At 41.9% G+C, this 60,948-nt stretch overlaps 2 protein-coding genes across 2 annotated transcripts; both read left to right on the top strand.

The window, feature by feature from the left end:
- Positions 1–329: 329 nt before the first annotated feature.
- LOC117747860 (hepatocyte growth factor activator) lies at positions 330–11,528 on the top strand. Its single transcript, XM_034557358.1, has 14 exons — positions 330–437; positions 790–853; positions 1,303–1,396; positions 2,612–2,685; positions 2,788–2,928; positions 4,106–4,237; positions 5,140–5,250; positions 5,556–5,730; positions 6,437–6,534; positions 7,228–7,492; positions 8,465–8,604; positions 8,902–9,042; positions 9,881–10,023; positions 11,261–11,528. Exons 1-14 carry the CDS (start codon positions 384–386, stop codon positions 11,432–11,434), a joined length of 1,806 nt encoding a protein of 601 aa, XP_034413249.1. The 5' UTR covers positions 330–383; the 3' UTR covers positions 11,435–11,528.
- A 699-nt stretch (positions 11,529–12,227) lies between these two features.
- Positions 12,228–36,094, top strand: LOC117748145 (protein Dok-7-like). The gene is made up of 14 exons (XM_034557777.1): positions 12,228–12,316; positions 12,436–12,481; positions 13,672–13,902; positions 15,921–16,121; positions 19,611–19,730; positions 23,669–23,767; positions 24,153–24,940; positions 26,524–26,572; positions 26,759–27,322; positions 28,221–28,309; positions 29,701–29,770; positions 32,707–32,775; positions 34,220–34,377; positions 35,963–36,094. Exons 1-14 carry the CDS (start codon positions 12,263–12,265, stop codon positions 36,092–36,094), a joined length of 2,670 nt encoding a protein of 889 aa, XP_034413668.1. The 5' UTR covers positions 12,228–12,262.
- The last annotated feature ends 24,854 nt before the right edge of the window (positions 36,095–60,948 follow it).

Here is a 60,948-nt window from a genome sequence, read left to right as displayed (position 1 = left end):
AAAAAAAAAAAGTAACGTGAACGACGCCGGATTAGCGCGTGAACGTTACACGGCCCCCGGACGGCAGGAAGGAGGGAACCTGGTCCTTTTGGTCCTCTCTCGATGACTCCCGACCGTAACGAGCGTGGGCGTCAGCGGGGAAGGTGCAGAGGGAACACCAGCCGGGATACGGGATGCCTCAGAGGTCGACGAGCCTCATGACGCAACGGGTTTACTCAATCCGGCTCCAAGTTGTGAGGGACAGGATAATACTTGCAGGGTTTCCCACGTTCTCTATGACCAAAAGCAGGCTGAGGACTCGGGAACTCACTGCTATAACGTGACAGGCAACACCTGGAAACCAGCTCCTCCGGACACCGGGGACCAACGGGACGCGAACCTCCATGATGGGATACTTCATGCTACTTTTTCTACCTTGTGTTTTCAGTACACGGGCGGTAAGTTTGAACTATCCTGCGCAACCCTTGCGCGTCTTTTTTATTTTCTTCTTCTTCTTCTTCTTCTTCTTCTTCTTCTTCTAATTCTTCTTCTTCTTCTTCTTCTTCTTCTTCTTCTTCTTCTTCTTCTTCTTCTTCTTCTTCTTCTTCTTCTTCTTCTTCTTCTTCTTCTTCTTCTTCTTCTTCTTCTTCTTCTTCTTCTTCTTCTTCTTCTTCTTCTTCTTCTTCTTCTTCTTCTTCTTCTTCTTCTTCTTCTTCTTCTTCTTCTTCTTCTTCTTCTTCTTGTGAAATCCATTTTTGCGTGCGCTAAAAGCAAAAACACGTGCACTAACTGATCTTCCCTTGATTCCAGCGCATATTGGTCCCGTCGTATGAAAGAGTCATCTCCAAAGAGCCGTTCAGGGAGAGCCGGAAAGGTAAGTTTTACCTCAGGTATATGTTTGATTTAGGGGAGAAAAGGATGGGGGGGGGGGGGGGGGGGTAGTGCTTTCATAGGTCTGTCTCTGTACACTTAAACGACACATCTATCTAATAACACACCATGTGTGTTAGCTTTGTTCATATTCTGTTAGATTTTAGGTGATGTTATTGTACTTTGTTTATTGGTATGCACAAATGATAAATGTGTGTGGAGACACACATGGCACCACACCTTGTCTGAGTGTCATGATGTGGCTGTTCAACAAGAGGCTGGTGGGTTTAGTGTCCTCAGATCAGAGCTTTGTACAAAGTCAAAGGAGTCTTTTGTGTGTGAGGTGCAGGGGGAAACGGCACCTCACACGTGTGCTGTTTGCACATCTGTGTTCATTGGAAATCAATAACAAGCTGCTTCTTTTTGTTGTTGTTTCTTCTTCTCTGCTGCCAGTTTTTACTACATCGGACAAAGAATGTAAATTCCCATTTCGTCAGGGTGGAAGGATTCATCATCACTGCCTCACCATCCTCTCCTCAAAACCATGGTGAGTCCGTTATTCGCCAAGCCCATCCGGCTCCGCTGTTTTGGTTACACAAACAACCACTAATGTGCGTGCAGTCACACAAAGTTACCACACACTTGACCTCAGGCAAATCTCAACACAAGTGCTGCGTCATCATATTTGGTTACATTCAGACAACACGCTCATAAGCTACACACCTTGTCTACGTCTCTGTGGCACACCGACCGCAGGTGTTACGTCACGGGCGTTTGTACGAATGACTTGTCCTCAAGTTGGGATGACCTCAAAATGAACAAAAACACCGCTATTTCCCATGTTGCATTGCGGCAATGGCATCGATTTGCTCAAAGACACATTGATGCTGCGTGTAATTGGGTTGTGTAGTCAAATGGGTTTATGCTAATGTTATATTTAATGAGGTAATGGGCTTAATTGTTTCAATAAATTGCTCATCGCTGAATCGTTGGTGGGCTTTATAATAATATGTGTGCCCCCAACTAGAATATCGTACAATGATGTTATTATAACCAGAAGATATTAAAGTGGACATAAGCTATAATGTAGAAAATCCATCTTAAACAGTGACAGCGGTCCACCTACACATGAAGTTGACGCAATATGACTCTGCGTGTTTATGCGATGTGCTCATGAGCTCGGTGGCAAGAGAGGTTTGTCATTATGTACTGCAGCTGCAGCGAGCAGTGCAGAAGTATGCAGAAGTTACTTTGAATAAAGTCGTGGTTGATTGACAGAGTTAGTGAAGGTTGATTGGTTATGTTTCAGATAGATTTTCCCTTTTTTTCTCAGAATAAAAAAGGCCTCAGAAAGTGCAGCATTTCCTTCACAGAGAGATTGTTGGAGCACCTTGTTCGTACTTGTAGGTTTGAAATATGTCATTTAGGGGTGGATACAATCCACAAGTAGTTTTATGTCACAATAAAAACACATCATATATTTATTATTTAATAATTGTATAAAAAAATAACCAGATAGGGACGTCTATTTTTTGCTGCAAAAATCTTCAAACATGACAAAAGGTCGTCAGCCTGCTAACAGCCCTGCGAGGCTGTAATAGAGCTCAATGCTAATATCCGCGTGCGAGCATGATCATAATGACACGGTTGATATGATTATGAATACATATTGGCCAACTCTTACACAATTGCAAATGTTTCTTCCATTGGTAATCCAGGTGACGAGCTGCTGACTGTATTATATATTTCTCCTCTGCTGTAGGTGCTCCCTCACAAATAATTTTGACCGTGACCGGCAGTGGGGCTTCTGCGCACCAGAGAAAACTCAGCCAGGCGGTTAGTTCACGAGACACAGTGCATTTAATCAATCAATCAATCAATCAATCATGATACTGTATTCTTCATCCCGTAACGGTTTTCTTTGTTGATGTGTTTCAGTTGTTGTCCACACGTCACGCAGAGTCACCGATCCATGTCAGGTGAACCCGTGTCAGAACGGAGGCGTCTGCACCATCCCACGACGGAGCTGGTTTGAGTGCTCCTGTCCCGAGAGCTTCACCGGGAGAGTCTGTGAGCAGAGTAGGTACAATGGATGATTATTGTTATTATTTTATGAACGACAAGTATAATACCACTGTTTGGTCATGCGTGTCCTCCATTCAATCTTGTCGACATGTTTTTCGTTTTTTTCGTGTTGTCTGATTCTCTCTGCAATCATTATTTAATATCGTGGTGCACATTTGGCTGCCAATCACCTGGCAGCTGCTGGAAAAAACAAACAAACTCTTATCACCAGCCTCGAGATGTTGATGGGAAACTTATGCTAACAGGGATACGATTTCACTCTGTTAAACTCATTTTTAATTCTTGAACTCTTGAAAGCCTACAATAATTATCAAGAGAAAATTAGCCAGATTTCTACGTGGATGTCCAATCAGCATTGATTGGTAAATATAGTCGACGGAAGCAACACATTGTGGTGAGGATGACTTCGTAGTTCTTCCTGCATCCAGCGCCATCATTTGATGCGACAGTGACGGAGGTAATGGAAGAACTACGGTTTCATCTTGGATTTCTAGTCTCCGCCTCCGAATATCCAGGCAGGAGAAATCTGCTTTCTTTGTCAATATAACATGCACTAAGGAGTTTATTGCTTTATTTGACTACATTCACCATCAAGAATGATTGGACATCCACATAAAAGGTGGCACACCCCTAGTTGCTCCCTGCGCCGCCCACTGCTCCTTAAATTCTGAGGATGGCTTTAATGCAGAGGTCAAATTGAGTGAATGTGACGATGAAAGTTTAGTTTAATTCAGACGACCGTGAGTGAGGTTGTGTCAAAAAAAGAAAAAGAAAAAAACCTGTATATGTTATTTAAAAAAAGTCTTAAATGTGACACGCTTCGCAGTATAATGAAGTTACATGGGTAATATTTCAAATGATTTTTGCCAAAACATGATTTTCCAAGATAGAATTTCACGCTCCACTTCTGCCTTTTCTCAACTCCCTCGTTCGGTTCAGAGAAGTCTGTTTGGAATCGATTGCAAAAGAGGTTTCTATCTACATTGGAAGTTATATAAATTGCTCCCATTCAAACAAAAGCAAAAACAACATTTTTAACATGCGTCCACTCGGAAAAGAATCTGGCACAGCTCGGCCACCAAACCCTCGCTACCGCACGCTCCATTGAGCTCTTCAGTCTGCGCTCACGTTTCAACCTAATGCCTTTTTATGTGTTGTGTCGGCTTTTCAGAGAAGTGCTATGAAACCGTACACCTGCGCTATTATGACACCGGAGAGTCTTGGGGACGAATTCACCTCCGTAATGTGGAACAGTGCACATGTGTGGACGGGGAGGTCGAGTGTGAAAGAGTTCGCTACACACGTAAGATGTGCTTTCAGCTGTTGTTCTGCTTCATCTGTGTCCCGCCTTTCGCTCTGCGGTCTGCTTTTGTTGAGCTGACTGTCGGTTAAGTGAACTCTTTATACTCTGCATGTGGTTTCTAAGAATATGCAGAAAGTCAGCGTGCATTTTCTAATGCTTGACATCATGTAAAATGCGGACCATCGACGCAGATAAGCGCTCTCTAAGGAAAGACGTCTGAAGGTTTTTTTCATACTTCATCAAGACACACGATACACAAGTGTCAGATCTCCTCCCCACCCAGAGACATGCTTTTTTCCCTTTGATCACAGCTCCATAGTTACACGACTAACATAGCAATGGAAGAAAAGACAGATTATATGACTCACTGTGACTCAGGAATGGTGTTTTAGGACACACCCCATGGGCCCGTGAGGTGCTTTCATATCAACGTGGGGGGGGGGGGGGATGTTCATGGGCATTTAACATGAAAGAGAAAGGCAGCGAGGTAGTTTCATCCTCGCTGAGCCGAAACCTGGAGCGTAACTTACTGGGGAAAATAAATCTGTCCTTGAAGCTAAACGCAGCAAAATGCCCGTTGACTTGGCCTTACAATTTTACTTTTCTCAAGATCAATTTGATCTTCTGGCCTATTTGCACTAATTTATTCTCAAGGGAACACATTCAACTCCTAAAACACTTGTGTTTGAACTCTTTAAATGATCCCAATGCAGACGTAGCTGAAGATATATAACTTGAACAACAGTGACATATTATATATGATTGTTAGCCAGCAGTTACAAAGCCAAATTAACATTTGTTTCTGCTTTTATTTGAGCTTGAAATGCTTTAAATGGCTTATTGTGGAAATGTACAGTATGTATGGCATTAAGATGTGACCTGGCTTCCCCGTCTGTGTCCAGTGTGCCGTTCGAACCTTTGTCAGAATGACGGAACGTGTCGACTGATCACAGCCACCGGCAAAGAAGTGTGTAACTGCAGACGTGGCTACAGCGGTCCGTACTGTAGCTTCGGTGAGTAAAAGCAGGGCCGGAGTGTTCTTCGTTACGTGTGCCCTCCTGTGCGTTTGTCATGCATGCGTGTTCATGCACGTGCGGGAAGAAAGGTTTGATTAACGATGCCAGGAGAAGACCTGTGCAGGCACCTGTTGTCAAAGCAGACTGACAGGGACTGATTTTAGTGTGAAAGCAAGATATCTGTCATCACACGTCTGGAAATTGTCTGATGGACATTCACATTGTTAAAATACCTGTGTTGAGACAATTGTGTTTTGTCTGATTTTCCGCCTGTGTGTGTGTGTGTGTCTGTGTGTGTGCAGAGCCGGAGACGGAGTGCTATAACAGTAGGGGCACAGATTACAGAGGGCTGGTGGGCATCACGGTGTCCGGCGCCAGGTGCATGGCGTGGAACTCAGACCTGCTGTATGACGAGCTCCATGTGGGCACGGTGGTGGCCCCGCCCCTCAGGGGCCTCGGGGAACATGCCTACTGCAGGTGTGTGTCGAGACCTCCCGCTAATTCTGGTAGCGAGCAGCGTGACAGACGATGGCCACTTCTAGTTTGAGTAGATCTTCTTGTGGACTCTGTGGTTGCTACAGTAGGAACGGGCTTATCTGAAAGGCCAGATTTCTTTAAAGCTGCAATATCCAACTTTTCATCCTGAGCTAGCAAAGCTGCCTGCCAGTCCTAGCCCTTATCTGCGAGGTTCACGTGGCAACACTTGTCGCTCATGTTGACGAGCCCTTAGAAGAAGTCTACTCAGAGGCAACCATAAAACCACCAGAAGCATTAAAGAAGCACACGGTGAATCCAGCCTTTGTGAAATAAAAACTAAGCTACTCCACATTCGCTCCTCTTCCATTTCTTAAAGCTTTCCTCAGTCGTTGTTGCCATGACTACGCAGCAGCCATAATGGCATGCCCACAGCAAATGGCATGCGCCCCAAAAGGCCCCAAACATCAAAGGAAAGCCCATTCCAAGCAAACATTGGGATTTAGGCACAAACACAAAGTTTTATTGCCGGGAAAGTTTCATATTGCAGCTCAGGGAGACTTGATTCCTGGTTATTAAAACTGAAAACTGAATCATTTTCAGCCTCCACATTCAAAAGTGATGGAGCCCTTGTAAGCCATCTCGCTACGGTGTAACACAATAGAGCCACGCCTACACACACTCTGTCGCTGTGTTTCTGTGTGTGTAGAAACCCAGATAAGGACAAGATGCCGTGGTGCTACACACTAAATGACGGTGTCATCTCCTGGGAGTACTGCGACGTCCCCTCCTGTGTGATGCCTGTGTGTGAGTAAACGGGCACTGAACGGGTGTATTGATATACATTAATGCTCTTCCATATTGGTAAAGCATCTGTTAGCTTGGCCAGATTGATTTTGCTTTCATCATTTGCTTCCATCGTTAAAAAAATTGATTGCTGTAACTCTGTTCTTTCCATTCAATTGAATTGAATTCAGTTTATTTTGTATAGCCCAATATCACAAATTACAAATTTCCCTCAGAGGGCTGTACAATCTGTACACATACGACATCCCTGACCTTTGACCTCACATCGGATCAGGACAAACTCCCCAAAAATAACCTTTCACAGGGAAAAAAGGGGAAGAAACCTTCAGGAGAGCAACAGAGGAGGATCCCTCTCCCCGGATGGACAGATGCAATAGGTGTCATGTGTACAGAATGAACAGCATTTACAGAGTTACATAAACACATTATTCATTCAAAGCAAGAAAAGAAAAAAAGTCCCCTTATGTATCTCACCAAGGATGGCATATTTATGTCGATGTTTTCATTATGGACCCTTATTTGAACATAATGAACTTATCATTATAAGGAATGATCGCGGTCGCAAAAATATTCCAGCCGTTAGACCGGTCTGTCGTAGTTTTAGTTCCCGTTCACAAATTGGAGCTTGTAGTCACAATTATGCCACTAAGTCTGAATTAATCCCGCACTTTAATTTTTGTTTTCTCCATGCAGCTTCTTCTCGAAGGATTATGCCGTTTAATGTCCTGCCCGGCATTAAAAAACCCAAGCCCTCCGTGCCCAGCATAAAGAACGTGTGTGGCAAAAAGCACAAGAAGAGGTTATCGATAGCCAGGGGGCGGATTATGGGCGGAAACTCAGCCCTGCCAGGTACTCACCCCTGGATGGCAGCCATCTACATCGGACAGTCAGACTTCTGCGCCGGCACCATGGTCTCCTCCTGCTGGATTGTCTCTGCAGCTCATTGCTTCTTCCGCAAGTATGTCATGGATGCACATCAGCTTATATTTGTATGTGTGGCAAAAGGCAATGATGGAGAAAAAAAACTGAAACTTTTGGGACCAACACAACACTTTGTTATATAAAAGACTGAAAGTGCTCAGTTTGAGTCAGCAATGCAAGAAACACACAACAAAACATTCATAGATCAGAGAGGAGCATTATTTTAGCGGTTTTCTGACCTTTGCAGCTAAACAAGAGGTCACAGCTCACGTTGACAGCTTCACGAACGCCCTATATTTAGACAACCAGTTCGAGGAAAACCTAAAAACGTCTCATGCACAGATGCTGTTTACATGCAAGTGCATACATTTCCCCATGTGATGTCAGCTAACAGGCATCTGTTGTCATTGCTCAAGTTCAAAGATCTTAAGCTAAATCGTGACATAACTCAAGTGATTAAAAGTGCAAAGTAGTTCAAAAGTTGTTGTTTTTTTCAGGGTTTTAGAAAAAGATACAGAACATAATATCTGCAAGGCACTGCTAAACTGATTTAGTATCAGCTGATAGTGATTTGATTGAACTAATGAAAGTCCACAATGTTCCTTGCACGACACAGTACAGACACCCAGAGCATAATAAACAACATGCTGGAGATTTAGCTGTTATTAGAGTCTTGTTATTATCTGTCCTCAGGGAAAGCCAAGAGATCATTAAATCAGTCTGAAATGGGGAGGGTTCATCCTCTGGGGAGCATCCATGCACTAGATACATTAAATAGAAATCTGCTCGTTAGATTTCGATATTTCTTGTGCAGTCATTGACAGTTTATGGCCCATCAATGTTGGTCGCATTCCCGCGATTTACACTCTGGGGATCAAAGTTTAAGGAAATTCAGCTGGTAGTGTTCACGGCGACTTGGCTCTGGACGAAGATGTTGGACAGACAGACGGACACGAGTGTTAGCAGTACACACATACGTCGCTGACAGTAGTGCGTCTTCTGCCCTCAGCCCCCTGAGGTCTCAGCTTCGAGTGGTGCTCGGCCAGCAGAATTTCAACGTCACCGGTCCCAACACCAGGACGTTTGGAGTGGAGAAGTACATCTTTCCAAAGCAGTTCTCAGTGTTTAATCCAACACTACATGACATTGGTAAGCATTAAGTGGACACTCACACTAGTGACTCACATAAACAAAGACCTCCTGTCCCCCATTCAGAAAAAACACAAACTCACTAAAGGTCTGCGTGCACAGCTGTGCGTCACTCAGCAGCTGTGTCCCTGTGCTCCCCCAAACACACACACACACACACACACACACACACTGGTGTGGTGTTTTCATTGGCCAACGGAGTCTTCAAGTCTACCACTTGTGTCATCATGTTAACGACTCTTTTGGACCTCTTCATTGGCCTTCGTCGTTTCATAACGTTGTGTTTCTGTCGGGCAGTCCTGATCAAACTGGCCAAGCAGGACGGGCGGTGTGCGAGGAGAACCCCGTTCATCAGACCCATCTGTCTCCCAGACCAAAGCATGACGTTCCCCGATGACTACTGCTGTACTATTAGCGGCTGGGGACACATGCATGAGAGTGAGTAACGAGGAAACCGTGGCAGCGTCTTCATGGTGACACCTATCGTTTGTTTGGTGTCGCGAGTGCCAATAAACGACCTTCTTGTTTTAAACTGCCAGAGCAGAGCCAGTGTTGGTTTGACAGAAGTTTGGTCTTGATTGTCATTTTACTTCAGTGTTATAAACCTAGTGTACGTGAATCCATCCGTACATTTGTGCTTAAAGTTCTTCCGAGGTTATTTATTCTTCTTTTTTCAATCAATTGATTTAGTAAATCGGGAGGTACTGTTGAAACTTGAGAGCTAGGAAATATCTTAGTATCTTAAAGACTTAACCAATGTGCAAATCAGTGTCTAGAGAACATCCGTGGCGGTAACGAATCAGAAACAATTGTCTATGTATTGCTTAAGGTTCAGGGCAGGAGCTACCATTAAAACCGCGGAGGTTATACTCTTCTCTGAAATGTCTGAGCAACCTGGAAGAGTATGCTCTACCATCAGACCGTCATCTTGGGAAAAGACACAATTCTTTTGAGCATCTGTAATTTCTTGGAAAAAATGATGATAGTGTGTATTCGTTAATCTTAAGAGCCCTGCACACCCACATAGGTGATATTAACTACTTTAGTAAAGCTTTAGTCAGAAAATTGGGTGGAGCTATGCTGGTAAAGTATGTGTTTTCATACAATTTAATTAACTAATAACACTGAGAGTGAGGGAGATTAAGCCCAGTCAGTTCACGCCCACACAGTTCTGAGAGAGAAGAGGTCTAATTAGGCAACATAAGTGGATGGACTATCTGCACTATTATTAATTAACAACTAACTGAAAAATAGTGTTTGTGCTTTATTTTGACAGAGGCCGAGGGTTACTCTAGTCTGCAGGAGGCCGGAGTGAGGCTGATTCCTCACGAAGCTTGTAGGAAGCCAGATGTTTATGGCAACCATGTCACTGCTGACATGATTTGTGCGGGACTCAACGACTGTGTCGACGCCTGCCAGGTAGGAAAACATTTTGAGACAGTGATTAATATTAAATCCCGAACTACCAAGTTGATGGTTATGTTCAAACAATTCCTCACCGTTAGGGAGAAGGTGAAACTGCCACTGTCAGGCTCAGATTGCTGATTATGTTTATTATTATTTCCTTTACCTTTTTGCTTGATCCGTTCTGTTTATTGTATCGAAAATCTCACGTTGCACCCACATTGTCGAAAATCAGCTCCATATTCAGCCATGATATTGAAAAGCTCTCCTTTCTGTGCTCCTAACACAACAACTCCGACAACAGTCACATGACACAATAACAAGCGGACACGATCAAGCGAAAGGTAAATAAAGAAATGTATCGCCTCTCTGTCGGGTCCTTTCCATGACGCTGCCGGAGCCTGACAACAACAATCTGAGCCTGTCGGTGGCAGAAACGGGCACTTTTTATTGGCTGCTGTCTGCAGCGTTCTGACTCACTACTGGACCAACTTATCTGTCCACCCTGAAAGACAATTCAATTCAATTTATTTTATATAGTCCAATATCACAAATTTGCCTCAGAGGGCTTTACAATCTGTACACATACGACATCCCTGTCCCAGGACCTCACATCGAATCAGGAAAAACTCCCCAAAAAATAACCTTTCACAGGGAAAAAAGAGAAGAAACCTTCAGGAGAGCAACAGAGGAGGATCCCTCTCCCCGGATGGACAGAAGCAATAGATGTCATGTGTAAAGAATGTGTACTTTATCTATCCTGAATGTGTCCAGACTGCTATTATGTCGGCCAGGAGACTGCTTGTCCAACAATGGAAGTCAGCTCATGCACCATGAATCATAGATTGGCATAATCTGCTTGCCAGGCCACCATATGATTGGGTATCCCTCTATCTGCTGGGCAGGATGGAAATGTATCATTTTGGATGTCCACTGCAACAGTGTTCAGTATATCTTATTTCTCTTGTTTAACTAGTTCATGTCTTAGTCCTTTATTTTGAGTTGTGTATATAGTGTCCTTTACTCCTTGTTTCATATTTGTATATAATCCTATGTCTTTCAAATTTAGTCACTTTGTCACACAAACATGGGGGAACAGGGTCCAGGCAATATGAGCTAACAAAGAGCTGGTGCAACCACCTCATTCCCCCCCGTCCCCCCCCTGCGTGACTCAGATGTTTGTGTGACTCCGCTTCGATCCGTGCGCGTATGTTTATGTGTATGAACTGTATCTATTTATGTGTTTCCCCAGGGCGACTCTGGGGGCCCCTTGGCTTGTGCGAGGGATGATGTCAGCTTCCTGTACGGGATCATCAGCTGGGGAGAGGGCTGCGGCCGCACTAAAAAACCTGGTGTTTACACTAAAGTGGTGAACTATATCGATTGGATCAATTCAGTGATCAGACGCAAACCCAAGGCTTCATGAATGGACATTACCTGGACATTAGCTTTAATATATGAGATATTGTACTATAATGTATTGGAACAGTTGTTAATTGTAATGCTCGTGGAAGTTGTCTTTTTTTAACTGTGAAACATTTTGTGACTGAATAAACCTTTACTGACTTGAAAAAGCTTTGAGTGTCGTGGAGACGAATGAACGAGTTCAGATCTGCTGAAGAAATGTCATCTTTCCAGTACTTAAACTCCTCAATGGTAGTTGATGTGGGCAATAAATATGTATGGCTTTGATTTTAAGATCCAAACATATTATACATGTAATATGTTGGCAGAAAGCACATCTTTACCAGAGAACATGATCTTTATGATCTAAACATCTGCACACTACCTACATACACATTTGAAAAGGAGTAATTCCCTTTCTGAAATAACATGTATACCTGTGTGTGTGTGTGTGTGTGTGTGGGGGGGGGGGGGGGGTCTTGAACCTGCGTTTGTGGAGACGGTTCCCAACTGTCAGAAGTACTTATGAAAGGTGGTATTTGTGGTATGAGAACCACGTGACTGGTTCCTCCAGTAGTAGCAGGTGGTGTGAACCAGCCCAGGTGGCAGCAGCATGGTGGGCTGGCCGGTGCTGGGACAGGACACTGGTCAGGCCGTTTCCCACGTGCCTTGCTGGGGGCGAGAGAGAGAGAGGGAGGGAGGGAGAGAGAGAGAGAGAGAGAGAGAGAGAGAGAGAGAGAGAGAGAGAGAGAGAGAGAGAGAGAGAGAGAGAGAGAGAGAGAGAAGCTATTTTGAAAGTGACCCCTCATTCAGGCAGCGACTGAGCAGCTGTCAGGAACCATGACTGAAGATGACGGATTCTGTTGTCGTGGAGGGATATGCCAGACTCCGAGATGGAAAAAAGGTGTTTAGCGGGTCAATATGTGTTGCTGACATGTGGCAGAAGTAACGCAACGCACTTTCGTCTGTGCTTTGAAACAAAACAAAAAGAAGTTTGTCTTTACTTTTTGCTTTCTTCCACAGTGGAAAACTAGGTGGCTCGTTCTTCGCAAGCCGTCGCCCGTAGCAGGTAAAAGAACAACAAAAAAGTAGCACCGGTCACTTTTGCATATCTCATCTTGGTTTGTTACAAACTCTTTGATCTTTTTGCGCGGCGGAGTGGACGCACGAATGCGCATGTCCGCTGCGTTGTCCGGTTGCACACGTCCTCTCCGTGTTGACGAGGCCTGCTTTGAGTTCGTCTCTGGGCTCACACATCAGGGTCAGAGCGAGTGGAAGAACGAGTTGTCAAACCTGTTGTTGTATTTCAACCCTTTTTTACAAACGTGACAAAGGTGCAAGAGAAAGTCGAGCTGTAAAAGCGTGTTTTTGTGTTGAAACAAGACGAAGAGTTCAAGTGATCTTAAGACGCATTCAAAGCAGAAGCTACATATATATATATATATATATATATATATATATATATATTTAAACAAGTCCATTCAATGTTGACAGTAAACGGGTTAAACGTCCTAAATGAGCGTTCATCAGTGTATTTATTAGCATATTGTAATGTCTCTGTTTCCTGCTTTGTGTCTGCACTTCAATGTGTTTGTGCGTGACCTCACTGTTGATGTTATTTGTGCACAGATTAGATTTTGACATTCAGAATTCTTATTGTACTATTTTGGTCTTCACGTTCACCAGCTTCCTCAAAGTGGATTTGCTTAAAGACTTGAGCCAGGCTGTATATTTAGAGCTCCACGAACTTGTTATTTAGTCCCATTTACTGGCGAGGTTTCAGCTTGCTTCAAGTTGAGTACGAGGTTGTCTTCTGGCCTCCTTGCATGTTGTGAATAAGAAACGAGGAGTCAAAGTGACGAAGAAACTGTATTGCGTTACACAGAAAGGTGTCTTTGGATATCTGGCGCTGGACAGCTTAACATGCTCCACAGATTAGACCGAGGTGGAGCGCTGCTCCTCTTCAGATCTTTGATGTCACTGTTACCACAGCTGTTTGCGCTCAGGCCCCGGTTATGTGGGTTAAAAGGTGTGTGTGTGTGTGTGTGTGTGTGTGTGCAAAGGAGTGACACACACACACAGTCTTGTTTTGTCAGTTGACACTGATTGTATGAAGGTGCCAAAAGACCACAGGACACTGCAACCGCTACTGTGTGTCAGATTACATCTTATTAGTGTTTCTTGACGATGTAATGTAATTACAAAGCGTATAATGTTAACCGTTAAGTACGTGAGGTATTCTTTCTCCGTCTCCTCCAGACTGCCTCCTGCTGCTGGTTTTCAAGGACAAGTCGGACAAAGCGCAGGGCCACAAGGAGAGGGCCAGCGTCACCTTGGAGGAGATCTGCGGTGTGGAAGCGGGACAGTGGTACGAGGGCGTGGCTTTGACTCTGGCCATCCTTTGCCTGAACCAGGCTGCTCTACTGGGCTTCGACAGCAAGGAGGCCCTGCATGCGTGGGACGCCCGGCTGCGCTACAGCCTCGGTGAAGGTGGGGAGCTCTGCCTGTGCTTTGGTTTCCGTGTTTTGTCGTTTCACTGCTGGTGCTTTTCAAGAAGTGTGACTCGTTGTACGTTTTGTAGAGAAATAGGGCACGTTTTGACCGCGCTGGACTGGAATCAAAGCAATTCTCAACAAGCCAATTGGTTCATCCATCATGCTGCCAGGCTTTCGGTGTTTCAAATGTACTGCAGAATAATGAAAGTACCTTTGCTCTTTTTCCAAACTTATGCAAAGAAACGGTCAATTTTCATCACGAGTCAGTGTATTTGCCCCTTTCGAGAACAGGAGCTCTAAAGTTCATCAGAAGAAAGAGCACAAGATAAACAAACAAACAAACAAACTGCCCTCAGCACAGGATGGGGGGCGTCACTGCAGCAAAGCTGCACTTTCCTGACTGACATCATGGTTCAAATTCATATTCTAAAGCTGTCATAGTGGCAATTATTAATTGAGGTATATGCTTCTTTTGACTATTCAACATGAAATTGGTTGCTGTCGTATTTGGGGTGTTTTTCTCTTTGAAGTTATGGATGATTTTCTAAATTGCTGTTGGCCTTGTGAGGTTTTTCTGATAAATATATGTAAACACACCTTTTTGTACATATCCATGCACTGTGAAATACTGACACCATAGTTTTAAAAGTTTAATTTATAGCAAAGCTCCTAAACACGACATGTATAATAATAATAATTATTGAAAAATTATTATTATTATTATAACAAATAAAGACATTTTGAAAATAAAATAGTGTGCTGAAATAAATAAAATGCTTTTTTGAAAAGATCGAGAAGTGATTTAAAAGATGTCACTGATTCTGCAAGCCTCCGGCCGACAGTCCACTGAGTGGATTTATGGTATAAGTTTTACAAGTGATAAACAAATAGGCGCTAATTATAGCATTGGACTGTTCGGCTGCTGGCTGGAATCCAGCTGAATTTGAAAGCAGTCACTAATCACAGTGTTATGGGACCTGACTGTGGCAGAGGACACGGCGCTAAAGACAAACTCGCAGTTGTTCCTTCCAGTCTGGAGCGCGTGCAAGTGAAAATATACGTGTCCGCTTGCTCTTACGGCTGCACCTGCCTCTGTGTGTTCTGAGAGCCGGATAAAAGTGTGTGTTGTCCTTGAATCTGTGTGTGTGTGTGTGTGTGTGTGTGGAGGCCTGCACTAATGTCACATGTGGGTTGAGGGCCACTTCGGGCAGATCCTTTGTTGTTTTGTGTGACAACGCATGAATCTCCCTTAACCTGTGCGATGACATTTCCTCATCATCGCCTCCATCGATCTCACCTGGCAGTCAAAGTCTGAGCTCCACGCAAGCTTGAATGAAGTTCAGCCGAACTCGCAGGCAGAAACACAAATGCGATGCTCGTAGTTCTCATTTGACATCCAGATGTCCTCGTCGGTTTCTTATTAGCGACTGTAAACAGACTCGATTATACAGATGTTTGTGATTGGTTGCATTGGGCTTCAGATCTGACACCGCTGTATTCGGAGCTCAGCTCGCTGATCTCATTCTCCTGAGGTCTGCAGCTGTTTCTCCTTTTTTTTAAATTCTTGAATGAAATTACATCCGTGTGGAAGTAATCATTCTGTAAGGACACGGTGTTTCTATCCGAAATGCAACTATGTTGACATTTTGAGAAATACACTTTGGCATGTATTAGAATGCACGCAAGCATTTGTTCATATGTGTCAGTGTGTTTTAATGCGTGTGCCTCTACCTAAATGTTGATAATGTGAAACGTTAAACTTCAACTTCATTAAAACAGAGCTCAAAACAGAAAGAAAAGCTCATTTTTACTCATTTATTGGGCCATTTGTCTGCTACATTGACTGCGTGCTTTAAACTGCAGTGTAATACCTGCACACCTCATTATAGTGAATATCAATACATTAAATAGAAGAAGCTTTCAATCCTTCTAAGGCACACTTTACTGGTCCAGTAGAACGCTACTGGAGAGCCACAAGAAAAGTCTCTGAAAAGAATGTGTCTCTTCCCTCAGTTCATAGATTCAGTGTTGGAGTCTTACCAGGGACCAAGTTGGAGAGCGGACCTGCAACTCTTCATCTATGCAACAACCTGCTCGCTCTGGCCAGGGACGTCCCTCCTGTTATTATTGGCCACTGGAACCTTCCAGACCTGCGCAGATATGGGCCTGTCCCCAATGGATTTGTGTTCGAGGGAGGATCAAGATGTGGTTACTGTAAGTGTTTGCTCTTAATTGTGTTGCTCTTATGCTACTTTTGGATGTGTTAAATGGTAAATTGGCCATTTAGCAATTATGTTGCTTCATAAACTGTTTTCTTTTTCTTTTTTTTTTTAAGCAAGGTTTAAAGAGCACACTTGTGTTTGGGAAGTATGAGGGGAGCTAAAGGAACTATAAATAGTGATAAGTTTAGTGAGCGATCGATACCAGTGAGTGGTTGACAAAATGGGAGGCTTAGAAAACAGAACTAGCAGAAAGGACAGGAAAACAAAAAAACTATTCAAATATAACAAATTATTATTATCATGTCATGATAATAATTGCAAGAGTACAATTGGGTCACATCATTAGAAGCTAATGGCTCATTAAATAAGTATCTGTGACCTCATAATCATAGAGCTGTGATTGGAGATGATTCATTTATAGCTTTCATTCAACAGTGGCTGTGAAAGAGAAGCTGCTTCCCAGGACAACAATGTAGTACTAAATGTTATTCAGCCATTTAGAAGAGGGGAAAAGGCTCTTTCTTTTCACATTTTCATTCAATTCCAATTCAGGGAAAGTATTCATTATTATATATAATATCTAAACTTTTTTTTTTTTTTACCTCCACAACCTTATGAGATCCATTTTGACTTCTCAGCTGGCTAACTAGTTTTCATGCACTCTTTAATCTCGGCACATCGTGAATGTGTTGCACCTGACCCGGTTCCCTTGGAAACTGAGACCTGTCCTCTGCAGTCGGCCAATCACAGCTGGTAGTTTGCTGGTTGTTGTGACATTAGATATATTTCAATGTCACACCAATCTGACATCCAGTTTGTATAATTTTGCTAAAAACGATTGTGTGTCAATTTATATTTTATTGCAATACACTCTCGGATGAGTACTGGCAAGTATATAATATAAATGGCAGTCAAATATTTTTGTCACTCCAGAGAAGTTGCTTTTGAGAATCTGAGCTATTTTATAACTGTGTGTGTGTGTGTGTGTAAAGGTAAACTACAGTTTGCATCTTGGAACAGAGATGTAGCCATTAAAGCCGAGAGGAGTGCATGTCAACACCTGGAGGGGACAGAGAGACACGATGACCTCGCTGGAAACATGACCCTTCAGTATGCAGTGTGTGATTTATTTAGCTCCATTAAATCTCCAGCAGTGGTTAACAGGACGACGTTCAGAAATCACATGCTCATTAAAGTCCAGAAAGACGGTCAAAAAGAAAGAAAGGGAAATGTGTGTCACCGTGAAGGTGCATATTAGGGTTGCATTCCTGTGACACGTAATCTCTCGGCACAGTTTATCCGCAGCAGAGGGAGAAGCGGTGTCACGGCGTTGAACCTCTCACTTGTGGTTGAAGCCGTATTTGTCCGGCCTTTTGTCCCGTTGAGTTCATCCGCGACGATTCTAGTTTCTTTCGGTAGGAAATGCGAGCCAAGTCGCCAAAGAGTGCCGTAAAACACTTCTCACACTTGATGTGAGGGGCTCAGGTGATTTGGAGAAGAAATACTCACCCTACAAAAACACCTACAGATCATCATCACCCAGCTCTTAATTTGAGCTTTATGGAGATTTGTGTACGTCTTTTAAAGGTGCAGTGTGTAGGATGTGGCGTCCTCTAACAATGAGGTTGCAGATTGCAACCTGTTGAAACCTCTGTTGTGTGCCATGCCATGGGGGAACTACGAAGGGAAACCCTGGTTGGCCCGATCGAGAGCAAGTTGTTGTAAGTCAGTTTGAGAGTCGTAGAGCCAGAGTGTGTGTAGTGGGAAGTGAGTGGTTAAGAGAGATGTGTGTCATCGAACAAGTGAAGAAGAGATCTAGTTTATCGCTGAGATGATAATATATTTTTCTTGGTGGGTGCCGGAGACCAAAAATAGAGCTAGAAGGAGAATCTTTATTGTACGTGGACACAAACACAATTCCAAATGATTACTTATGTTGCTAGATGTCATATTATATGTTGTGTTTCTAGCTTGTTGTGTTGCTTTTAAAGACAATTACAATTGTTGCTTGGAGGATAGTTCTATTTTCCTTATTTTCCAGGGGAACATAACTAGACAGTTCAATGTGTACATATATTATGAAGTTGTTGATTTCAGTATTAATTATGAAATCCATGTCTTGAAGGAGGCTTATATTGTTCCTCTGGGGGAAGCGGCAGCTAATTCCATAGATTATTGAGTTAATCTCATTTAGAAAGAAAAGAATAGAAAGAAATAGTGTGGTTTGCCCAAAAAACAAACTAAACCTTTTAAAGTTTGCCTACTTGGATGACTTTTGTCTGGGTTAAAAAATGTAAAAAAGCTGCACACAATTGAATGAGTTCTGTGATCTTGTAATGATTTTTTTAGAGAGGAGACCAGAAGGGTCCACTTGAGTTGTTTTTGTACAGCATCTTTGTCGTAAACTAAATGAGTCCTGCCACCTGTCCTCTTGTTTTGCTTAGTTTGTTTGATCTCTATCTTTTGTCCAGTCCCCTGCTAGGAAAGGCGTGACACGAGGAGATGTGCTTCCTTTAAAAAGAAAAGATTGAATCCTAAATCCACCCGTAGTGGTTTCTGTGCCGGATGAGATTTACAATATAAGATGAAATGGATTACTTCAACTCAATTAGATCCCTATCCTCCACATCGGCAGACAATGCATCTTACATGTTGACTGGTGCAGACTTTACTGTCGACCTTTGACCCTGCTCACTGCAAGGGGAGTGTTGGGAATGTGATTGAGGCCTGTCTTGAGATGGGTGGTCTCAGGGACAGGGCGACACATTGACCCTTTTAATGGTGACACCTTGTAATGAACGGCCATTTGTATCGTCAGAGGGAGGTCAAGAGGCCTCTCGGGTCCATGGCCTGTAACCTTTGCATTCCTACATCATCTATGTTGACATTCTAAATGTATGTGAAACACAAACTGGGAGCATCGCAGCCACGACAACGGCTGATCTCATACCTCAATCATTTTTTTTTAAATTCAGAAATCGTAAAGTACCAAAAGTTTTCACCGGCTGCCCGGACAGATTTTTGTTCACTTAATCTTTGATCATATTGTTCTTGTTTTCAATTTTACTCAATATTTTTATTTCGGAAAAGTAGTTATACAACCGCCCCCAAGTGGCTTATTCTTTTAAATGGCAAAAAAAGTATTCTGTAGAAAATAAAGGTAGTGCTGGTAACTACAATCGAATGGCTTGATGAGGTCATGTTTAGCCACGGTTACAGGTGTAGTCCCCACTTTGGTCCACTGACTGAAGACTGAAGTATCTCGACAACTATTGCATTGATTTCCGCAAACCTTTGTCCACATATTTACGATCCTCAGTTGATTAATTCCTTCTGACTTTGGGGATCTTCTCATTTTTTCTCTCCTGTTAATATCTGTCTATTGGATGGATAACCATGACATTGGGTTTGAACACATCTTTTTGGTTTTTTTCAGTGCTGCAAAAACTAACGTGACTCTAATAAAGTCTGCCCTCCACAGGGGCCGGCGTTTTCTTGCTCTCATCTGCTGAGAGCGAGCAGATCAGCTTTCTATTCGACTGCATCGTCAGAGGCATCTCCCCCACCAGAGGCCCTTTTGGACTGCGGCCAGTTTTGCCAGGTCAGTACCGGAGGCGTTTAAAGCTGCTGCGCCGGAAAGGACTGGAAAAAACAACCGTTGTGCCACAGAGAGTCTGAAAGAGCCGTTGTCAGGACCATCATTTACAGAAAGAAGGTGGATCTCTGTGGGATGCTTATTTGGATGAATAATAGTCTCGCTATTGCCAAGGAATATGAACAAAAAAACACTTCAGTCAACAATTTAAAATTGTAGCAAATATGCATGGCTCCCCTCCTGTGCCTCCAGGGATTATCATAGCTGTCAGGTGTGCTGCCTTTCTGGCAGAATGAGTCAGAGGATGGATGTGCTTTGATATGACTGAACTATGACTGACAGCTGTTTTTATGTAATTGGGTAATCCTTTGAAGCAATTTATAATTTTAGTCAAACGCCCTAACCCCTGACTGCGGTGAATGTAAAGCTAAGGGTCACCTTAAACATCAGTGAGAGGATAACTACTGTACTAACTGTGGTTATGGAAAGCAAATTGAATTGCAGTCTATGTTTAGTTGAGGGTGAAGTTGCTGGAGAACTGGCCCAGTTCCAAATAGCCATTAGCTTTTTTTTATACTCTTGTTACAGCAGCGTTTTCTTGCAAGAGTCCAGTTTGTCAAAGATGTCAAGCACGAAGGTTAAATGGTAGACTTCATGTGTGGCCATCACTGATCTCCATTTTGGAAGATTTGAAAACTAAAGTATGATAAGTTATCAAAAGAGTTATACGGGTGTCACAGCTCACAAGGTATTCGGTGCGGGCTCTGGGAAATTGGTTGGTATTTTCTGACAGTTTATATAACTAATTTATCAAATAGTAAAAAATAAAACTGATAATGAAAATATATTTGTTTCAGAATAGGTTTCTTCTCAAATTTGAATTTGAATCCAACGCTCACAATTCTAGCTGCTATTATCAAAACGATTGTATCAACAATGGATCAAGTGAGGATCGAATGTAGTGACGAAGTCAGAGAGAATTATCACCCCTCAACTCTTCACTGTAACCCTCTCGTCGGCTTCGCTGTTGTCACTGAAACACACAGTTCACTACTGACTCGACTCTGAACGCAGGCCCATAACTTTAACGACTACCTGACGATCATAATGCAGCATTTAGGAGCTTAAGAGACAGATATTACCCTCGGGAGCTGGTGGAGACCAAATATGGAGCGTGATTACTGCTCTTTCATTCGCCAGATGCTCAAATGAATGATGATGGTGCATCATATCTGCTGGATGTGTATGTAAGCCGCTGTTTGCGGACACATTAGCCATACCTTTTGTTTTCAGACCATGATATGTTAATATAGCATGCACAGCTTGTTTCTGCAGCCCTCAAGTGGCAAATACATTACATTGTTAAATATTTTAAAATAAACTGTAACCTGGCACATGGAAAAGAAAGTGATGTACCGTAGATAGTTGAGTACCTTCGAACTCTTATTTTCACATTTCCCTCTTATCACCATATATCAAATAGAAACAGTAGAAATGGTTTTGAATACAAATATTCAGACACACGGTCCATCTCATCTTTTTGATTGCTCCAATTCCTCTTATTTTAATAACACATTTGGTCTAATATCACTAAAGCGGTTGAACATTATCTGCTCTTCTGCTGTCTACTTTTAACACCTTCGATTTTCCACACTAGCAGTTTTCTAAGAAAATGTCTCACCCAGCGAACGACTTAACAGGAAAATGTGGACCCGGCAGCTGTGGCCGCTCGGGGATATTCTGGTTTTCACACATCTCGACGCCCAATCACAGGTGGAGCTCATCCCCCTGTTATTGTGGTGCGTAGTAGAATAAATAGCAGGGAGGATGTCTGAGGGAGAGCGAGGGGTCAAAGTCACAGTTCACACAAGCAGAGCAGCCAAAGCCTCCTAATCACTCCGGGCATGTATGTAACCTCATCCACAGGATTCCACTGCCCCCCCCCCCGCCCCCCCCCCCTTTCATTTCATACTCGGTCGCCCACCGCTCCGCTCCTCTCCCCTCCTCGTTCTCCTTTAATACTCTCTGCAGCCCCTTAATTGTGTCTCTCGTTCTCACTTGTGCTTCACCTCTGTCTAATTCTCTCCGCCTGTGCTTTCATTAATTGCCGTTATGTCCCCGGCTCAGTTTGGCCCCCCTGTTGGTTTCCACCTCTCTCCGCCTTTCACTCTGCTGCTCTCGGTTCGCTCTGCAGGATACACCAATGATGCCCGAGGTGAACATTATAGACTCGCATTTATTACGTTCATCTTGAAAAATGTGAAGTAATCAAGGCGCCCAGTGGATGACAATATAGGATATGAAGATTACAACGGCTGCTTCAGGATGAAGTGGAAAACGTATTCGGTTTAGATTGTGTCCATTTTATTTATAGAGCCCAATATCACAAATCAGAAATTATAAGTGCTGTTAGTGTCAGTTTCTTTACTTCTTATTGCTTATCTTATAACCGTAGACAGAACTGCTCTTTACCAGCTGCAGTAGTAGGAAATCCTATTTTGGTGAAAGGGGAGGAGGTCTTAGTGGAGCTTAGCTGAGATGAGGTAGCTGCAAGAAATACAGCATGTGATAGGCTGCGACACCTGCCAGTCGGAGAGATATGACCCCGCTTCTTTCTGATCCGTATGATGTTGAATAAATATGTCCGTTTGTATTGTTTACGATGTACACATTGTACGCTTTACGTGCCACAGAGATCCTTGGGATCTTGAAACCAGCAAGACACACTAGAACTGTAATAATTTGTTGTCATATTAAGCTGAAAGTATGTTTTCATCTTGAGAAAAACATCTAGTTATAATGAGAAAACAATAATTTTAATGGCTTGTTTTAAGTGCCACCCTTACGAATGGGAAGCATTTATTTCCAATTTTTTTTTACAAATGTGTGATCAAACATTTTAAATATTATGTATATCTCAGTTTGAATCAAACCAGTTGAGATGATGAGTTTACCGCTAAGCTATATATCAGTTTGAAGGTTTTCTCTCGCCAATTACAATTCCTAAAAATGTGACGTTAAAGGTGGATTGTTGCACAGGTGTTTTTCAGCAGGAGGTCGACGCCTCTCGATGTTTGTGTGATGTGCTTCTTGGTACAAAATAGCAGCACAAAGAGCTGTGGTATTTAAATTCAAGATAAACGTTTATAATTGTAAAAGTTGAATGTTAGTTAAAACAGGAAAACTCAAAATGTTTCAGTTTGGACCTTAAACCTACTAATTCTGACTGTCATATTACTTTGTCTCCATCAGATTTAAAAAGTCTTCTTCTTCTTTAAAAGTGCATCTTTGTGCACACCAGTAGGATATACAGTTGTTTTGTATATTTTTTTCACAGGATTCCTAAAGGAAAGCCCAACAAAATAAGACAAGGGACACCAGTGGCTCACTAAAGTCATCTTTCAGTTTGTCCCAGTCATTCTTTTAATTGATGACACTGCAAGTCAGTATTCCACATGTAGGATGTGAACTCGACCATATGCAGAGTTCTGGTCCATTTACCGCATAACTGCCGAGGGCTCGGTGGGAAAGAATCGATCCGGTGCTGAGCGTTGACCTTCCGAGGAACATAAATCCTTGAGCAGCACCGACGATCTTCAGCCACTCGGCGCAGAGCGCCTGCCTCCAGACCACGTGGCAGCGCTAATAATAAACCCTGTAGTGTTACACAAATACTGTTCCCCCAGTGTGAGCATTTTCTGTGCTTGCGCAAAGGCCTTTTACACTCTCGCCGAAGTGCTTGTTAATTATTATACTCACCGCCATCTTGTGGCTGACATTTTATTTTACTCGCGAGTGAGGAGTCTCTTGTGGTTTAAAGGGTCCCTTCTCGTTTCTCGTTGTTGTCGAATAACATGTTGCAGCTGTGCGCAGTCGAGACACTTCCTGTGTCTATATGTTTAATTAAATTCAGGTTTTTTTTCTTGGGATGCTCTCTCTAGCAGACCCCGGTGCCAGTCAGACGAATTCGGAAGAGAGGCTGAACCACGAGGCCCAGGAGCTGGAGAAGAGACTGAGCATGCTCTCTCACAGGAGCAGCACAGGTACAGTTACGCTGGGCTGAGATTCAAAGTAGATAAACGGTGAAACTGCAGCTAAAAGTTTGGAGATTTTACAAATATTGCTGCTCCTGAATGTGTGTCACATTTCCCCAAAGCACCCATAATTATTGTTTAACTGCAGCGGTCCCTCTCGCCCACCAAAGAGAATAAATGATACATTGGCTTTTAATGATGCTGCACTTAGATTAAAATGTAAGATTTGACATTACACACAGAGGCGATGTATTGTTCTAATTATGTGGGAGAAGAAACAGGCATAATGATATTATGATGCTTTAAAAATGCTTTGTTGCTGTACTATATATATTTTGAAAGCTATTGATAATGTGAATTAAAATTGCATTATTGTTTGTGTCTTTCCTGGCAGTCTCGTCCACATACTGCCCGTCTGCTGGGGGAGACGACCGCAGCATATCCGGCTCCTCCGACACGTCCGACACCAGCCAATCAGACGGCAGCGTTGGCAGCCGAATGGCCGTTTGGACTGAGCCGGCCTCCAACCCGTCTGACAGCGTCAGCCATTTGGGAGCTAAAGCGGCGTTACAGGGCATCGAGAAGCTTTCCGTCAACCAGGGAGCTGGAACCCGGCCTGTGGCCAAACCCCCCCGGCAGCTCCAGGAGATCGGCCGCCAGAGCTCGTCTGACAGCGGCATCGCCACTGGCAGCCATTCCTCTTACTCTGGAAGTTTCTCCTCCTATACAGGCAGCCTGGATATCACCACCACGGAGGACTTCGGGTCCGTTTTCAGCTTGCCTCCCCACTTGGCTCAAGAACTGAGCCCTTGTTCTTGCGCCACTGTCCCTGGACATGAATACCAAGTACCAACCACACTTAGGTATCTCTATGACAGCCCCAGGAGTCTGTTACAGGAGGGAAGCGGGGATGCTAAAGACGATGAGCCCTCCAGCCCCGCCTCCTTAGGCCTCACAACAGACTCGGCACAGGAGGATAAAAGCGGCGCCACGACCTCTGACGGTCACTCAGAAACTCCTGAAAGACAGTCAAAGAGTGAACACTTACAAATCCCCTCCGAGGAGAGTAGGAAAACCAAGTTGGCCTCTAGTGAACACCCAGACTCCTGTCACATCTCCAGCTCTCTCGCATCTGTCTCCAAAACCATTGTGACGATCTGCTTAGTTTGTGGTGGATTTAAGGTAAGTAGAACAATATCTTTCCCGTCAGTTGTGATTGTTCTTTTTTTTAAATTTGTTTACTTTTTTGATGTGTTATCCTCATGCAAGAAACACACTTGGGTTAGGCTCAGATTTCAGTGTCGCTCTATTCTCGTCGGCCATCTGTTTACGTCAAAGAAATGGCCTCCTGTGTGTTCAAACGGTCTCCAACACGCTCTGTTGTGTAACTCCTTGTCGTACAGTAGCAGCTTGTGTGAGCAGGCCGTATCATCACTGGATCATCTGCTCTGTAGCTCGTTGTCAATATGACCTTTGCGGTATGCAGGCGGTCACATTGCCCATCTGTCTCTCAAGATGTCATTGTATGCAGAATATTTCAACCTTGTGACTGTCTTGACACCTCCACCTTTACTACTCAACTTAATGCTGTTGAGCTAAAGGGAGAATTACATGTAATCTCCAGACTGAATGTCATTCGCGGCATTCATACTATTGGTGGTGACAACAATAAGCTTCTCGTAAAAACCTTCCCCATATGATCAGTGAGGTTCGACTGTCTGCTCGGAAGTGACGGTGCTTTTTATCCTGGGTTTGGCCGTCATGGAGCTGGTGGTGATTTCTTCTTCAGAGTTGGATTCTTCTTTGCTTCGGGGCTGCAACTAAAGATTATTTTCGTTATCGATTTAATCCGGGGATCAATAGGGTGATCATCACCCTCAAATGTCAGAAATTACTTTTGAAAAAGAGAATATCAGTATATTTTCAAATATGTTGCACTCTTGAGTTTGAGGTTGAGCTCTAGTTTACATTTGTGTCATTTGAACACCCAGATTCAAACCCACTAAAAGCGTTTTTGTTCTGGTGTCATGTCAGTTACACGTCTTGGTCATTGAATATTCTAAACTAATAGCTCCACCTACTGGTAGTGCATTCAGTTAAGAAAGCCAAATTGCATTTGATTATCTGAATAAAATGTTCTCTTTATCTTGGTTTCTTTTCAGTCAGTCTTCAGTGAACTAAACTAAGTATGGGAGTTATTGGCCAGAAGCTTACGGATCAGACATGAGCGGTGTGGGAGGTTATTTATCACCCTTCGCCTGAGCAACACCATCTATCCCTGTCGTCGTCGTGTTTATTGGCTCACAGTTTAAGGGCCAGTTCCAAAGAAAACACCAAACGGCAACTAAATACATGTCAATTCACATATTTATACAAGCATTAAGATGAGTTAATAATAATGTATTGTACTTTGGCTCGTTTGACAAGAGAGTGTTATAAATGTACAAAAGAAAATGCTTTGTGTGATGAATCTGACAGCCAAGGACACTGAGATAAACTTATTTATATTATAGAAACAGTCCACTGTGGTGAGCTTTTAATGGATAAGGCTGGCTATATTGTATATGTTCTTATTGTCAACAATTCCATAAATCCATAAAAAGGCTGCGGAAGTCTGAAGTATTGAGACTCTGATTACTGCACTGTAGGTTTTCGTCTTCTCATTGTATTGTTGGTTTATTTTTGTTGTTGTTTTTTCTTCTTCTAATCAAACCACTTTGTATTTCAAGAATTTATTTTGTGTACTTTTCTATTCCATCCCACAGGGGACCTCGTGCATCCCTGCCAGTGGTTCAGCGATACCCGCCATACCAGGTAAGTGTAATCAGTTGGAGTATTGCATGCACACTGCATGCATTGGATCTTGCATGCTTGAACAGAGTTGATAGAGAGAAGGCAAAAAAACATTCATAATATGCTGTAGCAGCCAGAGGTTGCTGATTTGATTTGGGAGATTTGGGATTTCTTTGCCTCCGGAACATCATATTTTCAATCCAGCAGATCAAAGTGTTGACAAATCACCGTTCACCGCCAGTAAATACTATATCGCAGTGAGGAAGGTTCTGGAGAAACCCTGTGCCTCGCCTGGCTCTGGGAACACCCACAGCTTGGAGAAGCCAACAGTGAGGAGAAGGGAGGATTCACCGCTGCCAAAAACAGGAAGAGAGAAATTAGTCAGTCTCTTAGCTGATCTGCTCGGCTTCCCGAATGCAGATCGGCAGCTTGAGGCAAAGACGGACAGACTGAACCTTTATGAGTCCATGAGCCCCGGTTTGGGAAATGGCACCTGTGTACCATTACAAGATTCAGAGCACGACAACAGAGCTGTCATTTATGAAAACTGTTTGAAGTGTCAAGGCGAGCACTGCCGCCCTCCTCCACGGGCCGCCCCCGCTGAAACGAACCGCAACAGGGACGCTTCCACTTTGCACACCTTTCCAACTGGGCTGCGCCTCAAGAAAAGCCAAGAACCCGACGCGGCCGCTCACGAGGAGCCGCTCTACCAAGCTCCCGGTGCCGGCTCGCTACATGAAGAGATGACTGGTCCGACAGTGACCAGTGAAGGTAAGAGGCCTCTTCTCCGGGTTTCCTCTTCGCCTCACAACAAAGCCTCTACGATTCCTTCGGCGGCCTTTTGAAATGGATCTTCTCCTTGTTTCCGTTCTGTTCTTCTTGTCTTCAATAAAACAGAAACAACTTATTTTCCTTCTGGCTTTCTTTTTGTTTAATCAAGTGCTTATTTTTTATCTCTCTTCCTTTTGCCGTGTTGCTTGTACAACTGAGTTTGAGGGCTTTGAAAAGTAAAAGGGATTGACGTTGTTATTGGATGAGTTATGAAATTATAAATGATGCATAGGCTCTACGAGAGACTTACACCTCTTTAAAACTGTTTCAACAAAAACTGAACTTTTATAACGCTCTAAACCTAAAGGTTATTTATTAGACACTGTATACGTTTTTATCTCACCGCTACTTGTTTGTATATGCCAAATAGATTTAGAACAATAATCTACCGGGCTGATATTAGCTTAATACACATATATTAATATGTATTTTAACCGAGAAGTAACAAGATATTGCAGAGCAGGACATTAAAATGACTAAACGGCTGCATGTTTAACCTCTTTGTTGTGTTTTGCACGCTATCAATGCAGCTCTTATTTACAGCAGGGATGCTATATATGCTGTATATGCTATATATATATATATATATATATATATATATATATATATTATATCTAATATCTATTTAGTTGATGTTATTGTGAGTTGATGATCCACTGTTATTTGTTCCCACCACTGGATTTGAAATAATTCATTTATAGAGCACCGTGTCTGATTTGACTCACAAAATGGATTAAAAAAACAATGTGGGATAATGATTATGCCCCGGCTATCGGCACAAGCGGTTGCAGTTTAATTTCTAATATTTAAAACAGCCTGTGTTTTTCTCTCCCACCAGACAAAAGGCTTAAGAGTAAAGAGGAAAGACGCAGAGCTGATCCTTCTTATGAGATCATGGAGAGTCGTGCGCCGGAGAGGAACCCGGAGGTAGGCCCTTTCATAACTAATCCGCTTCATGCTATCAACCAATGACACATTTTGACTGAAACTTATTGTGCTCTAAGTTGAGCTTAACGTTTTGGGGGCAAACGTCTGATATCAAGGGAATACCATGGGAATAATCGGCTCAAGTAACATCTAAAATGGAACATGGAGTTAGGGCTAGTCGTTGGTAGCAGTAGTCTTGAACTTCTTGTCCCGTTAGTTAGATCGTCTCAGTGATGAAAGCAGACCATAAACGGGCTGTTCTTAAAATGTGTCTCAATTCTGTGCTTTGGACTTCCTCGTGGTTTTTTGGTGAGACACTCAAGAGGTGTTCGTTCAGCCAAAAGGAAGAAAAGTTGAGCACTATAGAGTATAGGTTGGACGGTAAGACCTCAGGAGGACACTCGGTGGCCATTTTATGTTCCAGAGAGGTGTTGATTCAATTGGTTTTATCCAATGTAGCACATTATATATCACGATTGATTGACATTTTATCTCTATAATGAAAAACATATTCATTTCATTCAGTAAATGATATCTCTTACTTTAAAACATTCGGTACAGGAATAAGGGCTTCCTGGTTGAACCTGTTCTTGGTAGCTCTGTTTAAAGGAATCATTTGGGAAATGTGCTTTTAAAAATGTCCCTTTTTATTTCAATAATCTAGATGAGAAGATAGATTCCACTGTCATGCATGTAACTGACTCTAAAACCACGAAAATTGTTGTTTTGAAGTTACAGTTTGTTTATGGGTCAAACTAAACAAAATAAAGCTTAAATTAAAGTTAATGATCAACGTCAGAGGTGAGGGTTTCTGAAACTTGGGAGCCAGGCTGTATTTGTCAACATATTGAACTTGGGGTGTGGGATACAGATAATGTATTAATGCCAGCGTTACATATTCAAAAACAATACAAGAAGTTGTCAATTTAAAGTGTACCGATATATGAAGCAATCACCTGATGCTCATTCCAGATATCCCATTTAAGTACATTCTCAGTGTGAAGATGGTCCCATCAAGGGATCCCTCTTTGGGAGAAAAGTGGCCTCTCTTGCTGAAAGCAATATGGCTGCACTCCACTTGGCTTTTCACACCGCAATAGCTGTGCTTACAGCGGCTGTCTAGAATCAAAGATTACATGGCTGCAATTTTAAAAGGCATGGTTATCCATCCACAACGGTGAACAATTGCAGACAGTGTTTCGACATGAAAGACTCAGCCTTGAGCTCGCAGTAAACCCGGAGTTTGGGCCTCTGTCTGTAAACACTCCTGACGTGTCCACCGAGCTGTTGAGGACAAAGTCATCGTCACACTTCTTACGTAATACATTTATGGGTTCCCTCGCTTACGGCAAATTCTAATCAACAGTGTTCACTGTCTGTGTGTCCCGCAGGCAGAAGAAAAAAGCAAGTACGAGCTGATGGGCAGCTGCGGTCAGCAGAGGTTCCTTCAAGAGACTCAAGGTGAATATGATCGGGTTGTTTTCCTCGACCAGGCCAGTTAAATTATGCAGATTGTTGTTTGTTGCAATGGGCAGTCTGAACGTAGCCAGGCTTCTTCCGATAACCAGGACTCGCTTCCAAAAAGTGAATTAAATTCATGACTCATGCACTTGAGTGAACACGGCTAAAAGCAACATCGCCGGTTTCTTGGTGTGCATGAAATGAAGCTCATTCAGGGTCTGAAATGGCAGACTGGGTGATGTAAGGAACGGACACGTACTCCTCACACACAATGTTTCCTCAACTCTATGCAGGGTAATGGACTGTGACGTTGACAGGAAGTTGTTGTCATGAAGTACGTAGCACACACTGCACAGCGCTGCATACAGACTCATAACATGTGGAGCCAGATGCACCAACTCTTCATAAGTTCAAGATCTAACAAACTAAATTAAAGCAGATTGCCCATACAAACTAGTCTTAACGCAGAGATGGAGTACATATTTACACCCAGTAACTGCCATGTGTGGCTGTTGCAGAGCTAACCAACTAACTTACTAATATACAGCCCATTTAGATTGGAGAGTAATATGGATTGTGACTAGACACAAAAGAAAAACAGAGTCTTAGGACAGGGGCTCGGCTGGCAAACTGTGTTTATTGATGTGATATCAGATGAATCGCATATGAACCAGCAACCTCTCTTTTTTTCATTGCGTGGTAGCGGGATCACTGCAGACCATCTGCATTTTCTTTTTCTTTTTTTTTAACGCCATAAACTCGAGTTACATAAGAACCAATTGTGTCAAGAGAAAACACTCCGATGTCCAAACAAACAAACAAAGAGCACAGCGATGTGTGACCGGATACCTGGCCTGATGCTGAGGTGAGAGGACAGCCACCAGGAGACTTTTGGCCACTTAAGCATCCCACAGTCAGAAACATGCCCTCAGTCTAATGCACACCTGCTCTAGCTGTCACCATGTGGCACCAAACCCTTCAGTCATGTACCTACACACACACACACACACACACACACACACACACACACACACACACACACACACACACACACACACACACACACACACACACACACACACACGTCTAGTGGCTCAAGTTTACTTGAGGATGTAGGCTTGATGGCCACTGCAATGAGTATAAGATGTTCATGGGATGTGATCGTAGTTCGGGACCACTTTCCTGAAACGGTGCAGTTAGCAGCGACTGCTGCTGATGTTATATTCATGTATTTTGATTCCACGTTCAGGCTATTCTTTTGTGCAAGCGTTGAGAAGTTTGGTGGGACATTTCCCTTGAGGCCACTCTACTCTGTATAAAAGCATTTATTTGCGGGATCATTTTGTCTCTCTTTGACAGAGATTGTGATCAAGATTTTATTGGCCCACAAAACTATATGAGATCCATTTTTTGTTTTGTCAGACTTCTTTAATGAATCCATAGGAAGGTTATAGTGTTTGACTCTTTTAGGGAGGTGTTCAACTTTCCTTTCCCATTTTTATATATACACCATAGGCTAAATAACAAAAACACCAGTTTGTTTAATGCAATGCAGCAAAAAAAAAAACTACATCCAAGGTTTCAACAAAATATAACATTCTTGAAGGGAGGATTTATCACACGACTTCTAGATGTAACTAATAAACTGGCGCCTGAGCGTAGGACCACCACGTGTACCAAAGACCAAAGATCTTTCGTGGTTTTTGAAGTGTTAAGGAGCCTCTAGTCTCAGTAGCATGGTTTTATCTGCTAGTCTCCTCTCTTGTTGCATCGTATGCAGCATTGTTTTTGTATACACCATCTAATTTTATCAAAAGGTCAGCATTTGGGGATTGGAATAAACTCACCCAACACCGGAGAGACCCTAGCAGTGGGATCTTTGGCTCGATCATGCGATTTGATGAGTAAAGTTTCTGGTGGGAAGCCGGTGAGGGAGCATTGGCTTTTGTCCCGACACCAATGACACCCGCTGGTTGGTTTGGCCTCTCGCACAGGGAAATTATTGCTGTTTGGTTTCATTCAACATTAATCATCATGTCAACATTACGTGAAAATACCATTTAACAGAGCTTCAAGGTCGTCCTTTTACTTGAGAAATATTTCTCTGTTTGTATTTCAAGTGAACTCATAGCTCCTTTGGGTTTTCAGACATGTTTTCACCTCCACCTCAATGTCTGCCTGCTAGAATAACATGTACAAGGTGGAAACCCAGCTTGAACAGGCCTCTCTCCCTGAAGACACAGCTGTCATTAAAGCTGTCATGTTTCCCCTCAAAAGCAGTGAACTCTGGGTCACTAAGCTCAGCCAGGTCTTCCCTCCTGGGCAAAGTGTATGATGGAAAAGTCCCTCAGCCTCATAGCTGTGGGCAAACCCACTGGCAGCCATTTAAAAAAACACAACTGTTCTGCGAGGGCTGCTTGGTGTCTGATCAATTCGGGATGGGACCTCTTAGACGTTGCCAAAGGCTGCACCCACCGAGACTCTGCTGGCCTCTCACGGATAGCACGAGTGTCCCCCTGGGGTCGACGCCTGCGAGTTGCTGCTAATGGCCGCTGCCTGTTGCATTTCAGAGTCAAAGTACGTGAACTTTTGTCCCCAAATGTGATGCATTACTCAGCCTCTGAACACAATGTATAACGCTCCATCTGATGATTGTTTAAATCTGTAATTACAACACGGCTACAGATACATTTGAATCCATGACACTGAAACTATTGTATTTATTTGTACATGTTTTATGCAGTGCATATCAACTGGGAGAGGGGTATAATAACTGTAATCTTCTAGAGATGGCCTCATTAGTAAATGCCCCCAGAAGGAACTGCTTTCTGTTGTTGCGCTCCCACTGCTGTCGGGATTATTTTACACACAAAGCAACCGCAATTACACGATCAGTTTCTGTGATCTCGATATTCTCTTTGATCTTCAAACATCAGCCGACTTGCAGTACCTCAACGTGTACGTTGCCACATTATACATGAAGTGTCTGTTGGGTGATGACGTGGGTGAGTTCAAGAGAAACGATTAATTGATGATGCAAATGATCGTTAGTCGCAGGAGTGGCGAGTGTGACGTGGACCTGCTCCGTATACACTAATGGAAACATAGTTGTGAATTTTGTGTTCCATTTCTGCTCATGGATACCTCACAATGTTACACACTGGGCCCTTTAACTGCTGGACGAGCTTGATGCTGTAGCATGATGATGATGATTTTAAATGCGTGTTGCTAATCAGTGCTGATGGCGGTGACCTCATTTCATCAATCAGTCGATTGTTCTGTGAACTAAAGTAACATCACTAACTAATGTTTACATCACTGTTCTGGAGAAATTGGAAACATTGGAAGACCGTGTCTATGTATATTTATACATATTGTATGCGGTTGCTCTGAAACTGTATCAATAAGACAATGAACTAAAAAGCATTTACTCTGCATCTCTTTATGCTGGGTGGCTTTTATGTTGATGACAGGTAAGGCGTCCTGTATTGACTAGAAACCATCAATCAAACATCAACTTTTTGTCAGTAAACACACAAAGGTTGTACATGTTTAAAGAATTGGATATTGGATCTGGAGCGCTGCTGGTGGATTTAAAAGGGTAATAAGTTATGGTTTTACAGCCTATAAAATGATCCTAATGCATCTCATAAGTTATCCCTTGGGCCGAACCAATTATGCATATTTAGCCTCTTGGTAAAGGGCAATTTTGTGGGATACAATGTGTACCACTTTAGCTGCTGATCTCAGATCTGCTGCCGTAGCTTACTGCTAGGGAATATAATGACTTCAATGCAGTTCCTATTAACATGAGGCTGTTGATAAGGACGGTTGCCTCAAGACCTTTCCAACCCTGGAGGGAAAAGTCTTCTAGCTTTTGATGAAGGTTATAATAACAAAGCCATATCCTTGATTCAGTCATTGTTATCGCTTAATTGAGGTCACAATGACAACTTGTTTTTATAAAAATCCCCTCCTTTTTAGATAAGTGCCAGAGTAAAGCTTTTTAATATTATCGACACATCCTGTGAAAGGACACATGGATGTGTTGTGTTTGCAGCCACAGTCCGGTGCAGCTCATTCCTCCGTGTCATAGAACTCCATTGTTGTCCAAAAAACGCCATATGACATATTGTTTATTACAACGACCGCAGCCAGTGTAGAAAAATTGAAAGAAAAAAAAAACCCAGCAAAACACTTGTGAAATAACTAGCCTTATTATTAATGAACAGACATCCAAATGCAACTGAATCATGTGCTTATTAAAATGTTCTTTGGATGACAATGGAGTTATTTGCCGGTCAAAGATTAATCGTGTTAGCAGGATGAACTACTTGTTAGTTTGTCTCTCTTCTGGGATTTTGTTGTTAAAAATAATTTCACACCTGTTTTTAAAAGAAGCAAACAGCATAAATGAACAAAGCTCAATCAACACTCTTGCATTGACAGGGGCCGTGTTCGTCTTCCCCCCCGAGGCGGCGCTCCCGGAACGGCCTCGCGGTGAAGGTGTGACGTATGTGAATATTCCCGTTAGTCCCACATCCAAGAAGCAGCTCAACTACATAGAGCTGGAGCTGCAGGAGCCAGGTCCTGGTCCCCGAGGGACCGCCGCACATCTCCCCCCTCAGAGTAAGGCATGCGGAAACCTTGTGATAAGTAAAAGTGATGATATTCAACCAGCTTCTCTCTCAAGCAATTATTACATTATTGTACTCATTCAGACAACAGCCATGTTAAACAGTCAGAGGCAATGATCAGGAAATATTGTTTTGGTATCGGTTCAAAAACCTACAGTAGGTATTGTAGGCACACGTATAGAAAATGTTCAGTCCTAGAGGGAAATAATTTTGCATTATTTGTATTTATCCTCTTTTTACTGATATCGCTTCATATTTTAAATACTTCAGCACACACACAAAACTCATTTTCTATTATTAGACATGTATTAAATCGTGCTTTTAATGAACTGTTCCCCCGTATCAATATTAATCGCTATATCAATCATCAACGTAAACTGGAGAATCATGAATGGACATTAATGCATCTTCAGATACTCATCAGAGCAGTAATTTAATGCAAAGGTTTGAATTTTAAATGAAAATCCACATCCTGAAATTGATTACACGTTACGTAACAAGGACCTCAGTCTTGACCTTATGTTCTCGTCACACGCCGTACGCGGCTTGCTCATCTGTGCTCGTGTTTCTGATCCGTGCAGCTTTTGGGAAAAAAAGCAATTTTTAAAAAGATGTTCAAATCCTGCAGACGGATAAGAACGCCAACTTAAAACAAACCAGGATATCAATGCGTAGAGGATGACAAGTGGCTTAGTCTGTAATTCTATTTCACTTGGTCAGAGTTACTGGAATCGCCCCCAGACGAGTCGGTGGATTCCTTTTCATTTCTCTAAAAGACAGCAGAGTCCTGGTCATCAGAGACGCTGTAATTGACGGACAAGTCGGCTATCGGCTTTATTGCCCTCAGGAATACGAGGACTCTGTCACGAGAGAGGATAACATCTAGTGTCAGCGATACAGTTTCTATCCCGGCGTGCGGCCTCAATCTGCCACCCGGGAGATGGGGCGTCCCATCTGAAAGCGGGTCAGATCGCAGCTGTGAATTCACTGGCTCAAATGGGAACCTCCTCCGATGGCTCTTACGGTTTTGTTAGCGCCTGTTGGGGAGTGTCTCAATCTGATGTAAAAGTACATTACTTTATAGACCACTCACCAGGGATATTCATGCAAATGCAGGGCGATGTCTGCTTTAAACGTGACCATAACTTTGTGTGATAATCAAATAAGCAAGATGTCAGTGGTTGATCGTTAAGTGGGTGTATATGGAAAGCTGTGCATGACTCGATGCCATATTCTTCTGCTTTGTGTGGCGACTCTATCGTATTGGCATCAAGGGCAGAGATCCACTTAACTCTGAACTCTCTGTTGTCCTGTTTGTTTGGATGTTTTCAGCAGTTCTCAAAATTAGTATACATTTTTTTTAAAGCTGATTCAGCAATGCCTTTTCTGCATCCTACAACAAGGATAGGCTTCACCTAATTAAAGGGTTAGGGTTACAATTTGCTGCAACTAATGGTTCTTTTGTTTTGGTCCAAGAGGCCAATACCCAAGAACGTTCAGTGTACTCTGACTTACTTCACGTCAAACGGTCTGTTTGTGTGTCTTGACAGGAAAGAGCTCCACCAAGTACGCCCAGATTGACATCACCGCTACAGAGACGGCCCACAAAGTGGGCACGCAGCATGCCCTGGGACGACAGGAGGGCCTTCACACTCTGGAGCTGAGGAAAAAGGGGACGCCACATTGATTTCTTCATCACCGAACTGTTCATCTCAGCAGGCTGTCTGTAACAGCGTGCTCCATCTCTCTGAGAAGGTTTTCTTTTTAGCTGAGACTGTTCCAAAAGATCCTCTGCTGCAGGTTGCACCAACTGCTCTTTACTAAGCCTGGTCCTAACTGCCAAGTGTGTCTTCAGAATTTACTAGAAAGGAATATTTGGGGCAATTTTATGACGGAGGATTGGAGAAGAAGAAAAGGAAATCTCACAGACATTGAGATACAATAGTTAATGGAGCTGTAACAGTTAAACATCTTAGTCATTCTGTATTGAAACGAATGACACATCCGATTAGGCATAATTCACACGACTTATTGTGCTCACAAAAGATAGAAGTCAACTCAAAACTCCAGAGGGCAGAGGAGAAGAAATCCAGGATATCATCAAATGGCATTAAAGAATTGAAGAACAGAGTGTCAATAGTTTTCAATACTATATTCTAATATTGGATATCAAATTGAGTTTAGGCTACAAAGCCTATTGTTTGTGTACAATTGCTTCAGTGAACACAGTCACCTCACCCTGCACTCATCTTCACCACTTCAAACATATAGCGGTCTTATTCAGAGCTGTCAGTTTCACCTCATTCAGATGCAGAGACAATGGGTTTGAGTTAAAAAAAAGATTTAAGAAATAATGAATGAGCTTCTGACTAGACGTAAGATTTACACCCGGTCTCAGCAAGAAGAAGGCTTCAGCCTAGATGGGGCAACCGTCGTAACCATTAAGCTAAGTTGGTCATAACTGGGCTTTCCCAGACTGACCTGAGACCAGAAGTAAGCACTGATGCTGCAACCGGCCTCTGGTGTTCATGGGGAATTAGTTCTCTGCTGTCGTCACGGACGTTACTTCGCCCCGTCTAGACACAGTCGACACAGCCCTTCACCAATTCTCTCAGATTCAGACGTCTGTCATCACAAAGCAACCTGAAGATGGAGCACAGGGATCAAGAGCAACGCTTCAATCTTGTTCTCCTCAGGCATCTCATTAAGTGGCATTATGTCAGCACTCGTGGCTAATTTGGAGGAAGATGTGTGAGTCCTGAGCTGAGTCACTGGCCACAATACTTTTTTAAAATGTTTATATTTAGGGAAATCTTTCATCTTGTCTTACTCAGAATGCCAATTTCAGACTGTTAAAAGTTGTCTGAACAATGTGGAAGTAAATGCAGGATAATCAATGTTTCTGCATAATACTTCCACCTTGGTGACGTTTGGCCTGGGTGTAAGTAATGGATTGGTGTTTATGGTGAACCGAATCTCTGTATTAATAATGCAAAGCAGAGAGGAGATTGAAAATCAATGGATTTTATTAATCACTCTGTAACAACAAGTGTAGCCCAGATTTCACTGTGTGGCACTCATGGCCATCATTTATCAAACTTATGTATTTTGCTTTTTTTACTCACTGAAATGGTTAAATACTTTTCATCATTATTCCTAATTTTGTGTGTACACATATGCATTTTTACTAAAACTAAAATAGGTATTAAGTGTTTTGAAGAGCTATTTTAGTAGCCCATTTTAGTCATTGTTTTAGTCTCATACTGTACTGTGATTACACTTTATTTTCATATCTGTAAATACATTTTCTTTCTATTTAGATGATCTGGATTGTTATTACATATACATGTAAAGACATTATGTATGTACAGAAATGATGAGTTCAAGTAATGCCATTTTTCATGTAAGTTATTTCTAACATAATTACTGCTTAGATGGGAACGTTCAGTAATTTTGGAGCTCCAGTAGATCATATATGGGACTTTTCCCCCATATACAGTTGTTAACCGGTTTGGTAAGGTATTACATAAAGCATCTTTTACTTATTTATTTTCATTCAGCATTAAGCATTTGAATGACTGAACTAGAGTTTAAAGGTAATTACCGCTGTTCTCATTTTTTTGAAAATATATGCAACATTTTTAACTTAAAGTGTGCTCCTGGAATAATTAGATTATTATATTGTTAGTAAGAAAGTTATGAATTTGAAGGTGATGTATTACAAAACAAAGCCAATACAAATTGATAAATAACATCTGCTATTAAATTATGCATTATAAAACTTATAATATAAAAAGACTTACAAAATAATTAAATTTGCTAATGAATAATTCAAGTCGTGAGTTGTATTTACATTCATACAGCCCAGTACCACAAATCACCTCCAAGTCTGTCTGTACATGATTGAATTCATCTTTTGGAAAGAATCATTAAATAAATATGAAATGCTTTACATTTTAACTTGTTATTCCTTTTAGTTACGTGCCTGCCTGTATATTAAACATCCTTTGCTGTTAGATGTTAGATGTCTTCTCATAAAAGAGGTCATAGTACAGTATGCTATGAACAATTGCATTTAAAAAGACTGATAAAATGCCATAACAATGTTGTAAGAAGTCATGTTGTATTATGTCATAGTAAAGTATTTTATATAGTCTAAAAAAGTCAAATCGGTGTATAGTGTGTCCATAAATATGTAAAAAAAAGTCATAATATAGTATGCCGTGAAAGGTAATTGTATACTATGTTTGAAAACTCACAGTAGTATACTATGAATATAATATGCCACAATAATGTCAGAAAATCGTACAGATAACCAACTACAAGCCTAACACCAGTCTTGACCCCATCCACCAGCTACAGACCACCAGGTCCAACAGCTCCAGACCACCAGGTCCACCAGCTCCAGACCACCAGGTCCACCAGCTCCAGACCACCAGGTCCAGCTCCAGACCACCAGGTCCACCAGCTCCAGACCACCAGGTCCAGCTCCAGACCACCAGGTCCACCTCCCCCAGCTCACCATTGGATTTGGTTGTCAGTTTTTTTGAAAGTACGAGGAGCGCCACACAGACCCTCCCCACTTCCACCCGAATGGGGGGTCCCGAAACCTGCATGAGGAGAAGGAGAACCATCAGGAGATGCTCTCACTTCCTGTTAGCCACTGCAGACGGGAAGGTGGGAACGTCCTCCCCCCATGCAGTGGTTGTAGTGGTTGTAGTGGTTGTAGTGGTTGTAGCGGCTGTAGTGGTTGCAGTGGTTGTAGTGGTTGCAGTGGTTGTAGTGGTTGCAGCGGTTGCAGTGGTTGTAGTGGTTGTAGCGGTTGTAGTGGTTGCAGTGGTTGTAGTGGTTGCAGTGGTTGCAGTGGTTGTAGTGGTTGCAGTGGTTGTAGTGGTTGCAGCGGTTGCAGTGGTTGTAGTGGTTGCAGCGGTTGCAGTGGTTGTAGCGGTTGCAGTAGTTGCAGCGGTTGCAGTGGTTGTAGTGGTTGTAGTGGTTGCAGCGATTGCAGTAGTTGTAGTGGTTATAGTGGTTGCAGTGGTTGCAGTAGTTGTAGTGGTTGTAGTGGTTGCAGCGATTGCAGTGGTTGCAGTGGTTGCAGTGGTTGTAGTGGTTGCAGTGATTGTAGTGGTTGCAGTGGTCGCAGCGGTTGTAGCGGTTGTAGCGGTTGTAGCGGTTGCAGCGGTTGTAGTGGTTGTAGTGGTTGCAGTGGTTGCAGCGGTTGCAGTGGTTGTAGTGGTTGCAGCGGTTGTAGCGGTTGCAGCGGTTGCAGTGGTTGCAGTGGTTGTAGTGGTTGCAGTGGTTGTAGTGGTTGTAGCGGTTGTAGCGGTTGCAGTAGTTGTAGTGGTTGTAGTGGTTGCAGTGGTTGTAGCGGTTGCAGTAGTTGTAGTGGTTATAGTGGTTGTAGTGGTTGCAGTGGTTGCAGTGGTTGTAGTGGTTGTAGTGGTTGTAGTGGTTGTAGTGGTTGCAGTGGTTGTAGTGGTTGCAGCGGTTGCTGTGGTTGTAGCGGTTGCAGTAGTTGCAGCGGTTGCAGTGGTTGCAGTGGTTGTAGTGGTTGTAGTGGTTGCAGCGATTGCAGCGGTTGCAGTGGTTGTAGTGGTTGCAGTGATTGTAGTGGTTGCAGTGGTTGCAGCGGTCGCAGCGGTTGTAGCGGTTGCAGCGGTTGTAGCGGTTGTAGCGGTTGCAGCGGTTGTAGCGGTTGTAGCGGTTGCAGCGGTTGTAGTGGTTGTAGTGGTTGTAGTGGTTGCAGTGGTTGCAGCGGTTGCAGTGGTTGTAGTGGTTGCAGCGGTTGTAGCGGTTGTAGCGGTTGCAGTGGTTGCAGTGGTTGTAGCGGTTGTAGCGGTTGCAGTAGTTGTAGTGGTTATAGTGGTTGTAGTGGTTGCAGTGGTTGCAGTGGTTGCAGTGGTTGTAGTGGTTGCAGCGGTTGCACCGGTTGCAGCGGTTGTAGCGGTTGCAGTAGTTGTAGTGGTTGCAGTGGTTGCAGTGGTTGTAGTGGTTGCAGTAGTTGTAGTGGTTATAGTGGTTGCAGTGGTTGCAGTAGTTGTAGTGGTTGCAGTGGTTGCAGTGGTTGCAGTGGTTGCAGTGGTTGTAGTGGTTGTAGTGGTTGCAGCGGTTGCAGCGGTTGTAGCGGTTGTAGTGGTTGCAGTGGTTGCAGTGGTTGCAGCGGTTGCAGCGGTTGTAGCGGTTGCAGTAGTTGTAGTGGTTGCAGTAGTTGTAGTGGTTATAGTGGTTGCAGTGGTTGTAGTGGTTGCAGTGGTTGTAGTGGTTGTAGTGGTTGTAGTGGTTGCAGTGGTCGCAGCGGTTGCAGCGGTTGCAGCGGTTGTAGCGGTTGCAGCGGTTGTAGCGGTTGCAGTGGTTGTAGCGGTTGCAGTGGTTGCAGCGGTTGTAGTGGTTGAAGTGGTTGCAGCGGTTGCAGTGGTTGCAGCGGTTGTAGTGGTTGTAGTGGTTGCAGTGGTTGCAGTGGTCTGTATCAAGGGCCCAGTGCTGGCAAGCAGAGCCTTTGTATCTGCAGTCAAAACATGTTTGTAAGGTCTGGGAGCAGCTTTGAGGTGTGAAAGCTTTGGAAACACAGTGCAGATTATTTTCCCAAACAGTGTGCTACAGATCAGGCTGTAAAAGGTCCAAATTAAAAGCTTTCACACATTAATAAGGATGGTTCCGGTTCCGCACATTTTACAAGATGGCAATGTGTCGTCCGCCAGCTGTCAGAGCAACATGATTCACATTGACTCGTCACTACGGAGGGCAACCGCGCTGACCTGGAACGAAACCGTACAGGTCGGCGAAGCGTGTCTCACAAACTCATTTACTCATTAAATATAGCCAGGGAGAGCACAGCGATAAAGCATAATTATCTGTTTCCGCGGTCCAATATTGATCTAAATAAATTAATGTTAATGCTATTGAGAAACTGGTGGCGGTAGTTAAATGAACTATGCAAATCCACAGACGGCGTTTGTGTAATTGCTGTGCCGGTTTTGATGTAAGAAACTGTAGTTTAACTCCTGTGGCTGGAGTTGTAATCTCTCCCACTGTGACCACCGACAGTGAACACACCACAGGTCTAATTCAGGACCACCATCTGTCTACCAGAACTTGTATCTGTAGACTTGACACTCAGACTTGAGTCAGACTTACTTTACTTAAGCTGGTAAAAACAAGATCAGGTGGCCCTTGGATGGCCACATGCATTAAGTCTACTGAGACTAAATGGCTCTGACATCACTTGAAAATCCTTAAAAGACTTGTAACTTAACTCAAGACTTGACTATAAAGGAATGTACTGAACAGGAAGAATACAAACGCTGTCTTATTACTGAACCTTTATATAACTACGAGCCATTGTGTTCAGATTCTCGGGTACATTGGGTTTGAGGAACAAAGCCCGTAGAGGTGTGTAGCTTCTATAGAGTCAGGGCCACTCAGTTCTGTTCTTTGCACCGGTTCAATGATCGGTAATCTCAAATCAAACTGGTTTTGCTTTGTCAATCATAAACTTACATGTTAGAAAACAAATTCAAACAACTACATCTTTCTTTATTCATGACAATTCATTTTTGGTACTTCATCACGAATCCCACTGCTGCTTTCAGGACTCGGAAGAAATAAAGGCTAAATTATGCCAAGAGGTTTATTTTCAAGCCACAGCAGCACTTTAAGGCCTTGACAGGAAATTCCTGCCACAAAGTACATTAATATTTCTCCAAGAACAAGAACATGTCCAAATATGACCATAACCATCTACTTCCCTCCAGCAGTCTCTTATTTACATGTCTTGAAGACAAAATGAAGTTTCTGGGGGGAGAGCACCTTAAATTAATTGATTTTGACTTTGGGCACAAAGAGAAAAATGACTTGTTCAAGTTTTAAGGCAAAACGAAATCTTAAGTAACTGTCATAGCATCTAAATCAATTCAGGGCAATGCTGTGGAACTTAAAGCTACGCCTATCGATATGTTTTACAATAATGGATCATATGTGTAAAGCTCCAGAGATGTCAGAATGTCAGTTATCAGACAACATGAACATAATTCACTGAACTCAAGTTGTTTACATCCTTCCAACACCTGTAACAGCTTTCCACCTCTGCATCCCTATTGCCCAGGGAGGTAAATGTAATTCATCCAACATATAATCACAAAACCACCGAGTATGGATCAGTTCTAATTGTCCTTGTTGTCCTCACCCCATGATATTGTTATTCATGCCACTCTGTTCCTCAAGTTTCAATCAATTATCATTCAGTGCGTCGCTCGGCAGTACATTACATTACTGCAGCGTGCTCTTCAGGTGGCAGAGCAACAGAGAGCTTAGAGAACACGCAAGTGAGTCATTTAGGGTAAATGTCTTGCTTTGAGATACACTTTACTGACACAGTGAATTTCAGACCAGACATGTGCATATTACAGTATGTTAATATGAATCTTAATATCATTCACAAAGGCCAGACAAAGGCCGTGAGTGCTTTCACAAAGCAGTTGTTCTCAGATGTGAAACAGGTCACGAGTGTCGGCCTCTTAACTCACGCGCCGGGGCTTGAACCTACAACCTCATGGCTTCTAAGTAAATGTTGTGCTCCCACAAATAGCAGCTGATCGGTTTATCTGTCGGAAGTGATTTGTTGCAAATGGTCAAAGCCGGCAGGGTTTAGTAGCATTTCCAAACGACAACCCAATAAACTCCAGCCGCTGACCTTTATGGTCTCGTCATTGGCCTCGTTCAGCCCAACTCAATTAGGAGCCCTAATGTCTCACACAAACACACAAAGAGCCTCTTGCAGTCAGTGCCCAGAAGGCATCTCGAGATGAATAGCCTTAATCTTGTATTTTATATATTTTTATTCCCTCTTATGAGGCTTGTTTTGTCTTTGGATTGCAGCTGTTTGGTTGCCTTATGCTTCGCTGACTTTATTTGTGCTTATGTGTTGAATATTTTCTGGCTTCAAAGTGATCTGTATTGGTGATGTGATCACCGACGCCGACCAATTCACTCCGTCACTTCTGGATCGCTCGTTATCCGTCAAGCTGCTCCGGGCTGCGCTGCTAATCTGTGTCATTATGATTCACTCACTCGTATCTTTGGGAGAGAGGATCATGGTGCTAAATATTGATTGAGCGGAGGCGGGTAACATATTTGAGCTTTTTAAAATTCGTTGTATCGCTGCAAAAATCAAATTGAGTGGACAAACAGCTTCTACACTTCACTGCGTGTAAAACGTTGGCGTGCTCCGTTTCTGACCTCCCTCTCTCTCAAAGGAGTGAGTGGCGGCTGTAGTCGGCCCTGTTTTGGGTGTGAGTTACGTAACCCACCAAATGGGGTCCGTTTTCTTCAATGTTCGTAGCAGTTAACAACAATGAGTGTCCAGCCAAACACAAAGAAGCTTGGTAATTGCACGCTCATCTGCTGACTGTGACTGAGGGGAGGACAACAACAGAAACGGTGAAGTGGCTCAGAGAACAAGTGCATCAACAATGGTCTACTTAGTGACGCCATTACCTCGGCAATCGGCACTGAATCTCAGCTGTTTGCTAGTTTTCGCTTGTGTCTAGTGTACAGCATCTTTTGATTTCCATTTGTTCAGACAAACAGAAGAACAGCTGCTTCTTGTACCTTTCTCTACTTTTAATTATAGCGAACATCACTGAAACCTCTCCATGCGGTCTCGATTTGATCGTCAACTTTCTTTACTGCGTTTCGCGGGATCAAGGAGACAAATGAGAGAAGTTGCTTCAGAACAGTTATCACAGTGAGGGCTGCGTGACACAGCGTGACTCAACTCAACACGGTAGAAATCATCTTTGAAATGACTATTCATGGATTTAAAAAAAAAAAAAAGGGATGCAAGGGGTGGAGTCTGTAGGCAAATCGTAAAAGTGATGATAATTGTGAGCGGCATCTGATTCCTTCTTTCTGTTTCAGTCCTGTGGCTTTTGCTATACAGTATGTCCTGATTGCCATCTCTTGGGATGTTCTTTTAATTTCCTTTGCTTCCCCTCATTAGAATAAACATGTCAAGATGTGTTGATACAGAAATGAGCATGTTAAACAGGAAATACTTGGACTTTGTAGACTGCGTATGTGTCAATTTACTTTGAAGTGCTGACAATGAACATGATAATGTTAGCATGAAATCCCCCCCCCCCCCCGAGACGCACCAAATGCCCATAATGCATTTTGTGCTACAAAGTGAGGCATGTGGCACTTAGCGCCCCGCAAAGCAACACCCTGACATCCTGAAATGAGGAGGCCTGATCTGTGTCGTGATCCATGGGTGCGATAATGTGAGAGAGGGTGGGATACAGCGTTAACAGACGGGACCAGAGCAGAGGCCTTGGTGTTGCGTTACATTAAATCTGACACATACTGACCCGCACAGGAAAAAATGCACTATTGTCTGTCCGGGGTGACTGGGTCCACGTTTAGAAACTTTTTGTTCTATATTCTTTGGTTGAAATATCGCAACACATAACATATTCTTCCTGTTTTGCGTCATAGCCCCCAGCATATAAGCTGCCACTTTGCATGGCTGATTATTACACAGTATCGTTGTCATTACATTACATTACATGTCATTTAGCTGACGCTTTTATCCAAAGCGACTTACAATAAGTGCATTAAACCATGAGTCCAAACTCAGAACAACAAGAATCAAGCAAGTACAATTTATTCAATAAAGTTAAACTACAAAGTGCTATCCGTAAGAGCCATTTAAGTGCTACTAAAGTGCTTAACTACAAAGTGCTATCAGTAAGAGCCATTTAAGTGCTACTAAAGTGCTTAACTACAAAGTGCTATCAGTAAGAGACATTTAAGTGTTACTAAAGTGCTACTACGGCTCTACCTTCCCTATTCCGGTATAGTCGAAAAAGATGTGTTTTTAGTTTGCTACAGAAGATGTAGAGACTTTCTGCTGTCCTGATGTCAATGGGCAGCTCGTTCCACCAATGAGGAGCCAGCACAGCAAACAGTCGTGATTTTGTTGAGTGTTTAGCTCGAAGTGAAGGAGCTACGAGCCGATTGGCAGAAGCCGAGCGAAGTGAACGGGCTGGGGTGTACGGTTTGACCATGTCCTGGATGTAGACTGGACCCGATCTGTTCACAGCACGGTACGCAACTACCAATGTTTTTAAGCGAATGGCTATTTAATCTGAGTTAAATGTGGTTTAAAGTTGAGAAAGAAATGGCACTTCTTCAGGTGAACATCTTCAGCTTGTACTACTGGGCTTCTCAACTGAAGGGGATGCTGGCACATCTGTGCAGAGCAGAAAACATGGCCTTCGATTAGCTCTTCAAGGCAGACTAATTGACGCACTCATCGCAAACCAATGGACTTGACATGTTGGAGATCAGTCACAAGGTCTCAGTGCTGTAGGCTGAGATAGGTAACCATTGCTCAGCGAATCGTTGATATCTCTGTATAGTCAGTGCCTGTGTGCAAATGCAAATCTGACAATGTTACGGGGATACCACTAATCCAGGAGGAGCGCTTTAGTCTGTGTGTACTATTGTCTGTTCAATATGCAAGACGTGTGCACTCGTCACATTTGGTAGCTGCTCTCTTGCTCTCTTCTCCTGACTTCCTGAAGCTGAAGTCGCTGTAGATCATTCTTTTTTAGCCAACTTGTCTTGTTCCTCGCTGTACATTTACTCACAACTTCCCTGTCGCCATAGTTTACCATGTCTGATAATAAATATGAAGCATTACAGCCAGGAGATGGTTAGCTTAGCATTGCATAAAGACTCCGAGCGGAGAGAAACCACCAGCCTGGCACTGTGCAAATGTAAAGCTACAGGAACGAGATACAATGTGTTCATTACCGAGCTTCAGAGGTGCTAGGAACTTTGGGCAAGCTGTTGTCTGTTCTAGTCTTTATGCTAAGCTAAGCTAACTGTCCAATGGCTAACTGATACATCACAAATGTCTATGGTGTCATCTAAAAATTATTCCCAAAGAACAACCGAAAACACCTTGTGAATAAGTTAAATAGCTCAACAGCACAATTTCATATTTGCCAGTATATAAATAATAAACTAGTCTCTGGTGTTATTTATTGAATAATATTGTGACTGAAGTACAAACGTTGAGCAGATTTCATTTGATAATACACTCAAAAGATAAGTCGTCGGTATTTTGTCTGTATGCACAACAGCATTAATGCACTTATAACAATAGCAAGACTAGGCCTGCTATTGAGTAATCAAGGTTACGGCTGTTTTGCATGTGCATTGCTTCAAATAGACTCTGGTTCTATTTTAGTAATTTATTAAAACACAAATGCATTAAGAAAGTGTTTAATTTCCTATCAGAGTTGGACATAATGAACAAGTTAATGGAGTTGAAGGTAGATATTTAACATTTTCTTTTAAATAATTGCTGGTTAATGTTATGTCTTTGAAGCTTAGAGCAACATTTAAAGAGAAACGGAAATAAACTCAAGTGTTTTGTCAAATCAATTGACTAGCGCAATGCATCGGGGGCTCAGTGCTGCTTTTTTTTTTTTTTAAATGACAATTTATTTAAATTGCAGTGCTATAAAAGCCACTTAAATCTCTTTTCTCCATTTTCTTTTCACTTTCACACAAGAGAGGATGAGTGGGAGTTGTCCCAGCAGGCCAGCTCAAACAAACAGATTTGAATGATGGACCTACGCAAAGAGACGGCATCTCTAACAGTTTGTAATGAACGCTCTGATGAATAATTAGACCGAATATGTTTTGATACAAGGTTTCATGAAGGGATATTGACATGGCATGTTGATTTTAGATAAAGGGGTGTTCGCTTACAGTAGGCATATTGACGCACCGTGAAAGTAAAAGAAGACCAAAGCCACAGTCATATTCTGTATTGATTAGTTTTCACTGCAGACTCACAGCGCGCTGTTGATTCCTAAATGTAGTCAATATTTCTCTGAAATTAAACAGTTTTGAGTGTCCATTGACACCAGTATTGATTATTATGTCATAGTGGCTCCCCAACTGTAATGTATCAATGGCAGCATTGAAAAAGGATATGAACTTCGGCACATGCGAGTGGGTTTTCTCTTTTTTCAACTGGTGATATGTCATTGTTAACAAAGTACTATAGGCCATTTTCATTATGACGCATCAAGTATAAAGCTAGAGCCAGGATATGGCTAGGTTAGATTAGCATAAAGACTGGAAGCAAGGAGAACACTTTCACCAAAGTCCTTCTGTGTTGTGGTAATGTTCTTAAATATGTGTGGTCTCCAGGAAAAGACTGGCAGAAGAAATCTGATGATAAAAAAAAACATATAGCTACAAACAAGATATATTGTGTTAATTGATAAGGATTATAGGTGCTGGTATCTGTTTTTGTCTAACTTTGGAGTGAGCCAGGCTAACTAATCAATCTTACTTTTGGAAATAAAACAAACAACATGTATATTTAACTCTATTCAACTGACTCCAGTAATAAATACAAATGATTTTCCAAGAAAGACCAGAAACTATAATCAGGAGGCTCGGTCAGACTCTGACACTTTTTGGTAATACACAGGGAACTCCCCATAGCTATGAAAAGTGCCTTATCAAAAAATATATAAGGAAGAGCAAAGTCATTCTGAAGCAGTTACCAGATTCCGCAGCGTAATTAAGACACCAGGCTTCCTGGCTGTCCTGATAGAGCCTTGGTAATGGATTGCAGAAGGGGACCGAATCGATACGGCTGTCCCCAGTCTGGCCAGGAAACCATCACAGCAGAGCAGACTGTACTCCTGTGATCTAAAAGGGACAACCTGGTTAGTGTGGGCCGCTCAGTGACCTTGATGCTGACAGATTCAAGCAATCCGTCAACAGCAAGCAGGCGCCGTTGCAACAGCGGCCAGTAATTATTTTTCCATTTTTGCAAAATGTTGAGATCAGTGGTTGTATCCGAGATCTGCACGATATTGTATATGGAAACCAAAGTCCTTGAATAGATCTTTTAGAAATGTTGTTTATGCTCTGCCTTATTGTTCTCTATCCTGATTATTTTTGTTACCTCAGGGTTCTTCTGTCCAGGAGGCAATTTCAAAGATACGGGAATATTTGTTGTTAACCCATGAAAAAAGGTCAATATTGCTTGTAGAAAGTTTAATTTTTTTACAAGGAAAAAAGTTAATTGCATATATATATATATATATATATATATATATATATATATATATATATATATATATATATATATATATACATATATGTTAGATACTTGCTATATAAACCGAAAGCACCAAAAGCTACAACCGCAAGGCTGAGGACAGTTTATAAAAAAATGTAGTTAAAAACTAAATAACTAATAAAATGTTGTACAAAAAAAATCAACATTTTCTAAATTATGAAGCCCATCACCAGTTGTGTAAAAATAACTATGATACACTTCAACATTTATACAGATCTTACATTAATTGTCACTCTAAGTTACTTTTTAATCAACCAACGATGTGTTCGATGATTATCAGTTATTATACCTTCTAAAGAATAGTTAGATCTTTTAGTTATTTCCAAAAATAAAATAACTTCATCTCAAAATGATGTTAATCATTAATATAGCTAAGAATAAGAAAGACTTAACAATTACAAAAAACGGTTAATATTTTCTGATCTGCCACATCCCTGGGTAGTTGTTCAAGTTTATCCAACTAAATCGACATGATAAGGTGAAAGATTGTGGTTTAAAAAAAAGCTACTTGTTTTCAACATGAGTTGTCCTTGGGTGCTTGTTGGTTCCCATGTGTGCAGGTTGCACATTATGCATGCTTTGCTTGTCCTCTGTTCACTAGCTAGTGATAACCTCGAAACAGCAGGAGGGCTTTCAAGGCGACAATCAGCGTGGCAGTTTGGAGGGGCGTCCTCAGACAGGCGCTAGTGCTGCGAATCTTCAAAGAGTGACCTTCGACCCCGCTTTTAACCCGACCCATTTCTCAAGAGTCCTTGAGGCGAAGACATGTGCTGACTGCGCTTTGACTTTGAAGGATTTGGTTGTGCTTTGGGATTATTGACGCTGAGTGTCAGGAATCAGATTGTGGCGCTGTTGGTTTGTGACAATTTCTTCTTCTTTTTTGTGGAGTTTTGGACAATTTGTGGGACCAACATTGATTCAAACTATCAATGGGTATATTCAAAACTCAATTTCTAAAAAAATTAGGTAGATATTTCATTATCAAAAACCTTAACCTCACAGAATTGGTAAGCTTATATCAGAAGAAGAGGCAGACTTCTGGAAACTATTGTGGGTGCTTGTAAACACAGCAGTCAGAAACTTCTGAGGTGTTTAATCTTTTGAGAAAGATAGAGGCGACCCCATCCAAACACACCAAAGTGGAAGGACACTTGTCCCTTCTGCAAGAGAGCAAGAAAAGCTTTTGACTCCTCGGGCTTATTTTGGCTCAAACATGGTTTCGCACTTTCAGTTTAACTGTTGTTTGTACCAGGGAGGGCTCAGAGAGTCGTGATGGGAAACACGCATGAAGCTCAATCTCTAGCTCTCACCGGAGTGTGTGTGCTATTATTATGCTCATTGATTTGATCGAGGAGTGTGAGGAGTGTATTTCTTGCACTTTTTCTTTTGTATAAAATAAATTACTCGGCATTCTTACTTTCTTTCCATTAGAACTATCACAGTAACTCAGTCAGCAGGTGAAACACGAGGTGGCTTTTATTGTGAAGGAGGAACACGAACGTAGAGGTTACGGTATTTCTACAAATCATTTTGTATTTCATTGAAAATGTTTTCCATTTTGTTGAAGGAATACCAAGGAGTGAAGTACTTGATTCAATACAATAAATGTATTAGACAGGGTGTATATAGTCCTAGCTAAAGACCCATGGTATCTACATAAGGGTTAACAAAAAGACTGGGTCCTCTGCTCTCTCTGCCATCTGGCGTTTCACTCCGCCACCCGAGTGTGGCCGCTTGGCTATAAACGCACACTCTGGACGTACGTTTTCAGCACCACATGTGAAATTCATAAGGGAACTTGTTTATCTTCGTCACACGAGCAGAATATCATGGTACATTATTTACTTCTGTTTTGCTGGCATTCTAGTTTGCAATCCCGGGTCAACCTCTCATATTACATGAGAGGTTGACCCGACTTGGAATGGAAATTAACCTAAAGGTACCATTAACTATTAACGAGCTGAGGCAGCAAAGTGAGACCGACGACTCGTTTTGAACGTCTTTTCGAAGCAGAGAAGAAAGCTTGTGATCACCTGTACTGACGTCTAAAAGGCTTTAGAAAACCCTTCATTTCTCAGTGGTGAGTCCAAGTCAATTGCCTTTTATACTTAGTGTTTAAGAGTATGTATATATTTAGGAAAGATTTCCATTGAGAACCACGTTGGCGTAAGTTATGTTCAGGAGGAATTCTGAATTTGCTTTGCAGGAATATCAGCTGACAGTTCAGAGAGCTATCTTCATTTCTAAGCCTGGCCTTTCCAGGACTTGACATTTATTCTGCTCTTGATTGGCTAACGCAGAGGAAGTACTCTAACCTCTCATGCCCTCCCTACCTATCCCTTGTCCTCCTTGCCTCCTTGTATTAAGGACTCTGCCCTTAGGGCTGCCGAGAAAATGCTTTAAAGCTTTGAAGCATGTTGGTGGCCTCACAAAGAGCACACGCTTAGAATGCAAGGACCAGATCACGCAATCACAGCTTGTGTGGACAAACAGAGACGAGACTTGGACTCACACGCTGTCGTGTACGGAACATTATTTGGAGAGAATATCGTCTTCCGACTTTTCAGGCTCAACACTGTGATGCTTGGTTTTAATTAAATTGACTAAAGATGAAATGCATTGGATGCACAATGTGCCCCGTGATTCATAACAGGCCTAATCAACTAATAATCAACAGAGTGTGTCTCTTATCAGGTCTGAGGCATGTGGAATTAATTGGTTATCAAAGAGTTGTCACGATAAGATGGATGCAGAAGCGATGAGCCCCTTTCTCACATCTTAGTATGAAACTCTTTTTAAAAATTCTCAAGTCCAGCCTTATTGAATTGAATGCTATTGGAGGTTATTGGTTGTGGTTGTTCTGCAATATTTTGATTCAAGTTAAACAATTGACTGGACAGTGAAAGTAAATGCTGCTTTATCTCAAATGTCAAACTGTCATGTATCAAACAGATCATTGCCCTTGGGAGTACTGTTTGAATAGTACAGTGCAGCCTTGAGGGGATGATGTTCACCACCATGAGTAAAACAGGCTGTACCCACTAACACAATTAACTCCATTTTCACTGAACATGAACACATGATGACAAATATACCCACATAACGCTCATGTGGCTACAGAACAATTTGATATTAAACTTATACATGGATATTACACAACTATCAGATGGCTACAATAAGTGTGTGTCTATTGCTCCACTTTGGTCCGGACTGAAATATCTCAACAACTATTAGATTGATTGACATGCAACATCCACGCTTTCTGACTCTCTCCACTTGTTTATAATATTTTTACTTGAAATACAATATCTCAACATCTACTAGCCAGAGTTAGGGTGAGGGTATTTTTTTACAACAGGAAAGCTGATTTAAATGAGGACAAAGAATACTTTCACGTGACAACAATAATGACTTGCTCTGCATCAGAGTGCAGTTTTAAAACTTAGAGTGGGGTGATGTTTCTCATCCTTTTTTCGGTTGTTGATGGTACAAATGATTCATGAAGAGTCTCTAAATTACCCTTAAACCCAACATACACAGCTAAATTAGCACTCAGACTCTAATTTAGCTGAAGGCTGCTGCAAAGGAGCAGAGTAACAGAAATAATCAGAATGAGCAATTGTTGCAAGTGGAATTCAATTCCCCTCTCCCAAAATCTTCAATTATTTTATGGAAATCGTCTTTTTTCTTCTAACCCCCCCCCCCCCCCCCCCCCCCACACACACACACACGCACACACACACACACACACACACACACACACAGTGAGTAACTCACAGGCGTTGAAGGAGAGAAGATTTAGAGTGTAATTACATTTGATACATAACTCTTACGAAGTGCGGTCCTTGAAGATTGCAGCAGTGTTGTAATCTATCTTATGTGTGAGTAACATTTGAAAAACCTCATTCTGTTTGTTTAGTGAAGAATAGTAAGTGTGGTTAGTAGTGGTGACAAATCAGATGATTTTTTTATGCAGGAATGCATTTAATCCATGACTTTGAGCCATTAACCTTCTCTCTGAAATCACCAACGTCTACTTTTGCCGACAGCGAGCTGCCTTTAAAGTGCTGACAGAACTCATCCTCTGATGTGTGAAGAGTATTTCAAGACAGCACAGTCAGCCCATTAACATCGACGAGTGCATTAATATTAATCTGGATCCGTTAATTGCTGTGAGGCTGTAAGCGGAGGGACGGCCCAGTGGACCTTCATCCTGGATCTGTAGCGCCAGAATCTCTGGGACCTAATCATTTAATGGATATTTAATTACAGGTAGACACATGCAAGAATTTGAGGTGAACAGATGAATCGTTGTCTGCAACTCTTATTTCTTTCACTCTGTGGCCGATATCTAAAGGCACAATCCAAAAGGACGTGTTAACGCATGCCGAATAAAAAGCAGCAACTGAAATGAATGTATTCTAAACTAAAGTTGAACTCACATATAAAGCCTGTCCCCTCATCTCGGCACCCAGTTAACATTATCCGATTTTACAAATAAATGTTTTTTAAATCTCAAATAGAGGTAGACGAAGCAGGCGTTTCATTTGACTGTGTATTTTGTTTGTCTGGTGTTGTTTGGTTGGTTTAGCATGGGGAAATATGGATTAACCTGCAAAAGAGAAAAGACTATATGTCACTACAACACACACTGGGAAGCAAAGTTGAGCCGTCAGTGGCGACTCGATGAAAGCCTCGTGTACTTTAGCTGGAAATCCTCAATTGTAAGTTGAGAAATACTTTTTCGTGCGGTTAGGGTCCAAATAGTGGTTATTTTGATCATTTATTCTGAGGTATATTTACTTAATTTATTAATTTAAGTAAATCTATAGACTAAATGGAATACACATATGTTGTGCCTTTCCAATTGAATAAATCTGAATATACACTGTTCACCCAATACCACTATGGCACCGTCCTGCAGACAGATGTTTTTCTTTCTTATTTGGTAATAAGACAGTTGGCAATCATACGCGTTAGTCTGACATGCTAATTATTCATAGCTCCAACAAAACAATTTCTTACTATCTTTTGGTTTAGGTAAAAGATTAAAAAAGGCTGTGGAAAGGTAAGTTGTGTGTAAGAATGGCACTGTAAGAAACCTACATGTTTAAATATAATTAATTGAGAACACATCAGATTTCCCACCTATAAAGCAAGCTAAATTATGACAATATGCCACAAATTACAAAAAAAATGTCCTTTGGTGCAAAGATAACATACTAATAATCTGAGGAAGATAACATGAGTTGATGTTGTTTCATGCCCAATGGATTGAAATGATGAAGCACTCTGATGGTGAAGCCCTCAGTGACGTTGAAGGCCGCACGTTCAGTCGAGGTTCACAGTGATGACGTGAGATGTCACAGACATCGGCCTGCATGAGCGTAAGAGTGTTTGTTTAGTTAATTACTATGATTACCCAGAGCTATCTCATCAGGTTTTACATCTATTTTATTCACTGCATGCCAAATACAGAGTATGTGTATATGTTGAACTCCATCACTTCATAATGTTCCTGCTGTCAATAGATGGGCAGACACAGGCAGGTATATGATTGATTATAACGATCAGGTTTAAACACAAATGGGAAATCTGTGTATCATTCAATATGCAGCCATTTCTTTTATTGCATGAAAGGGATTCTTCAGGTTATTAAAACACTGCAGTGTCTGATATTTTTACATCTGTGAGAGGGAAACTAAATGCATATGTCATTTGTCAGTATAATCATACCACTTTTTGTTTGTACTACAATTTATACTCTTGAGCAATACTGCAACAGTGAAGTATATCTATATTTATATATATATATATATATATATATATATATATATATATATATATAATTAATATTTTATAAGCATTTATTGGTGGAAAAACATTTCTCGCTTTACTGGCAGTCTTAAAAATGGGTAAAAATGGATGTTACGTCTCAATAAATAGTGAAATGACTTGCATATTTTACCCTGCAGTGAATCCACATTGCCATTGTCTTTGCTTATTGTAGACAGCTATTCAATGAGCACATTTGATCTTCCGCTCTGCTCCCATGCTGAGCGCAACTTTAGATGAGTGACATGAACGTTTCAGAAGGTCATGACGGCAAAGCAGACGCAGCATATGGTAAGTGTCCCTCTAAAATATATTAAAAAGTCTGTGCCTGATCAATTATTCATGGGGTCTTACTTATTATCTCTTAGGAAAATATAAAATGTAGATAAGAAAAGCATAAGCTCCTCATCTTGGCTTACAGTTGCTTACATGCTGCTGTGCATGTAGAGTATAGAAATGCTTTATTAATGCCCAAAGAAGAGATTGTGATAATGTCATGATTCCTTGATCTGCTTTAAGGTATCCGTTGTTTATAATTAGGAGCATGTTAGCAGAGGAGATCCAGAAAGAAGACGTGAACACTGATGCACAAAGAGTCCCCGAAGCACCTTCACATGCGTTACTCACACACCGTGACTCACACTTGTGCGAAAAGGACAATTTGTATCTGTTTGATTGAATTAGAAAAGATGTGCATAATACACAGATGATCACGGTCGGCTTAATCTCTTGAACAGCCACCGAGGAAAGAGAAAAGAAAAAAAAGAAAAGAAACGTCTCCTTCAAATACAATGGAAATGGAAATGGAGAGCACAAAGAACTATGGTTATGTGTATCGGAACAAGACCCTTATTGACATTTTAAATTCAGCTTAACAAAGCAGACGGCTGTCACACACATGGTCAAGCTGGGTGTTCAATGAGATATGCATGCCCAGGGCATGATTATTCAAATTGTGTGTACACTTATTAGCCAAAGTTAACAAGAACACTGACTATGAATCCTATTATGTAAATCGTATTAACTAAGCAAACAGATCGCAGGGATTTACATGTCTATTAACTGCGAGGCACAATGTCAGTCAAATATTGATTTTGTTGTCTTACTGTAATCTGTCCAATTTAACCATACTGTCAGTTTGGTTGAATAAAGCTCAACTAGCTATAACTAGAACAAATTACACTGCAAAGCAGTTGGCATGTTCATGTCACCTTCAGTATGGCCACAGAAAACCATGAATGAGGAGAAGTTAATAATAATTATATTCTAAATGTTTTCATGAACTCGACAACACATTGTTAGTAAGTGACCTGAAAACAAATGTACAGTCAAACTGTAAAATCAAAGCTGTGTCTTTGAAAACTCGCTGAAACAATCACTCAATTAATCAATCATTGGATTTACAGAAATGTAAGTAGAAACTAATTAATATGCTTTCAAGCAACAACATCGTAAGAGTTTCAGTTCAGAAGTGAAGATCTGCTACTTTATTTTGACATGAAAGTAAAGTTACTATCTTCATGTTTTGGACTGTTGGTCAAACAGTAAAAGATGTAAAAACATTGCATTTCTTTTTTAGTTTTGACTATATCTGTTTGCTTCTTTGACATGAACTTAATTAAAGATATCAATATCTCGTATCGACCTTGGGTGCGTGATGGATGAGTGTCTGGAAATATGTCGATCCTAAAAGACTTTGTGACTGACATTGTTTGAGAGAGCAAGCTGCAGTCAAAAGGAACTGAAAGGGGGTACTTTCCTAAAGATTAGCTATTGATGAGCATGGAAGTGCTCATTTTATTTAGTCATGCAGCTCTGCCAGAATCACATGATGGAGAATTAGGCAATTCTACCAAGAAGAACAAATGAAAGGCAGAAACAGTAAACAGCTGCTTTGTGAATAATCTTAATGTAGCAGAGACTCGGTTGAAATATCTTCAAAATGTGCAAATAGTCTGAGTGATCAATATTCATTCACGACATTACTTTTTGCCGAGTGTCTAATTCTCTATAATATTTCTGCTGGGTTTTGACACTGGATGTCGTGAGGAGCTCTTCTACTTCCCTGGGAAATCCTGCTCCCTTACAAGATGTCTCCATCATTATTGATCAAAGTAAAGTACCTCCTGCTGTATTCTATTTACCAAACGCTCCATTCGTCTCCTCACAATCTTCCCCGAGTCCATTCTTACTCATATGCAGCTCATCCAGAAAGCTGCAGTCTTCCTGAAAATCTGCAACATAACTTCTATTTCTTGTACAGTTTACAGCATTGGATGATCCAGGGCACATCCCACAATATATGACATATATTTTGATTAATGCTAAGTATTTCGGATTAATATGCACATTATCTCAATAAATTAGTAAACTATTTTATTAGTGAGTTATACAATAATAAACTGTGAAAGATTCCCCTAAAGATATCCTAACCCTTTCCAGAACGCATTAGCAGCCAATTTACTATAAGGTAATTAAATTTCAATTGAGCAGAAGCTACGTCTGGTTGGCCTGCACCGGCTGCAGGTGGGGGCAGGCTAACGGATGTAGCTAACGTCTGAGCTTTGATGGGGCGGAGCCGTGCATCTAACCCACTGGGAACTGCCTCCAACCTAGCAAAGTCATCGCTAGCTGCTAAGCTGGCAACCCGAAGAGATGCAATACGCTTACCGGAAGAGAGAGATCAAAGAAAAGCAGCACATTCTCACTTTTGAGAACCTAAAATCATAAATCATTTTTTAATGATTAGGTAATTAGCAAAATAATAACAGATCAATTAATTTTCCAAAGCAACTTATATTGGTTAAATGGATCGAAACTCCAACCTTACAATTAATGGCCAACCCTTCCTTCCAACTAACACATTTTCAGTGTGTTAGCTTATGTTATATGAGCCTTTATGGATCATCAGGGACCCATATATGGCACTGCTGTTATTAAACAGTCATCAAAGTGCAGAGCAGCAACGCTGAGTGCCCTGCAATGATGCATTTAATCACCCCGTTGCTTATTAGTTTTATTGGCTGCTGGGCAGGTGGCTCGTTAGTCGAGAACAGATATGAATAAGTAAAATACTTGTTGCTCAGAGATTTTGTGATGTTTTTGGTCCAATCCTGTTAAATCTGATACAAATATTTACAGGAGTTTTTTAAAAAAGGCAACCAAAAGGTGTTATTCTAACGTTCACGTAATTTACGGTTCAGCATTCTGAACCAGGCCACAATAATGTTTGGTGTGTCCGTAAGAAGACCCGCTCCCTATATAGATAGAAACATTATGATATCCCATTTCTGTCAATAGGTTTCCCTAAATAGTACGCACTGTACCTTTTTTAAAAGTAAACTTTGGAGTACAAACAACCCTCCCGGTCAGAGTAAGTTGTACTGGAAAAGCCTTCTTCATCACACGCTGCCACTGGACCTTCAATGAAGAAGAGTTGTGGTGCACTTATTGGGACCGATTCCTGTGAGGTGTAGTTGATCAGTATACATTTTCAGCAGTAAGTGGAATATCTCACAAGGCAGTCGGGGGCCATATTTCATAAATATATACGGCACCATTAACTGTTAATCTGTGTCCGCATACAGATTGTGATCTACAAAAACATGTTTAAATGTCGATCACTATGTGTTTTCAGGCGAGAGCCTTTATCATACATGTGTTTTACCCTTTATAGATGTACGCCTCTTACATTATAGGATTCTAATATTGGAAAAACAATACTTATTTTATTTAATAAAGATTTTAATAAATCAGATTTGAAATGTCAGTCGCCCTCAGGCACTAAATAACATCTATTAATCAGTTTATTTCGAGTTAACATACGGCATTGCGCAAAGTATTAACCAGGCGTTAACAAGGCTTAAGATGCCCACAAGGTATGCTTTCAGTTCATTAAGTAGGCATTATGAGTTGTCTTCATTTCCATAATGTAGATGTGTGTTATAGGGCCCTATTCCAAGTCCTAACTACAAATAAACAAAATAAATTAATGGGTTCTTCGTTGGACCAAAGTTTCATGAAATATATAGAACTTGTTAGTGTATAGGCCTGCAGCAATGATCATGGATCTGGATTAACATCAATAATATGCACCATCTGAGGTGCAGCACTCCCCTACTGAAGCAGAAAAATAAGAGCAAAAACAAAAATTCAACAGTCTGATAACATTCGATGAGGCTAATCTACCTGATCTAGCTGTTTCCAAGGTTATGGTTAAGAATATACTTTGAACCTCAATATATAAAGACGATACATTTTACATCCCTCCCTTTAATAATAGCTTGTAGTTCTCTTTGTTTGAAAGATTTTGAAAAATATTTAAACTCCTGCCCAAAGGAGAGTTACGTGACCCCCAAGAAAATAATGATCCCGACAGGGAACGACTAACAAATAGAAAACGACTTGGGCCGTTCTTTATGTGACTGATCAATGGGCACTAATTACACTGATCACTCTGTGGTACTGACTGTACAGCAACGGGGGTGGGGGGGGGGGGGGCACTCTGGCTTTTATCTTGATTTTTCCTCGCCTCAATACAACCCGTGGCGAGCTTTACTTTTCTCGTATCTTATGCACAGCAACGACTGACATGTGGCAGGAACTCTCATCATTTTTAACACAATGTATCTTCGTAAAGGAAGTTACATCATCCTCAATATGAGCTGCTCGTGCTGACACATGCTAATGCCGTTCCATCATTTTGGAGAAGACTTAAAACCGTAATTAATTAACGAGCACTGCAAACTGAAGGAAAACCCTTTTGACTCAAATATGAAAGCGCAGATGCACAACTAACAGTCTGTGATGTGGTGTTCAAACGACTCAAGTCATTTTAATAACGGCAATACTTTGCTTGGAGGAGAAACCGCCAAAGTCACTGCATGACTTGTCGAATTTGAACTAAGCGTATGGAGGATGCATCTCGCTCCAGATCACGCGTAAAAGTTCTCTCAATCGTGTGGAGGATGCAGACACGTTAACATTGTAAAAACACATTTTCCAAATATGTAAATTAAATAGATAATTCTTAATTATTACCAGCAAATTAATGTCTAATGAGGCTTTGTATGACTTGCCACCCATAATGATCAGGCAACAAAAGGGTTCACGCTGAGCACTCAGACAGCTCCCCCCACTCACAGTTCCTCGTCATGCCTCACAAGTGCTTTTTGTGCTCGATTAACAATGCGCCGCTCACTCCTCAGCAGCGCTTGAGAGAGCGTTTGTTGGCTCGGCACTGCTGCCACCATAAACCTGATCTTCTTTGTTGCAACTCCATGCATGCTGATGCATCCCGTTTTCCTAAAGGTGGAAGAAACACGGCCATTTTTCTTGATTTAAAAAAAAAAAAAATGGCGTGATGGGGATGTCTCTGCCTTTCCTATATCTCAGTTCAAGTCCCATGCTTGTTTTCACTATCACCATTCATTCATTCATTACTGTCACAGACCTTCACTCTTCCACTCACGCTGAAGATATACAGCACAATGATCATATGCAGGGAGTCTCCAACTAACTCTAGTGTAGTTTTGACCTCTTTTCTTTTTCTTCTTCTATTATAGTTTTGTTCATTTTGTGCACACTCACAGGTGACTCCATACACGATCCTTCCAATGGGGTCACACTCTGCCTGCCAATCATCAGGTGGCAGTAATGAGAACAAGAGGCTGCTGGCAAGTAAACACGGGGGCAAACAATGCTGGACTTAAAATACTTCAAGGAAATCGGCTTTGCAAATATCTTATGAGGAAGAAATGCATTCCATACATGTGTTAGTCCCTTAAGGATACACACAGTGTGTTTATTTCACACGGCTCGCTCCGCAGCCACAAAAGGCTTGCGACCTGTATTTTCACATTTTCAAAGACCAAAAGAAGACCATTCCTACTGTGGTGACCCTGTGGTCACTTGACAGTCCAGACCAATAAGAGCAGAGCAGTACTTGTGGTTGAAAGCAGAGGCAGGAGTTCCCGTCATTGAGCTCTTTAAACAAACGTGAATTGTCTGTGATGGCTCATTGGACTTCCTGCACACTCAATACATCTTAAACTCTGCAGATCACCACTAGTTGATCACTCTCCTCCTCTCCTCTCCTCTCCTCTCCTCTCCTCTCCTCTCCAGTGATTCATACTCTCACCTCCCCCCTGCAACAGATACTGAACTGCTGTGAAAAAGACAAGTTTACTGAATCATGCACAATCATATCAAAGTGAACACAAATGTTCTTTTAAAATCTAAATATATTGATAGCGCAGTTCATTTATGAACAAAAGATACATTATGGAAAAAAGCGACAACAAGACTATAATATCAAAGTATATCAAAGCCAGCCTTGAATTTGTTGACATGCTTGAAGTCCTCATGAGACATTGACAGAGAGCCCTTTTCTGTTTTCAATCGCAGAACTAAATCTTTTGTAGTCTGACACCAAAGAACTAAGCCCTGTATGAAAAGCCACATCCATCCTTGGAGCGTTGTTGCAGGTATCCTTTAGTTAAGGGAGAAAACTATATTTCCTTTGTGTGATTCAG

The sequence above is a fragment of the Cyclopterus lumpus genome, chromosome 18, assembly GCF_009769545.1.
Source record: "Cyclopterus lumpus isolate fCycLum1 chromosome 18, fCycLum1.pri, whole genome shotgun sequence".
NCBI classification, from domain to species: domain Eukaryota; kingdom Metazoa; phylum Chordata; class Actinopteri; order Perciformes; family Cyclopteridae; genus Cyclopterus; species Cyclopterus lumpus.
This window is presented reverse-complemented; position numbering and strand designations above follow the sequence as displayed.

What these genes read in the sequence shown, in the direction of transcription:
- LOC117747860 (XM_034557358.1), top strand. Translation starts at nt 384, where the DNA reads ATGATGGGATACTTCATGCTACTTTTTCTACCTTGTGTTTTCAGTACA. An exon ending in ATCCTCTCCTCAAAACCATG is followed by an intron (nt 1,397 to 2,611) that starts GTGAGTCCGTTA and finishes CCTCTGCTGTAG; the next exon opens with GTGCTCCCTCACAAATAATT. An exon ending in ACTGTGTCGACGCCTGCCAG is followed by an intron (nt 10,024 to 11,260) that starts GTAGGAAAACAT and finishes GTGTTTCCCCAG; the next exon opens with GGCGACTCTGGGGGCCCCTT.
- LOC117748145 (XM_034557777.1), top strand. Translation starts at nt 12,263, where the DNA reads ATGACGGATTCTGTTGTCGTGGAGGGATATGCCAGACTCCGAGATGGA. An exon ending in CAAGCCGTCGCCCGTAGCAG is followed by an intron (nt 12,482 to 13,671) that starts GTAAAAGAACAA and finishes CGTCTCCTCCAG; the next exon opens with ACTGCCTCCTGCTGCTGGTT. An exon ending in ACTGCGGCCAGTTTTGCCAG is followed by an intron (nt 19,731 to 23,668) that starts GTCAGTACCGGA and finishes TCTCTCTAGCAG; the next exon opens with ACCCCGGTGCCAGTCAGACG.